Source organism: Oncorhynchus keta, chromosome 2, assembly GCF_023373465.1.
Source record: "Oncorhynchus keta strain PuntledgeMale-10-30-2019 chromosome 2, Oket_V2, whole genome shotgun sequence".
Lineage (NCBI taxonomy): Eukaryota > Metazoa > Chordata > Actinopteri > Salmoniformes > Salmonidae > Oncorhynchus > Oncorhynchus keta.
Genome location: NC_068422.1, coordinates 43,165,065 through 43,226,012, shown reverse-complemented (window position 1 = coordinate 43,226,012; position 60,948 = coordinate 43,165,065). Strand labels below are relative to the sequence as shown.

The 60,948-nt window shown below is 43.7% G+C and overlaps 1 long non-coding RNA gene across 1 annotated transcript; it reads right to left on the bottom strand.

Annotated features, from left to right (window-relative positions):
* Positions 1 to 211: 211 nt before the first annotated feature.
* LOC127911050 (uncharacterized) lies at positions 212 to 54,084 on the bottom strand. The gene is made up of 3 exons (XR_008077488.1): positions 53,354 to 54,084; positions 47,187 to 47,256; positions 212 to 257 (listed from the first exon to the last, which is right to left on the bottom strand). It is a non-coding gene; the product is annotated as an uncharacterized LOC127911050 (long non-coding RNA).
* Positions 54,085 to 60,948: the final 6,864 nt, after the last annotated feature.

The window sequence follows — 60,948 nt, the reverse complement described above, 5'->3', positions numbered from 1 at the left end:
CCTAAAAAAAAAACTAAATTCCTACAACTACAAAAAACACCCACACACGTATTAAATTGCTTTCTCAAATAAGGTCATTGTCAGAGTTGCCATATAACAGGAGATGACTGATTCCATTAAATGTATTAGGTTTATGATGTTTCTTCACCTGTTCCATTACAGGCCTACAGTCTAATGCAGAGTGGAGGGCAGGTACAGTACAGTAAACCTACCTGGATCCCCATTGTGACCTCTCTTTCCCCTCGACCCAGGAGGCCCTGGTTGAAAAACAACCAGCAGTTAGTTGCACTCCACACCCACTTCAGCAATATCCCTTTACCCAGGCTGGGCCTACTCGTACCAAGCCAACATCTTCACATATTGCACAGTCATTCTAGATCTGTGCTGACTGTGTATTTGCAGCTCTGAATGTCCTGGAAAGGGATATTGGCAGCTTATGAAACTAGAAACTAGAGAAACTGTGCTGAGCTATGTGTGGAAGTGCTGGCCAGCCTTCAATATGCAGCCCAAAAATGTATAATTCAATAAAAAAAGCCAGAAACTAAGCATTGGGTTGCAAGCTCATGTACAGGGTGCTCGAGACAGGGTGCTCGCCAAAACACGTCCACCCACTGATGGGCGGAGCAAACATTTTGGGGTGCTCCAATAATTCTTGTGGGGGTGAGCAGCTCCAGAAGCGAAAGCCTAAACCCCTTGCACGTAAGCACGGGGAAGCAAACACGGACTCAGATTCCAACAGCATTCTGGGCTCACCATCACATCCTGTTGGCTAGGCCAGCAGGCCGCTCTGGGACATCTATAGACAACCTTGGTCCAAAGGCACGTTGGGAGGCATGGCGTTGCAAAAATAGCTCATGTGATGGCGCCCACGAGACTCCAGTTGTACAATGCAAGGGCCATGAAGCCAAAGCTTTACACTCTAAGGGGCAAAGTCAACACACTCAGCATGTATACAGACACACATAAAATAGGAAGTTGTTTTGACGCATTTATATCGAGCATGCCAAACGCCGAGCTCCTCCTCAGTCGGACAAAATGCTGTCCAAGTACCACAGACACCTGCTGTCCTTCTTATGTAAGGACCTGAGCTGGTGACAGTCGGAAATGGAGGTCTAATGTTGCCTGCTACACATGCAAACTCTTGGGCGTGTCCCCCTCCCTCACCACTGATAATAATTCAGAGGGCAAGCATCTACCCAACACTGAGCTTAAGTTTGATAGTTACACTACGTGGTTAAAAGTATGTGGAACCTCTCGTTACAAAATCTTGGCATTAATATGGAGTTATATGGAGTTATATTTACATTTACATTTAAGTCATTTAGCAGACGCTCTTATCCAGAGCGACTTACAAATTGGTGCATTCACCTTATGACATCCAGTGGAACAGCCACTTTACAATAGTGCATCTATCTTTTAAGGGGGGTGAGAAGGATTACTTTATCCTATCCTAGGTATTCCTTAAAGAGGTGGGGTTTCAGGTGTCTCCGGAAGGTGGTGATTGACTCCGCTGTCCTGGCGTCGTGAGGGAGTTTGTTCCACCATTGGGGAGCCAGAGCAGCGAACAGTTTTGACTGGGCTGAGCGGGAACTGTACTTCCTCAGTGGTAGGGAGGCGAGCAGGCCAGAGGTGGATGAACGCAGTGCCCTTGTTTGGGTGTAGGGCCTGATCAGAGCCTGGAGGTACTGAGGTGCCGTTCCCCTCACAGCTCCGTAGGCAAGCACCATGGTCTTGTAGCGGATGCGAGCTTCAACTGGAAGCCAGTATATCCCTCCTTTGCTGCTCTAACAGCCTCCACTCTTCTGGGAAGGCTTTCCACCGGTCTTGACATTTCTGTATGGACCTCAGTTTGTGCACAGGGGCACGGTGACACAGGAATGGGCCTTCTCCAAACTGTTACCACAAAGTTGGAAGCACAGAAGAGTCTATAAAGTCATTCTATGCTGTAACGTTAAGATTTCCATTCAATGTAACTAAGGAGCCTAGCCCGAACCATGAAAAACAGCCCCAAACCATTATTCCTTCTCCACCAAACTTTACAGTGGTACTATGCATTCGGACAGGTAGCATTCTCCTGGCATCCACCAAACCCAGATTTGTCCGTCGGACTTCCAAATGGTGAAGTGTGATTCATCACCCCAGAGAACGCTGCTCCAGAATCCAATTGCAGCAAGATTTACACCACTCCAGCCGACGCTTGGCATTGTGCATGGTGATCTTATGCTTGTGCGCGGCTGCTCGGCCATGGAAGCCCATTTCATGAAGCTACCGACGAACAGTTATTGTGCTGACATTGCTTCCAGAGGCAGTTTGGAACTCGGTAGTGAGTACAACAACCGAGGACAGACAACAAAAAAAATCATCACTCGGCCCTGTTCTGTGAGCTTGTGAGGTCACTATTTTGAAGGGGTGTTCACATACAATTGGGACATGTAGTGTATGTCTGTCTTGAACTCCACAACAGATGCAAAGATTGTTTTCCACACAATGATAGTTTCAGCATCACCTCCTCATACAACACCAATAACCCAAACTTTTTTTTGTATGTGAACAGTAAATTGAGCACTTTATCCTGCCTTTTTTTATAACCATCCACACTAACTCAAAACTTCAAAAAGGCTCTCATTTCCTTGGCTTGATGCTAAGTTCACATGACCTTTTGAGTCGGTTGAGTACACTGGATCTGAGGCCTTATCGGCAGGTGGGTTACCATCTTAAGACGATCCGTGTCCTGCGATATAGATCCAGGAATAACCTACGGAATTCCAGTGCTGAAAATACCCTCCCAACCCCCTCTTCCTGAGCCAATCTCCTGGATTCCATGCTTCTCCAATTCCCCTTGTAAACACACACTAGTGGCCGGCACAAATGTGAAATGTACTGTAAGGGTAGTGGGAGAGTTCCAAATACACTAGACCAGACAGGGGAAACCACAGGGTTAAATGGAAAAGGCTACAGTGTGCTGTGCCAGAACAGTAAGAAAAAAACACTGCCTGTTTTAGCCTTGATAGAGCCAGAACCCAGGGGTCACTCTCATTGGACATTTTTAGGTTGACAACCTTGCAGCGTTCAAAAGGTCTGCTTTGCGATGTTGGTAAGTCTGGAGCCATGCTATTGAATGGAATGCAGCGGCGCTAGTGCTGAACTAGAACACGCTTGTTCTCTTCCTGCTGTTGAGATTCGTAAAGCCAGTAACTAAAAGCAGCGTTGGGATGGTTGGTTGGCATTTGTATTGAAGATCGCATGGGACAGGTTGTTGCCGGTAGTGGTGATGGAGAGCCAGTAGGGGGCACTACTTTCAATAGCCAATAGTACAACAGGGTCTGTGCCACGGCCAGGTGATAATTTAATGATGCTATTTTAGGCAGAAAATTCTAAAATGTTCATTATCAACAGAACTTGCTCTACCACAAGCACTAAAGGGCATAAATCGCATGGAGCTATAATGCTCATACTACGAAACGTTTTAAAATCATGATTTTGAGGGGAAACAAATACTTTGCAATAACAGTCAATTGAATTTCCTTTTGCACATACAGGATTTTCAGTTGCAGTTGTTCAAGCATAGGGCGGGATTTACTGTCCTTAACCAGGTCTCCATCCAACCTTTTCACGTGAGTAAAGTACATGTTGGATAAAAAAAAATGTCACAACAGTCCTAATGGAAACAGCGAAATCGTCGGTAAACTTTTCAAATGTCGACAAAACAAAACACATTAGACAAGGTGGGATCTTTTTGAGTCTGTAAAATGTGTTATGCGAGCAATGGCGGCGGAAACGCCTTTATGAGCAAATATTCATGTAATAACCATCATATCGAAGTAAACTTGGAGACACACGATATGTTGTTTTGTCCTCCCACTACGACTCGGGAAAGCATGCAGTTTATTAGGCTACAGATGAAATAAATGATGATGAATTTCAAAAGGGCGGTGAAAGTCCACGGTGTCGAGCTTGATGCTGCTTTCCAATAAATATTGATTGTCTTATTCTGGTGACAGGATGATCAATGCTTGGCTGCCATTTGACAAATAATCTTGCTCTTTTGTTTAATATAGGATTCTCATCATGTAGATAAACTACCCACATTGTATCTGAGAGCTTTTGGCGACATCGCACGTGCAAAGACCAGAGTGGGCACATTCATTATATAACAAAACATGTTTTGTGACATAAGGATCTGTAGAGTTGAAAATGTGATAAAAACCCATACTTGTCATTTTTATTTGGTACATGGAAATTTAAATCGCAAAAGTTATTTTTATGTGCACTACTTCATCATGCCCAGTTTTTCTTTCACGCAAAAAAAAAACGAAATTTGATTTTAGAATATTTGTATGGAAATCTGTCACCAATTGGATGAAAACCTAGCTACTGAGAGAAAAACCTCCTCTTCTTATTGAAATCTGGAAAAATCATAACCAAATAAAAATATGACTATATGACTGGTCCAAAAGGCGAGGGAGATTAGTTCTTTGAAAGAATGGGATAGGCCTCTCCCTGCACCTCTGCCGTCCACAGGGAACCAATAAAGATTAACAACGGCCCTATCAGGTTCCCAGCGCTCCACAAAAATGTCACGTCTAGACAAATCAGTAGTTCATCACACACCCCTTCCTCTGCTCATTTCAACCGGTCCTGGGGAGAGTCCTTGTGAAAAGACAGCATGTCTAGAACAGTAGACAGCAAGCCAGAGGGAGCCTATGCTAACCACAGAGATCCAAAGCAGAGGTTCCCCGATCCTCTCCCGATCCCCAAAGGTGACAGTTCACAGACCAGTTCACAAGGAGCCCTTGTAGAGTTGTTGCCTTGTTAAACATGACTCATAGTTTTAAAGGCGCTAATGATTTTTTTTGGGGGGGGGGCTCATGTGCCTCTGATGTCATGATATGAGAAAACGTCACAGTGAAAAGAGGGGAGGCCAACGTTCATGAAAAGATGTTCTCTACTACTGCTGAGAGGCAACCGTTAAACCCCACGAGTGAAATTGCTTTGGTCGTCAAACAAAAGCAGAATATTGTGTATACATTTCAATGGAACACAAAACATACACATCCAGACACATTGTCTATGTGTCATTTAGCTTGGATAAGCTTGTTCATGGTTGAAGAGATGGGTGTCGGTGCATGACAAACTCTGGTTCCATTAGTTAGTTACCATGGGATGTGGAGGCCATGGGAAAAGAGCTTTAGGTAAAAGAGCCAATAAACTAAGGGGGAGTGGGGGCACCGCATGCTTTACACGATTTAAATGCCCTCGACTGTCTCCTTCCATGGTTTACATACTGTAATAGCTTCAGAGGCCATGTGCAGAGGGACGTGACCACATTGAACAGATAAATGTAAACACACTGCAATACCAGATCAGGAGAAAATCATTAAATGCCGTGTTAATCATCAATGTAAGAAGCATTACTTCATGTTGCAGGCTATCAATGCTGGGTAACACCAATCAGAGGACCTGCCTTTCACTTTCTGCACACAAATAAAACATCTCTGTTCAGTCTTTCACGACCCGATCCCATTCTGTTTCTTCTTGTACCATTCCTGGAATGTCTGAAAGAGAGAAAATGGGTTGAGACTGAAATATTTTTCCAAACAACTGTTGGACCACAGAACGTCACTAAGCCCTGAGATTAAATAATTACGCAGTGCCTCGTACAGCAGATCACCACAAAGACGCCATTGTGGTTGTGCCAGAAAAGCCACCATTAACCTGACTTTACCATTATTCTCCCAAATTGCTCTCGGGAGGGAGAGGCACACATTTAAAAGTTGAACAGCCCTCCAGACTGGGCAGAAGAAAGGCTTCCTCTTCCACTCCTTTGCAGTAAGTGGTTTAATGGAGGGGTGCATAAATCTCCCTTTGTTTTTAGCAACTGACATGTGTTCCTCTATTTAAATCATGGATGTGAAACGGCAACAATTGAATTGTGTCTCCAGTGGAATCCAGTCAAAATGACAGGTTCTTGAGCAGAATCTATTTGAACACCCTCAGTTAGCTGTACCCTTTTAAGCGCGTACATGCAGTATATTAATGAGTTTGCATGTCTAGTGATAAAAAATACTACAAATGTAGGCTGCTGTACATTATAAGGAGCAGCAGTAATGTTGGTGTTCCCATGTAACGAAAACGTTACCCAGAGCATTTGAAACATACAGTTTAAACTATATAATTCGAGAATTAGGTTAAACAGCAGTGCTGCAGGATACTAGGTTACATTTTCCTGAATTGCTAATTCACATAATCATTGGAAATGCACTGTCAGACCTTTGGAACTGAGCGTTGGTTTTAACCCAATGAGTGCCACAGTAACGCTAGCGTGATTTAGGACTTCTAAATCCTTTTATACATAGAGCAGTGTTTGTGAGACACGGGTGGATCCCGAAGTGGCCCGGGGCCGGGTCTTTTTTTACAAAAATGTCTGTTGAGTCCGAAATAGTTTGAGTTGCAAACTATTTGTTTTGCTCTATGATGCTCACAAGCTACACAAGAGTCGTTATTACTAACAAACTATCATGGTCCAAACAGACCAAAACCAAGACACGGCAACACCTATTCCCCCTCAGGAGACTGAAAAGATTGGCATGGGTCCATAGATCCTCAAAATGTTCTATAGCTGCACCATCGAGAGCATCCTGACTAGTTGCATCACCACTTGGTATGGTAACTGTTCGGCATCTGACCACAAGGCGCTACAGAGGGTAGTGAGTACCACCCAGTATATCACTGGGGCCAAGCTTCCTGCTTACAGGACCTCTATACCAGGCGGTGTCAGAGGAAGGCCCTAAAAATGATCAAAGATTCCAGCCACCCTAGTCATAGACTGTTCTCTCTGCTACCGCACGGCAAGCGGTACACGGAGAGCCAAGTCAAGGTTAGTTCCTCAACAGTTTCTACCCCCAAGCCATAAGACTGCTAAACAGTTAATCAAATGGCTTCGCAGACTATTTGCATTGACCCCCTTTTATACGCTGCCGCTACTCGCTGTTTGCTATCTATGCATGGTCACGTTACCCCTACCTACATGTACATATTACCTCAATTACGTCGACTAACCTGTACGCCCGCACATTGACGGTAACCCCCTGTATATAGCCTTGTTTCTGTTTTTTTTTTAGCAAATATTTTCTTACTTAAAAAAAATTCTGCATTGTTGGATAAGTAAGCATTCTAAGTAAGCATTTCACAGTAAGGTCTACACCTATTGTATTCGGTGCATGTGACAAATACAAATTTGATTTGAAGGTAAGGGTTTTTTCTACATAGAAATTAATGAGAATAGAGCCAATCAGTTGTGTTGTGACAAGGTAGGGGTGGTATACAGAAGATAGTCCTATTTGGTAAAAGACCAAGTCCATATAATTGTTTTTACTTTTACCCCTTTTTCTCCCCAATTATGTGATATCCAATTGCTAGTTACAGTCTTGTCCCATCGATGTAACTCCCTTACGGACTCGGAAGAGGCGAAGGTTGAGGGCCATGCATCCTCCGACCCTGCCCAGCCGCACTGCTTCTTGACACACTGCTCGCTTAACCAGGAAGCCAGCTGCACCAATGTGTCGGAGGAAACTGCCAACCGAAGTCAGCTTGCAGGCACCCGGCCCGCCACAAGGAGTTGCTAGAGCACAATGGGACAAGGAAATTCCAGCCAGTGTATCTGTGTCCAGTATGAAGGAAGTTAGAGGTCATTTCACAAGCCAGTGCTAACTAGTGTTCGAGCAATGACTGGAAGTCTACAGGAACAGCTAGGTGTAGACTTCCAGTCATTGAGCTAACCTTAGTTAGCAATGGCTTTAGTTAGCAACTTCTGTCAAACTGCATGCAAATATTATCCACGAGTTATCCACGAGTTTATCAAACTATGGGGAAGTAGATAAAGGGCCTCATTGTCAAAATCCCGAACTATCCCTTTGGTAGTGGGTTTGCGTTCAAATTGCAAGTTTCATTCAGGCTGGCATGGTTCGCTTTTGTACGGATGTAACTGTTGTTGGACTTTAAGGCCATGAATTAACAGCACACAAAAGAGACACAGGGGGAAAAAACGATTTGGCTTCACTGCCAGACAAGGAGGCCTTTGAACAGACAGGAATGCCAATGGAGAGGTAGAGGGCAGCTGGTCTCCAACATTCAACCTTTTCAAAACACCACATCTACTGGTCTGCAGTTCATCTCACGAATAAATCTAAGATTAAAAGGAGGAAGAATGTATTAAATAAAACCTGCCAGATCTGACAAACGCTAAAGGAATTAGACTACAACTCACTATACAACTGGGAGGGATCGCGGGAAAATGGGAAAATCCACAGAGCAAATGCGTGCTGGGTTTCAGGTGTTTTTAGCAGCAAACTCCGGATAAGCCTCCTCAACGCCTTCTCAAGGATGCTCCCACTGTAACCCTAGAGGGCCCTACTGTAGCTGTTAAATAACCTTCACAAGTCCACGGGCCTCTGTCATGAAAACCAATCTGTCATGCACTACGCACTTCCTAAGCTGTTCGTCATCAGCCAAAGGAAACAACCCAGTGGAGTGATTTGAATACGTGGCTTGGACGTGGCAGCTACATTTCATTTGCTTATGTTTAAAATCATCAGGAGTTATTTGGACGTATCCTGTGGTTTTTGGACCGGGGCCCGAAGCGGCGCGTGGGTTTAGTGTTGTCAGAGGTGGAGAGTTCTGTCTGCCGGGGTCTAATCGGAGGGATCTGGCCTTGGTACAGCTAAATACAATGCTTAGCAGAAAATTAATGGAGCAAACAGCCTATGATAGATGATAGGGAAACTATGTGTTAGGGCTCTAATGATTTCCTGTTGTCTGATGGAGCAATTGTGATCGGATTATTTACCATGCCCCCTTCCCCAAATAAAAGGCTACGGTCTTGATATCATCTCGGAAAGCTTAACTCAATCTGTCTTAACGGTTTGCCACCTAAAGGTTACCTCAATACCCGTACCTACATTTGGATTAGTAACAATGACATTCATTTACAGTACCTCCTCTCTTACAGCCTCTAATAATAGCCCTGGCAGGTGTGCATGGTGGGCCATAGAGCACATGACTGTTAGCTACTGCGTGTAGCTACTGTGTTAGCTACTGCACAGACAGGGGGCGTCACCGAGGGGAAACCCCACCAACTTTTGACCTATGAACACATTATTTACCCAAGACAAATGACAATATGGGTAAGGTTAAAACAACATCTTTACAACGAGGGGCTAAAAAGTCCACCATTGACATTGGAAATCTTGTGCTTGTGCTAACACGCATTGTGCAAGCTAGCATTCCTTCCTTCAACCTTTCAGGGCTAATGTATATGCATATGCGCAGATGACCATGCTGAGAGACTGATCTGAGAGACACTAGGCGTGTGTTATTGTTTTCAAAAATCTGATGAATGAACCAACAGTTGACCCCTGTAAAAACAGACCAGCAAAAACAAACTAGGTGAAGTACAGTTAGTAAATCATGTCAACAGGTCGCCAAGATAAATTACATGGCCAAAGGTAGGTGGACACCTGCTCGTTGGACATCTCATTCCAAAATCATGGGCATTAATATGGAGTTGGTCCCCTCCTTTGCTGCTGTAACAGCCTCTGATCTTCTGGGAAGGCTTTCCACTAGATGTTGGAACATCGCTGCGGGGACTTCCATTCAGCCACAAGAGCATGAGTGAGGTTGGGCACTGATGTTTGGTGATTAGGCCTGGCTAGCAGTCGGCATTCCAATTCATCCCAAAGGTGTTCGATGGGGTTGAGATCAGGGCTCTGTGCAGGCCAGTCAAGTTCTTCCACACCAATCTTGACAAACCATTTCTGTATGGACCTCGCTTTGTGCACGGGGACATTGTCATGCTGAAACAGGAAAGGGCCTTCCCCAAACTGCTACCCCAAAGATGGAAGCACAGAATTGTCTAGAATTTCATCCTTGCTGTAGCGTTAAGATTTCCCTTCACTGGAACTAAGGGGTCTCCTCATCCACCAAACTTTGCATTCGGGCAGGTAGCGGTCTGCTGGCATCTGCCAAACCCAGATTTCTCCATTGGATTGCCAAATGGTGAAGCACGATTCATCACTCCAGAGAATGTGTTTCCACTGCTCAAGAGTCCAATGGTGGCAAGCTTTACACCCCTCGCATTGTGCATGGTTATCTTAAGCTTGCGTGCGGCTGCTCGGCCATGGAAATCCATTTCATGAAGCTCCCGACAAAGAGTTATTGTGCTGACGTTACTTCCGGAGACAGCTTGGAACTCGGTAGGTAGTGAGTGTTGCAACCGAGGACAGACCATTTTTATGCGCTATGCGATTCAGCACTCGGCGGTCCCGTTCTGTGAGCTTGTGTGGCCTACATCTTTTGTGGCTGAGCCATTGTTGCTCCTAGACGTTTCCACTTCAAAATAACAGCACTTATAGTTGACCGGCGCAGCTCTAGCAGGGCAGAAATGTAACGAACTGACTTGTTGGAAAGGTAGTATCCTGTGACGGTGCCGCGTTGAAAATCACTGAGCTCTTCAGGAAGGCCATTCTACTACCAATGTTTGTCTGTGGAGATTATATGGCTGGGTACTCGATTTTATACACCTGTCAGCGATGATTGTGGATGAAATAGCTGAACTCACTCACATTTTAATGTGTGTCCACATACTTTAGTATATATAGTGTATATATAATTTCCCCTATATCTATGGCTTGGAATATTTTGTTATGCCTGCAAATGAGTGTTATGCATACATTTAAGCTTACATGATGGATTTACTGTAAATAACCTTTGCTTGGCTCTGACCACAAAGGGTTGATGCAGTTCGCATATTACAGTTCATGACATCAGTGGTCCATATATCTCAGTGTGCTGCTGACATATATCATCATTTGGTCAAAATCAAATAACAGCTTGACTTCTACATGGCAAATTAGTCACATTCATAATCCCTCCAGCTCTTAAACCAACCAAAACAAACTTGTTACGTTCCCCTCCCATATATGACTTCTCTCATCTTTCAGGGCTGTGTTAGACAAATGCATTTGGCCAGCTATGTCACACTGGTAATGTGAAAAAGCATCAGAACTCCCCTAGGACCACCGGGTGGGAGGCTCAGTCGCCACTTCAATTCATAACCAACCACTCTGCTGCCAAGTGCAAAAATGAGGTGCGATGTCGATTTGTGGAGCCAATACCTCTTCATATTGGGTTACCAGGAGAAAGAAGGGGGGTCTTGCTGTGCTAGACGTCATTAAAACAGAAGCTCCAAAGGTGCATACATTGGTTGCATTGCTGAAATAAATAGGAAAGAACTTAATGTTTTAACCATGTGTGCTAAAGGATTGGCATTTGGCCAGATACAGACAACACATTGTGTCCAGTGTTAATAGCCAGTGGCATCAACAATCCATAACCTTTTTTATCAATTGATTTATTTCACCTTTATTAAGGAGGTAAGGTAATGAATAGGCCAAAGTAGCAAAGTTTATTAACCAGGTAGGCCAGTTGAGAACAAGTTCTCATTTACAACTGTGATGGGCTATTTACAGATGCAAATGAATAAGGAGGTAAGGTAATGAATAGGCCAAAGGTAAGTTGCTCAGATAGCTGATGCTTAAAAAGTTAAAACAATATGTGGTAGGGAGATATAAGATGCAGCCTCGGTAACTTCAGCGATTTTCCAACTTCAGCAATTTGTTCCAGTCATTGGCAGCAGAGAACTGGAATGTTGGCTTTGGGGATGACCAAGGAGATATACCTGCTGGAGCGCGTGCTACGGTTGGGTGTTGTTATGGTGACCAGTGAGCTGAGATTAAGGCGGAGCTTTACCTAGCAAAGACTTATAGAAGCGATGGCCAGCCAACGAGATCATACAGGTCGCAGTGGTGGGTGGTATATGGGGCTTTGGTGACAAAACAGATGGCACTGTGATAGACTACATCCAGTTTGGTGAGTAAAGTGTTGGAGCCTATTTTGTAAATGACTTTGCTGAATAGGAGGATCGGTAGGATAGTCAGTTTTATGAGGGTATGTTTGGCAGCGTGAGTGAAGGAGGCTTTGTTGCGAAATAGGAAGCCAATTCTAGATTTAATTTGGGATTGGAGATGTTTAATATGAGTCTGGAAGGAGAGTTTACAGTCTAGCCAGACACATAGGTATTTGTAGTTGTCCACATATTCTAAGTCAGAAGTAGTGATGCTAGTCGGGGAGTGGGTGAAGGGCAGTGATCAGTGCGTTTAAGAGCAGTTGGAGGCCACGGAAGGAGTGTTGTATGGCATTGAAGCTTGTTTGGAAGTTTGTTAACACAGTGTCCAAAGAAGGGCCAGATGTATACAGAATGGTGTCGTCTGCGTAGAGGAGTATCAAGGAATCACCTGCAGCAAGAGCGACATCATTGATATATACAGAGAAAAGAGTCAGCCCGAGAATTGAACCCTGTGGTACCCCTTATAGAGACTGCCAGAGGTCCAGACAACAGGCCCTCCGATGACACACTGAACTCTATCTGAGAAGTAGTTGGTGAACCAGGCGAGGCAGTAATTTGAGAAACCAAGCCTGTTGAGTCTGCCGATAAGAATACAGTGATTGACAGAGGCGAAAGCCTTGGCCAGATCGAAGAAGACGGCTGCACAGTACTGTTTTTTATCGATGGCGGTTGTGATATTGTTTAGTACCTTGAGCGTGGCTGTGGTGCACCCGTGACCAGCTCGGAAACCGAATTGCACAGCGGAGAAGGTACGGTGGGATTCGAAGAAGGGCATGGCAGGATGGATATAGGTCTGTAACTGTTTGGGTCTTTAACCTATTAGCTTAAAGAGACCAAAACACAGCCTGGGTTTGATTATAAGAGGAACAGCCCCGAATTGTAGGCCTACAAATCTGGAAAGGGAAAACAGTGTATGAGCAAACAATATTTTACCTTGTCTTATCTCTACAGTGGCAAGAAAAAGTATGTGAACCCTTCGGACTTACCAGGATTACTGCATAAATTGGCCGTAAAATGTGTCACAACATTAGACTAACACAGTGTGCTTAAACTAATAGCACAGAAATTATTGTATTGTTCTTGTCTATATTGAATACATAATTAAAACATTCACAGTGTAGGTTGGAAAAAGTATGTGAACCCCTAGGCTAATGACTTCTCCAAAACGAATTGGATTCAGGAGTCAGCTAACCTGGAGTCCAATCAATGAGACGAGATTGCAGATGTTGGTTAGAGCTGCCCTGCCCTTTAAAAAAACACTCACAAAATTCACAAGAAGTGTTGCCTGGTGAACCATGTACCATGTACCTGGTGAACCATGTATCGAACAAAAGAGGTTACAGAAGTCCTAAGATTAAGAATTGTTGACTTGCATAAAGCTGGAAAGGGTCACAAACGTATCTCTAAAACCCTTGATGTTCATCAGTCCACGGTAAGACAAATTGTCTAGAAATGGAGAAAGTTCAGCACTGTTGCTACTCTCCCTAGATCTTGCCATTATGCAAAGATGACTGCAAGAGCACAGCGAAGAAGGCTCAGTAAGGTTAAGAAGAATCCTAGAGTGTCAGCTAAAGACTTACAGAAATCTCTGGAACATGACGAGTCTACAATACGTAAAACACTAAACAAGAAAGGTGTTCATGGGAGGACACCACGAAAGAAACCACTGCTGTAGAAAAAAAAAACATTGCTGCACGTCTGAAGTTCACAAAAGATCACCTGGATGGTCCACAGCACTACTGGCAAAATATTCTGTGGACAGATGAAACTAAAGTTGAGTTTTTGGAAGGAACATACAACACTGTGTGTGGAGAAGAAAAAGCACAGTACACCAACATCAAAACCTCATCCTAACTGTAAAGTATGGTGGAGGGAGCATCATGGTTTGGGGCTGCTTTGCTGCCTCAGGGCCTGGACAGCTTGCTATCATCAACAAAAAAATGAATTCCCATATGTATCAATACATTCTGCAGGAGAATGTCTGTCCACCAATTGAAGCTCAACAGTTTTGTAAAGAGGAATGGTCTAAAATTCCTTCTGACCGCAACTACAGAAAACGTTTGGTTGAGGGTATTGCTGCCAAAGGAGGGTCAACCAGTTATTAAATCCAAGAGTTCACGTACTTTTCCCACTCTGCACTGTGAATGTTTATACGGTGTGTTCAATAAAGATATGAAAATGTATAATTGCTTGTGTGTTATTATTTTAAGAAGACTGTTTGTCTCTTGTTGTGACTTAGATGAAGATCAGATCAAATGTTAAGGACAAATGTATGCAGAAATCCAGGTAATTCTAAAGGGTTCACATACTTTTTCTTGCCACTTAGACATTTGAGCAGAAAAGACTGTCAGTGGTGATCAAGCTAACTGCCACTGCCTGGGGTAGACTTCACGTATAACAGAATGTATCCAGGCCCTGATGCTGGAGCTCTACCAGTTGGACACCAATGTGCACTGAGTCCTTGAAGGGTTCCTGCAGCCCGGAGAACAGAAAGATGAGCTTGTGATTCTATCTACACTCCTGCCGGGCCTATTTGCCTCAGAAGAGCTGCCGCTAAGCTTGAGTTTCAGATACTCTGAATTAACACCCCGTCTACAAACAGCCCCGTCTCTCTGATTCCAGAGGGGCTGGGGTAAATGCGGAAGACACATTTCAGTTGAATGCGTTCAGTTGTACGACTGACTAGGTATCCCCCTTTCTCTCTACCTCCCTCATTCCTACCTCATGCCCCCCCCCGCCTCACCTTATCTGAGACCCATGAAAGTTAGAGAGGAGCTAGAATTAGGAAAGCATCCAAAGGTAAAGCCACAGGTATGCAGCCACTTTTCTGTTGCAATGTCAGGAGCTGAGAAAAGTTCCATTGCACGAAGTCTGCTGTTTGTCATTATCATGGGCACCTCAATGTGTTGTAAAATGTTGGAAACGGAAACATTAGTCAGAGCAGCGGATCCTGTGGCCAAACAAATGAATCAAATACACTGAGCTGGGATGGCTGTAAACAATTTGACTAACATTTTCAAAACAATGCAGCAACACTTCATTGATTCACTCTTCATTTTCGAGATGTGAAGTGTTGCTGAGTTTGAGACATAATCAACGAGGGAATGAAAATAGGAACTGTGCAAAGAAAAGTGGTCTAGTGTGGGTTCAGAGAAATAAAGAAATATGTCCTGTCTGTCTACAATTTGGCTCAGTCACTCTGTATTTTTTCCATATATATCTTCTTTTTTTAAATTAGTGCCGCTATATAACTTTTTCAAATTATGACGAAGCACATTCAGACCAAGAGGAAGCACTTCAGACCACAGGATATCACTGCACTTCCTCTGAGAAATGGGAGTCTATACAGACACTCCTGGTGCCCAAAACGTATGATGTACAGTATGTCGCGCAGCGACAGTTGACTGGGGACAAGCGGATTCGGTTCAGTAAATTATCCCAATGAGCCCTCCCCAGCTAAGCAGTGGTATGCTTGTGGCAAGAAACTTCAGAAAAATGTGAAACTTGTCTGCCAAAGTTGGGACGTGTTCAGAATCATTCCATTTTTTTCCAGACTACAAAAGCAACAACTGTGCTTTAGCTGTCACCCTGGCCAGGTATTAGCTACAATATCTATCTACTTCCCTCTAAACTACTACAGGACAGCAGTGCTTGGCAAGCGGGACTCAGGACACACTGTGCCCCCTGTGTTATTGTGTTTCCGGCATGCAGTGCCAACTCTCCCCATTGAGAAGTCAGTAGACTATCAAGGTGACATCCAGATGGCTACTACCAATATTACAAGTTATTTATCGTGTAGGCTGCTACCTTCCTCGAGATATAATCAAGTGGGATGGAACGAATTGGCCACGTTAGCTGCCGCCAGCGACATGTGATACAGTTGCACGGTGAAGCAACTGCCGCCCAGTGGGAGGCAACAGTGGCCTCGATACAACATCGTTGCACTGGTCGTTCACACTGGCTTGTCGTTGCGTTAGCTAATTGACATGTCATGGTGACATCCAGAGTCCAGCTGGTGACCAATACTACAAGTTATTTCTCCCAAGCCCATCGAAATAAGCATCACTTTCTTTTACAAGTTTTAACTAGTGCCATGCTGCTGTTGTTGCCAGCGAGCCAGCATAAATTAGCTAGCTGGGAAGGGCACATCAGGACGACTGACTGAACCGAATCGATTCGTCTCCACTCGACTCTCAGCTGCACGGCATACGTCATCAATTTGAGCACCAGGCGTGTCCATATAGCCTCTCCCGTGAGAAATATCAAAGCGTGTGTCCCAATCAATTGTCTATTTATGTTCCCCACAAAACAGGATATCAAAAATAAACACCGGCCTGTTGAAGAATGACATATCCACTGCAAAGACAAACAAAGTGAAAACCCAAATCTCATGAAAGTATCGGGTTTCTTCCTTGAGAAGGTGGAAGCCTAAATGGGAAAAACAGACTTGGCCGCGAACACAAGCATACGTCCAGCAGAGTGGAGTAATGACTGACAAGACATTCTCACATACCTTCAACTCACAACCCCCTTGAACCCCATTTCCCCCTTCCCTTCCTCCCTCCTCGCTTCCCCTTTCAACCAGAAACAGAAGCTCTGAGATTTGAACAAGAGATCTGAACAAGAAAACAAAAATAATCATGAACCATGCATAATGCTGCTTGTAAATTGTTACTGCTATGTGCACCGATCCCTACGGCTTAGTTATTTATTAAGGACTGTTGCCGGGGACATGGGAACATTTTCTTCACCGCTCTCCGTTACATCTCTAAATAAAACTCTATACAACCACACTGGAGTACAGGACCACAGTAATGATCTCTGAGCTGTGTGACCAAATAAAACGGACATTTTCAGAGAGTAATATGGCTGGTGACCTGGTCAACATGAAGGTGGGTAGGATCCCCTAACTTTTCTTAAAACTTCTTAAAGCATTGTTGGTTAAGGGCTTGTAAAGTAAGCATTTCACTGTTGTATTCGGCGCATGTGACAAATACAATTTGATTTGATTTGTGATTTGAAAAGGTGTCTGAAGAAATGATCCGGTTATTATTGGATTAAATATTTGAGGTGAAAAAAATACATTCTGAGTTTGAGGACTCAATTGAAATAGGATGGGAGCGTGTTCCTACTTCCGAGCACGGCAGAATCTTTTGTCCGATATTTGCGTCACATTGCCACGGGGATGCCAAAGGGGAGGTAGCATTTATTCTAAATCCGTAGAGATGTGGAGAAAGCTGAACATCTTGTCTCAGTCTCATCTGTCCCTGTCTGACCGTAACTACAGACAACACTGACCAGTCAGTTCCCAGAACCTGCTCAGTCAATACAGACATTCACCACTCACTCTCACTCTTTTTCTCTCTTTCCAGATGTCTTCCCCTGCTACACAGAATACAGACCTGCTGTGATCTGCAAGAGATGCCCTACACATCCACTGAATGCTCAGACAGAAACCTCAGCAAACCTCAACCCCCCTCACCCGACCAAACCCCCAACAGAACACACACACATATAAACAACTTCACCCCTCTGCTGGGTATACAGTCACCCTATAACACCAGCTGTGAACCCCTGAAACCCAAACCAGTTCTATTCCAGGGGTCCCCCTGAGAGTGCATCTCTCCCATAAACCAAACATGCCCTAAACCCGCCTACTGGTCTCTCTCAAAAACACTGCTGACGCTGGGCTCAGACTGGCAGATTGAGCTGCTATGGGCCTCTAGGCCTGCCCTGCCAACAGCAGTTGTGCTCCATGGATACGGGTGACATGGACAAAGGGGTGGAGACGTTTGAATCCGATATTGCTTTCCAGGAGAGTCAATCCAAGGTGCATAGACTCCAGGTCACCCTCATTTTGGGAGACAGGACCCTGATCCTTTTGCTCCTGGGAACCCACAAAAAAGCCAGAAAACAGGAAACGGACTGGAACGGCTCCCTTAAAACACAGACCCACACACGTTTACAGCTTCTCCACAAAGCGTCAATGCTTTGCACATATCGATTCAATCGAAAGTGCGTCATTATGTTCTAAAGTGGATGAAATCGATGTCCAAACAGTAGGTTTGTATGGATGCACATACCATGACTTTACACATACCCACCATTGTGAAGAGACCCGTCACGGTACACAGACCCTAATAAATCTCTGTAGCGTAGTGACCTTTATGTACACACACACACACACACTCAAAAATCCTTACACTACTTCGATAAACGGAGAACAGGCCTTATTTGTCCTCCACTGTTTAACTGGAGCATATGGACTCTCTCGCAGTCCACAGAAGAAATGAGGCACGTCTCGTTTCGGGGGAACACTCCCCTACGGAACAACAGGGCATTCTAAAACAGGGGGGAAGTCAGCTCTTCGTAGAAAACATGTCCAGACCCTCTCTTACACTCTCCTCTAAAGGCTGAACAGGCTCCACTCAAAAGCCAAAGAGATCAACTTCAGGTTGGTACAGCCTCAGGCTAGGCATGGTCTTATGAAAAGGAATCTCCTTCCACAGAACAGGAGGGAAAGCTCAGGGAATTCTGAATTGAAGTCCCATGTGAAAAGGTTGGTCAGTCAAAAAGGGAATTAGATGTGGTCATTTTTTTCCAACAATGTTACCTATTGTGTATTATGAGGGTATTGAGAATCATTTCATTCTTAGTTTAACTTGAACATACACATTGGTGTTTGATTCACACTCAAAAACAACCTTCCCACTTTCTAGACATGCAATAGTAGAATTACATCATTCACATTTGCACCAAGACCGTTCAATCAGGCTCCAGCTACTTCTCCCTACTTCACCAGATCCAAATTATGACAATTGTCTGCCGTATCCATGGCTACCATTCATCTTACCACGGTCATCATCCCTGACTGTGGCAAATAGGGCCTTTCAATGTAAACCATCCATGATCTGAAAGGGATGGGGGTATATATGGCTGCAGGGCGATCACTTGCCATGCACTTCCAGGAATTATAGACTTCAAAGCATGAAACATGGGACCCCAGGCCTGACGTGGACGCCAATAAAACGATCCCAAATTGCAATCCTTGGGGTGATAACTCAAATCTGGAGGTTTCCGGAACAAAGGAAGCTCCAGGATATAGAAGTGGTCCTCTCTCTGATGGTGCTGGCTGGCGCTGGTGTCCACATTGGCTCACAAACCATCTGCTGTTTGATTGTTAACCCCAGAACAAAACAGTTCTGTACGCAACACCCGCCCATTCTTCAGCCCTGCATCTCAGACCGGCCAAGCAGAACCCTTGACCAAACGCCCGCCATCACCACTGCAGTACCTACCTCCCCTCAAACTACTGCCACATAGAAATAGTGCTGCCAGGGAGTCATGAAATCCAATTTTGGCTCACTGGAGCGAGACCGATTCACCATGGATACACAGTGGTGTCCAACCCAGCTCTCTGTTATTACCTCATAATCTGGGAGATCCATGTCACCACGCATCAGTAATCACAGGAGGGTCAAACATAAATACTGAACAGCAAAGACAGATAAAGAGGCCATATCTTTAAGCTTCCCAATTCACTGACATAACTGGGGTTTTGTAGCTCTCTTAGACACACAGTAAATATTATGGTGGTAGTGTAGGGCTGTTTCACAAAAGGAAACAGAAACTTTGGTAACGAGGTCAGAACTGACATCACAAGTTGGGCCAGGGAGATGAACCTGTTGCCAAACACAGGTGTTTGCGTATTTCTCACATCTCCCCCAGTCCATTCCATTCCAGAGTCATGGACACCCATGAACCGCAGCCAAACATTTCCGACAGGCCTGGGACAAAGGCCCTGAGACAAAGGCCCTGAGACTGTTCCATGCTGCCTCCACTGCCCTCTGGTCACATAGCCCACAGGGGCTCATGATGATGCCTTAGTTTTGAAAAAGTAGAGCATCATTTTTTCCCCAACATGATTTCAAACACAGAAATCTGACGGTATACCTGTCTTTGGCATGTCTCTACCATCTAGGCATCTTCAGTAATTGAATGTGTTCAATGTATTCCCCCCACCACCACACACACACACACACACACACACACACACACACACACACACACACACACACACACACACACACACACACACACACACACACACACACACACACACGCACACGCGCGCACACACACGCAGAGGGGTCTAATCCTGGATTACTATGAAGGGCCTTGACCGGCTGAAAACACTACTTTCCCCCCTACCCTGCCCTGCGCCCCCCCGTCCCCACCATCACTACCTCGACCTGGCTGTGAAGGCCTGTCTACCCCTCCTAGCCTGGCCCGGAGCTGGGGGGGGTGCAGCACTACAGTAAATGATGGTATCAGGTTTGGTGGGTCTGTGCCTGGGAGAGCAGAGCAGAGGGGGTGCTTTCTCTGGAGGGTCTTTTAGATTTCACCGGGAGGCCCAGCTCTTGGCACCAAAACAGGGAGGGAGAAAGCACTGGCCATGTCAACTAAAGAGCCACACATAGAAAGGGGAATAAACATGGACCTTCAAGTCCTTATTTATGCGTTTACTATCCCAGTCACAGATTTTGAGGCATTTCAAGTCTCTCTCTGAAAAGAGCCTGAAACTTCCAGAGACTTCCTTATCATTCAGATTCAAGGGGACCTCCAACAATTAAGCAGCTAGCTACACTCTCATTCACAACTCTGAACATGACTGTTTTGGGAGAGTGGCCTATCGGAAGTACACTGGGACAGAGGCTCCCGAGGGCAAAAGAGCAGACTCGGGTCACCGCACAAATTTACACCAAATCAATTTACACAGAACTAATTTACACAGTGTATGTGACCTGTACACTAAACCCTGCTCTCAGATCTAGACACCATGATCGAGAACACTAACTCTTCTTATGTCTTGAACACAACACACACACACACACACACACACACACACACACACACACACACACACACACACACACACACACACACACACACACACACACACACACACACACACACACACACACACACACACACACACACACACACACACTGATAGTACAAACATTTAAACACATATCTGCCTGACAACCCACTGATGGGCTGTTATGTAAAGAGAGGCCACCATTGCAGGCTTGTCACAGCTCTCCAGCACTGTAAATAACCTTGTTAATCTTGGGGGCATCAAACGTCTGTTTAACGGCTAGATGAGCAAACCAACTGTCTGGATTGGAGCCTTTTTCTCCCAACCCCTGGCACGGCTCTCTGTTAGATCGCCCCTCTCACCACCCCCTCACCCCCCTCCCCTTCTCTTGGTCCACAGGCTCTCTCATTTCACAGCTGGGGAAGTCATTGTGACAGGCTGGTGTCATCATCTCCCCTCTATCACAGCCCCAGGGGGACACAGCAACAGGCCTGACCTCTCACCCCTCGATAAGGGCCCAGAGATACAGAGCCAGATAACCTTCATTGACAACAACTGACAATGCCCTCTGATATCTGATGGGATGTGATATTATGACTATACTAGGAACTACAGTAGGAAGTCAATGTGTCTCTTCGTCGTTATTGTCTCGTTCCACCAGATTTCAATTATTGTTTCATGTAATTTCCCAACAAGAAGCGTGGGTAGACATTTTCTCCTTCCTTTGAATGCAGGACTCTGGGAAGCCTTAGCTGTGTTGACAGGCCTGCAACCCTGACAGACAAACCCTTCCCAGGGTTAGGGCTTCTAGGCCCTATAATTGATACGTGCCCATTATACGTTTCTGCTGTGTGTGAGAGGGGCAAATTATTAGCCTCGCACTACGTTTCTGACCTCTACCCTTGTCTCCCGCGATACACTTTCCCAGACGCCCATCCTCTCCTCTTTCCAAATGGCTCCCGTTGAGTTCGTTGACATGGATGGATGGATGGACTCAGACCGCACCAGGAATGGCCTTAACAGGTCCTCTGATGATGCAGAGGTGACAATGATAAGCCATACTCAATATGTAAGTTGTGAATGAACTGTCTGTCTCCAATGGTGCCTGAGCAGAATTCTGAGGTAACTGGCATCTCATGTAACAATGGAATCCCAGCAATTTAAAAGCCTTTCTCACTGTTTCTCAGTTAACCCTGTAAGTCAACCAGAGTCCCCCGCTTTGGGCTTGTGGTGGACCGACAGCCCGGCCAGGACCCAGTGTCCCTGTTAAATGTATAGAGCTCCTCCACATTTTTCTCCTCACCTCAGAGAATTGCGGCTCTAACGTCTTTACAAGCGGAAAGTGGAGAAGGAGCTCCTGACGTGGGAGCAGGAGCATTCTTTGACCAGAGAGGAATCCAAAGCACTCTGAACTTACTTCCAAGTCAAAAACAGCAGCAAAGCTTCCCTTGAAGGTGGAGATCTGATTGTTTACTTCAGGAAACAAGCTTTTTTTTTTGTGTACGAACCTTTCGATATTTATTTTTTTGAAGTCAATTGAGTGTTGTGAATCAAACCAATTACTTACAATGATTTATTTGTGTTGAAGATGTCACACAACTTAACCTCTCTACTTCGAGGACTCCAAGAAGCGTCTCTTCAGTTGGATTAAGTATGGTACCTCATAGGTGTACTTCAGAATGTAACAACAATTCCGTGTATTATGACAGCAGGACAAATGTTTTTTTTAAAAACACGTGAACATCCGTGTCCTTTTCCTTCCTCTGTTCCAGCAATGACGAACTCCAGAAAGGATCAACTCTCAAGAGCAAGGCTGACAGACGTGCAGAGTAAACAAAATTAGAGAGAAATACGAAGACCTGACCTTTTCCTCCAGTCTCCTACACTCCAAAAAGGAAACATTAATACTGTGCCCTAGGAAGTCCATGGATAGGCCAACTGAGCTACAGTTCACCCTAAAACAACACCGTTTCCAGCCTTTAGAGAAGTATGAAAAGAAAAAAGCTTCACAAAACAGCTTGGAGATGGCATCAAGTTGTACCAACTTACCATCACAAGTGGTTTAGATCACCAACAAAACAAGCTATTTTCAACTTGATTGAATTCTGCAATTACAATATATTTTATATTTTGGTACATGTATCATCTCAAAGGTACACTTACAAAACCATCATATAATTCCCTTTAGATATCGTTTATGTGTGTGGGTGTGTGTGTGTGTGTGTGTGTGTGTGTGCGTGTGTGTTGAGGGGGTCCTTGGTGAGGTAAAAGCAGTAAACCAAACTGGCAAGGAGGAGGGTGACAGTTTTGGCAGAGCGGCCAACGTAAACAAAGAAGAAAAACAAGTTGTTTTCAACTTGACTGAATTCTGCGATTACAATATATTTTGGTACATGTATCATCCCAAAGGTACACTTACAAAACCATCATAATTATCTTCAGATATCGTTAATGTACGCGTCCGTGTCTGTCCCTGTGCATGTGTGTCTGTGCGTGTGTCTGTGTGTGTGTCTCTGTGTGTATGTGTTGAGGGGGTCCTGGTGAGTTAAAAGCAGTCAACCAAACTGACAAGGTGGGAGGGTGACAGTTTTGGCAGTGCAGCCAACATAAACAAAGAAGAAAGAAATGCAGCCTATCTGTTTAATGGGCCTAATTAGCTCTTAAGGTTCCGAAGAGGGGTGTAAGGGGTTACTGGAAGGGGGGCAAAGCGCTGATGGGGGTCAGCCTGAGCACAAAAACATCCGTCCCCAGCAGAGCAGAGCAGGCCTGCATACCGCTTGAATCTCCGAGCCGACTAGGTGAAAAATCTGTCAAACGCTCTGGATAAGAGTGTCTGCTAAATGACTCAAATGAAAATTTAGACACATGTCTACACGTGAGAGATAGAGAGGGTTTGAGAGAGAGAGAGAGAGAGGGAGAGAGAGAGGGAGAATGTGTGTGTACTCTGCCTTCTACAGGGCTCCAGTATACATTCCCAATGTTATGGGGAGTCATTTTAACTGGGGGGTGGGCAGGGGCAGAGGTCAAAGCGACCTGTAAGAGATTCTTGGGCCTGAAATGGATCCCGCTCCCCTCAACTGGCGGCAGCCCTTTGGTGTCTGTTTGTGATGCAACTTAACTCCTCCAGGAGCAGGGGCCCTGCTAGCTAGTTGCTATGTTCCAGGAAAAGCCTGTGTTCTGAGAGGAACCCTTGTATGACTGTGATAGGCTGGCCTCTAAATCTCCTAGGAGAGACACTCCTTATGTCACTGGTATTCCTGACACAATGTGTCACTGTGAATATAAACATACAGTATGGGGGAGAACTCTGTCGATACCTTCTCTACTCGACGGAAATCCATTACTGGCCTTTACAAAGACTGGGACTGAGCTGAAGTAAGTATGTAATACTCATTCAAGTCAAATCGGGTAACGCGGGAAATTGTTTCCTTAACTTTTTTTTTTTGTTGAAATACGCAGCCCTGCAATTAAAGTAATATTAAGAAATCCACATTTTTACCAGGCAATGTCACTGTTTAAAAAAAGTGACCCCTATAAAGTGGCTGTGTGCGTCACAGAACCGGTGGGTAATGGTTTCATATGAAAAGGCAATTGAACATAAGAGGGAATAGCATAAGCCAAGCCCCAAGGCCTAAGTCTACGAAATCAATGCCTGATGTTAACACAAAAGCAACAGGTAACCCATCTATGGGAGCCCTTTCTCAGATTTGACATCTGGAAAAGTCCTCATTTGGTATAAAGACAGGAGGAAAGCCAGGCTTTTATTAAGAAAGAATGATCCAGTCATTGATTTGACCTTGATTTAAAATGTCTGATACTTCAGAAAGGTAAAGAGCGCTCTCTGATGACCATCGCCTATACGTTTGACCATTTATATATTTTGAAAACCATTTGCCTGTATGGGTATATGGAGCATTTGCAGCGCCAGGCACAGGAATAAGTCAGTCAAAAGAAACATAATCCTAAAATTAGAGGGAGCACTCTGATTCGGATCCCTTTAAAGTGCAGTCAACATCGGGTATTAGTGTGTCACGTCACATTTGTTGAAGAGTTACATTTCCACTCCAACATAAGAGCAAGCTCCCCTCAAAAGCCTTCATCTTTGGGAATATGGAAGTAAAGAATCCCCCGTGCTGCTAGCTTTCTTAGGCCCTCCTGTACCATGGACTGAAAACAAGTAGAGAGAGGGTTAAAAAAAAAATTGTTACGTATTGACTGCATGGTGCAAATTAGCAACCATTAGATCTCTTGTTTGTTGAGGGGAAAGCATTACGGACAACAGTGGTCACGACATGTACTTTTGGCCCAGATGTAGCATCATATCCTGTACATCATATCCAGTACTCCAGAAGTTGTTTTGCAAAAAAAAGCACAGTACTTTTGGTTTGAGGTGAATGTGTAATGAACCATAGGCCTACACATGTCAATAGAACCCAGTGATATAATATGGTCAAAACCACTTCAATAGAATCACTGATCATCCTGTATATTAGCCTACTATCGTTAGCAAGATGTGTCAGGCAAGAGAGTGTAAAACAGAAACGTCTCGAGCGAAACTCCTTCTTGCCTCAAGAGAAGGGCAACATCCATCAAAGTCACAATGCTAAATAAACTCATTCCCCTCCGATTGGATGTTGATGTTTCAGCTGGAGAGAAACTGGCAAACACAGAGGTATCGGAGGATAGTCCTGGAGAGATTTTATTTCCACCAGAACATAATATTATTCAAGGTTCCACTCCCTCGCCCAATCAGAGTGTGATGTGAAGCAGATGGCCCACTTCTTCAGCCCCATTAGACGAGAGGAATACTCATCCACGCTCCTAATAGCCCTTATTAACAATCAGCAACGAAGTGCTGTCATTTTGCCAATCTGCTAGCGAGTTAAACACGTACATTTACGCAATCCGTCTTTGGGAGGTGGCAGGGTGCCATTCTACGGTGTACGGTGTCTCTTCTTGCCCAAAAGCTTTCAACTCCCTAATTATGCCTAAACTCCTACGTGACCGTAGCAAATGAGCTACTGCAATTCCAACTACCGTTGCCCCTCCATAGCCGACGGGAGATACACAGAAATACTGTTTCCCCGCTAAATTTCAATGAAATGTGTTGCTGTTGGCAGGCGTCCCAGCTCTGTTAACATACATGTGGGATGCTGGCTGTGGTCTGCTCTGATGTCCACAGGAAGTCTGGAGCGAGCGAGGAGGCCGCTGCGGACGGTGTCAACATATAGCGGGGTCCTAAGGGCCCGGGGCCACACGCTCACATGACACCTGGTATCATGTTTTGGCCCATATTTCCTGTAAGCACAGTGTCTTAATAAGTATCTTAATATGACACATTAGGTAAGTATAATCAACACGTCTACACAGGCACAAAGGGCGTATTCTGTTGTTATTGTTGAAAGCAACTGTAAAGTATATGCCACGTTCAAGTACCGCTAACTGTTGAGGTGGCTAGATGATACTTTCCAATCACGACACAGAACATTCTCTGAAGTATCAAAGCTGCCAAAAGCAACAAGAAGCAAAACAAGTACTTTTCGGCCAGGTAAATGTGGATAATCTCTATTGTACAGGGAGAGTAAAATTACTTGACAAAAACACCTCAGTATGACTTCTTCCCACAAAGTGGCTTCAGGGGCTACAGGGGACATGATTAGCTTTCCAAGGCAGCAGCTTTTCTGTGGTCTAAGCAGTTCTCAGGGTCTATTATATTTCATGCTTAACTCCCAAGTATAAAGTTATGGAATTCTCCGTGGACACAGATACTAGATAATATGACCCTCCGAAAAATCCTGTCAGATCAGGCCCTTGCTTTAGAAGTGTTGTATTGCCATTTGACAGATTTTCAGTTGCTACAGTAGTTACAGGTGACACTGTCATTGAGTTTGATACACACAGGGACTAATTATCAGTGTCAAATGTCGGAGGTATGTGGTTGTGAACAATGTGTCAGCAGCAATGTGTGGAATTCAACCAGGACCTCATATACACACACTGTAGTTTGACTGACTCGTTCAGTGAGCCAAATGAATGATGGATACATTCCCACTGGGCACACTGCGTCATTTCAACGTGGATAATTGGGTAATATTTGGTTGAGACGTTGATCAATGAGAATACAACCTATATTTTTAACTCACTCAACAACAAAAAAACAGCTAAATGTTAATTGGATTTCCAATGTGTTTTCGCTATAGGCTTTCAACCAAATAAAAGCACAACCAAATTCCAATGAAAAAACAATGTCTGATTTTTCTAACCCAAATGTCTGTCACTGCACTTTCAACCATTTAAAAGCTAATGGGAATACAATGCCAGAATATTTGGTTTATTTATACAACCGGTTCATGTGATATCACTGTGCTTCATCTAATAGCGGAACCAAAAGACCTGGATTGCAGTTGAGAATACATTAAAAGTACATGGTGCAAGTGATCAATGCTATTCGAGATTCTGCACAGATTATTACAGCAATCGTGAAGAGCTCCACAGACCTGCGATGACCTATGCACGCTAAATTGAACATGCACGATTTATATGATTACATAAGAAGGAATGTATAGTTGCAGTAACCTCAAAATGTGGCCATGGACGTGTTACTCATTCTAAGGTTGAATGTTACATTAGTTTGTAAGATAGCCTTAACTTTAGGCTATTTACTGTATTTCAAAATTAATATTGAGTTGTGTTGACAACCAAATATCAACATAGGGGGTGTATCTACTGTTTGGACAGTTCCATCGGAGCCACTGGCTTAATTCCATTCTTTAACTTTTATTTTTGGTTGAGTTGGAGACATGATTCCAAAATATTATTTGTTAACTTGTCGACAAGTTAATAGGCTATTTATTGTATTTCAAAAGTGATATTGAATCATGTTTGCTTGTCAACGCAACCAAATGTCAACATTTAAAGGAGATGTATCTTCTGCTTGGATAGTTCCATCTGTGCCACTGACTTAGTCTGGCTTTAATTCCAGTTTGTCTACAAATTAATATTGACTATTCTTGATTTGACTATTCTTTAACATAGATTTTTGGTTGAGATGGAGAAGTGAATCCAACACACAAATATTAAAGCCAGATTAAATCAGTGGCACAGATGAAAATATTTGAACTGAAAATACAATTGCTTCAAATGTTGATATTAGGTTGCGTTGACAACCAAACACAATTCAATATTTAGGTGATAATGTTCGAGAAGCCGGTGTTTGGAGGATATTGGCACGGGTGTTGTAAGGCTTCGAGGGCATTATCACTTTTATACAACGGGTTACCAACATGTTCAAATAATGATTGGCATATTTTCATTAAAAACAATATTTTGATGAATTTATTCACACTATTTCATCCTTCCACAAGATATAGTCCCAACACAAATCTAGGGTTGCTACCCAAGCCAGTCAGTTGTTTGTTCTATCCGTTCGGTTGCCAGAGACGCGACCCAGTCGTTCAGTCTTTTTGTTCTGTATCTATGGACGAGACCTAGTCATTCATTCTAAATGTTCCATTGCCATTCTGGCTGGCCAAGTTCTTGACCCTTGCTTGCTAGCTAGCCAACTACGGCTAAATTACAGTCACATCAAAAAAGTGCAGCCAGAATAACAGTGAAGAAGCTGCATTTGCGTTTGTTTAAGCTATTTTCTAGAGACATTTATTGGGATACATCCATAACAATGAGCAAATGATGCACGATTTCGCCTGGCATAGAAAATGTGCTCTGTCGTCAGGATAGTGTTGTTCAGAGGAGATGGCCAACAACACAACTAACACAATCTCTTCAAACTGAAATTTGAAAAACAGCAAACTGTTTCGTTTGACCTGTTTTCTATTAATAATTCTTTGTATACAGTGCCATCAGAAAGTATTCAGACCCCTTGACTTTTTCCACATTTTGTTACATTACAGCCTTATTCTAAAATTATTATTATTATTATGAAATATCCTAAGCAATCGACACACAATATCCCATAACGAAAAAAATGTAAAAAGGTTTTTAGAAATGTTTGCACATTTATAAAAAACAAAAACAGAAATACCTTATTTACATAAGTATTCAGACCCTTTGCTGTGAGACAAAAAAAACATTTAATTCAGGTGCATCCTGTTCCCATTGATCATCCTTCAGACGTTTCAACAGCTGAATTGGAGTCCACCTGTGGTAAATTCAATTGATTGCACGTGATTTGGAAAGGCACACACCTGTCTACATAAGGTCCCACAGTTGACAGTGCATGTCAGAGCAAAAACCAAGTCATGAGGTTGAAGGAATTGTCCGTAGAGCTCTGAGACAGGATTGTGTCGGGTCACAGATCTGGGGAAGGGTAGCAACACATATCTACAACATTGAAGGTCCCCAAAAACATAGTGGCCTTCATCATTCTTAAATGGAAGAAGTTTGGAACGACCAAGACTCTTACTAGAGCTAGCTGCCCGGCCAAACTGAGCAATCGGGGGAGAAGGGCTTTGGTCAGGGACCCGTTGGTACCGTTGGTCACTCTGACAGAGATCTAGAGTTCCTCTGTGGAGATCGGAGAACCTTCCAGAAGGACAACCATCTCTGCAGCACTCCACCAATCAGTCCTTTATGCTAGAGTGGCCAGACACAAGCCACTCCTCAGTAAAAGGAACATGACAGCATGCTTGGAGTTTTCCAAAAGGCAGCTAAAGGAATCTCAGACCATGAGAAACAAGATTCTCTGGCCTGATGAAACCAAGATTAAACTCTTTGGCCTGAATGCTAAGCGTCACGTCTGGGGGGAAATCTGGCACCATTCCATTCCTACAATGAGGCATGGTGGTGGCAGCATCATGCTGTGGGAATGTTTTTAAATCGGCAGTGACTGGGAGACTAGTTAGGATCGAGTTAAAGATGAACGGCGCAAAGAACAGAGAGATCCTTGATGAGAACCTGCTCCAGAGTGCTCACGACCTCAGACTGGGGCAAAGGTTCACCTTCCAACAGGACAACGATCCTAAGCACACAGACACGACAACACAACACAGGAGTGGCTTCGGTACAAGTCCCTGAATGTCCTTGAGTGGTCCAGCCAGAGCCCAGACTTGAACATGTCTGAAGAGACCTGAAAATAGCTGTGCAGCAAAGCTACCCTTCCAACCTGAAAGAGCTTGAGAGGATCTGCAGAGAAGAATGGGAGAAACTCCCCAAATACAGGTGTACAATGAGATTCAAGATGATTCTGTGCTTACAACTTTGTGGCAACAGTTTGGGCCCTTTCCTTTTTCAGCGTGACTATGCCCCCGTGCACAAAGCGAGGTCCATACAGAAATGGCTTGTCGAGATTGGTGTGGAAGAACTTGACTGGCCAGCACAGACCCCATCAAACACCTTTGGGATGAATTGGAACGCCGACTGCGAGCCAGGCCTAATCACCCAACATCAGCGCCCAACCTCAATGATGCTCTTGTGGCTGAATGGAAGCAAGTCCCCAATGTTCCAACATCTAGTGGAAAGCTTTCCTAGAAGATCGGAGGCTGTTATAGCAGCAAAGAGGGGACCAACTCCATATTAATGCCCATTTTGGAATGAGATGTTTGACAAGCTGGTGTCCACATACTTTTGGTAATGTAGTGTATTTTATTTGTCTTTGTTGAAATTTGGTTACCATGATAAAATAATCCTGTGGTTGAAATTTCACCCTCAAAACAACAGTTGACTTAGTTCAAATCCAATTTATTTTCAACGTAGATTCCACATCACAATAAGTAGACAAATTACGTTGAAACATTGTTGATTAGACCCGTTTGTGCACCGTGGGTTCAGCGCAAACCAGTGCCAGCTATTTTGCGATACGGGCATTCCAACATGACTGAGATCTCTGCTTCACAATCAATGGAACAAATCTTGCAGCATTTCTATCTGATATCTCCCCTCTGTTTAGACTGGGGTCCCATTGTATTGAATTGGTAGGAGTTTCTCCCAATTTCTGAGCCATCTGCAGAACTACTCAACCCTCTCCAAACCCCACATGTGAATTTGAAATTGTAGCATAGATGTTTGTATTTGTTGGTCTCCATCCAAAGACAATGATCCATTCTTTGCTCTTGCTAAGTTTTACGTTTTTAGATTGTCACATGCATGAATGTCCATAGGCCAAACTTCTGTAATGTTCTCCAGAACACTGGAAAATAGCCCTGGTATTCCAGTGAATCCTCTGAGAATGCAGGACTCAGGAGTTTGAAAAACGTATTGTCAAGGATAATTGATACTGGGAAAGGAGCAATTTATTTTGGCATAATTCACCACAAACGTTACCGTTGTTTTTTACTGCTAGGCACCCTACCCGTTTTTGCATTTCTAATGGCACCTCCTTTTCTTTGTCATGCAAAATATGCACACTGCACCAGAGTTGGCTATCAAGCTCATTTACAGTTGAAGTCTGATGTTTACATACACCTTAGCCAAATACATTTAAACTCAGTTTTTCACAATTCCTGACATTTAATCCGAGTGAAAATTGCCTGTCTTAGGTCAGTTAGGATCACTACCTTATTTTAAGAATGTGAAATGTCAGAATAATAGTAGAGAGAATGATTTATTTCAGCTTTTATTTATTTCATCACATTCCCAGTGAGTGAGAAGTTAACATACACTCAATTAGCATTTGGTAGCACTGCCTTTAAATTGTTTAACTTGGGTCATACCTTCCTTGTAGCCTTCCACAAGCTTCCCACAATAAGTGGGTGAATTTAGGCTCATTCATTGTAACTGAGTCAGGTTTGTAGGCCTCCTTGCTCGCACACACGCCTTTTCAGTTCTGCCCACACATTTTCTATAGGATTGAGGTCAGGGCTTTGTGATGGCCACTCCAATACCTTGACTTTGTTGTACTTAAGCCATTTTGCACAACTTTGGAAGTATGCTTGGGGTCATTGTCCCTTTGGAAGAACCATTTGCGACCAAGCTTCAACCTCCTGACTGATGTCTTGAGATGTTGCTTCAATATATCCACATAATATTCCTCCCTCATGATTCCATCTATTTTGTGACGTGCACCAGTCCCTCCTGTAGCAAAGCACCCCCACAACATGATGCTGCCACCCCCGTGCTTCACGGTTGGGATGGTGTTCTTCGGCTTGCAAGCCTCCCCTTTTTCCTCCAAACATAACGATGGTCATTATGGCCAAACAGTTATATTTTTGTTTCATCAGACCAGAGGACATTTCTCCAAAAATAAGGATCTTTAACCCATGTGCAGTTGCAAACCGTAGTCTGGCTTTTTTTAATGGCGGTTTTGGAGCAATGGTTTCTTCCTTGCAGAACGGCCTTTCGGGTTATGTTGATATACAGGTAGGACTCATTTGACTGTGGATATAGATACTTTTGTACCTGTTTCCTCCATAATCTTCACAAGGTCCTTTGCTGTTGTCCTTTTCACACCAGTATATTCATCTCTAGGAGACAGAACGCGTCTCCTTCCTGAGCGGTATGACAGATGCTTGGTCCCATGGTGTTTATACTTGCGTTCTATTGTTTGTACAGATGAACGTGGTACCTTCAGGCGTTTGGAAATTGCTCCCAAGGATGAACCAGACTTGTGGAGGTCTACAATTTTCTTTCTGAGGTCTTGGCTGATTTCTTTTGATTTTCTCATGATGTCAATAAAGCAAAGAGGCACTGAGTTTGAAGGTCGGCCTTGAAATACATCCACAGGTACACTTCCAATTGACTAAAATGATGTCAATTAGCCTATCCGAAGTTTCTAAAGCCATGACATTTTCTGGAATTTTCCAAGCTGTTTAAAGGCACAGTCAACTTAGTGTATGTGAACTTCTGACCCACTGGATTTGTGATACAGTGAAATAATCTGTCTGTAAACAATTGTTGGAAAAATTACTTGTGTCATGCACAAAGTAGATGTCCTAACCGACTTGCCAAAACTATAGTTTGTTTAACAGGAAATTTGTGGAGTGGTTGAAAAACAAGTTTTAATGACTCCAACCTAAGTGTATGTAAACTTCCGACTTCAATTGTACATCTAGTCTAGAGCCCTTGGCATGTTCCAAGAAAACATAGAGATACATTCATGTAAACAATTCCTTAATCCTCTAAGGTCACCGCAGCAGGATGGCATTGTACTGTATTGTGTTTTCTACCGATGATTAAACTTCTCCATGCCAAGACAGTCAGACAGACTCCACTGCATTCCATCCAAAGCAGGCTAACTATAATTGTTCTGGTGGCCCATAGGTGGAACCTGGAGGCCAGTTTGAATTACATCTCATTTCACCTCTATGTATTCACTATCATGCTTGTATTTGTAAAAGCACAAATTAGTGCTCACTGGAGGCCAACTCGAGCTGAATGACCATGCATTTCCTAAAGCCAATTCACGCAACATGCCTGACTGATAACACAATGTGAACCTGGATACATACTGTAATATGTATATATCTATATGTACATAGCACAAGTACTAATTCAGTATGTGTCTGATTCACTGGTATTTACAGTTCCCTCTAAAAAGTATTCACACCCCTTGAATCTTTCCACATTTTGTTGTGTTACAAAGTGAGATTAAAATCAATGTAATTGTTGTTCTACCAAAAATACCCCCCCATATTAGAAACACCTTTGGCAGCGATTACAGCTGTGAGTCTTTTGGGGGGGTAAGTCTTTTAGAGCTTTGCATACCTGGATTGTACAATATTTTCCCATTATTATTTTTTAAATTCTTCAAGCTCTGTCAAATTGGTTGTTGATCATTGCTAGAAAGCCATTTTCAAGTCTTGCCATAGATTTTCAAACAAATTTAAGTAGAAACTTTAACTAGGACACTCAGGAACATTCAATGTTGTTTTGGTAAGCAACTCCAGTGTAGATTTGGCCTTGTGTCGTAGGTTATTGTCCTGCTAGAGTGAACTTGTCTCCCAGTATCTGACGATAAGAAGACAACCAGGTTTTCCACTAGGATTTTGCATGTGGTTAGCTGTATTCCATTTCTTTTTATGAAAAAAAAAAACTCCTTGCCAATAGCAAGCATACTCATATAATGATGAAGCCACCACCATGCTTGAAAATATGAAGAGTGGTACTCAGTGACGTGTTGTTGGATTTGTCCCACACATAACTCTTTGTATTCAGGACAAAAGTCCATTTCTTATCCAAAAATATTTCAGTATTACTTAAGAGCCTTTCTGCAACAGGATGCAGGTTTTGGAATATGTTTTGTTTTTTTCTGTACAGACTTCCTTCTTTTCACTCTGTCATTTAGGTTAGTATTGTGGAGTAACTCAATGTTGTTGATCCATCTACAGTTTTCTCCTATCACAACAATTAAACTCTAACTATTTTAAACTCACCATTGGCCTCATGCTGAAATCCCTGAGTAGTTTCCTTCCTCTCCAGCAACTGAGTTAGGAAAGATGCCTCTATCTTTCTAGTGGCAGGGTGTATTGATACACCATCCAAAGCATAATTATTACCTTCACCATGCTCAAAGGGATATTCAGCATCTGTTTTATTTTTTATTTTTACACATCTACCAATCGGTGCGCTTCTTTGCAAGGCATTGAAAAACCTCCCTGGTCTTTGTGGTTGAATCTGTTCACTGGAATTGACTAGTCGATTGATGGACCTCAAAGTCAAGGGGTGTGAAAAGTGTCTGAAGGCACTTTATATCAGAACAAAAACCGTTCGATATTACATCCAGTATACACATTGCAGAGAACATACTCTCTATATTAGCTCAACCTTTTCTCAAATTCAAAAACGGTACAACAGGAAGGAAATGCCCATAATGCCATGTCTTGTTCTTTAAAAATAAAATGTGGAAGTGAATAGTTAGCTGTGAATGTTCTACAAACAAGATGCTAACAGGTTTAGGATGTGAATTATGTTGTAGCTGGACCAGTGGGAGGGGAATCAGGTGGCAGCAAAGCTCTTTGGTTAGAAACCAGATGGCCAGCTAGCTCTACTGTGCTCTACCTCTTCTGCCTTATTAAGTCATCACCTCTCTTCTTACTCTCTTTCTTTCTGTGCCCATAAGATCACTCCCTTGTTCTCTCTCTCTCTTTCTCTGTCTGCAGCAGGCAACAGCCCTCTCGGAGCATGGCCACACACTGGCAGCTGCGCTGAAAACTAATCATGGGCGAAGAAAGGGGATCCGCCAGCCCCTCTTCCTGTCAGCAGAGATGTCAAGGTGAACTTGGGGACTCCTTAAATAACCAGCCCCACAACCTCTTCACCCCCACCCCAGTTGACAAGGTCAACAGGGATCTTGTTGAACTACATTATCATCTGCAGGGAGAGTATTTATATAAAAAAGAGGCTCTGGATTAACTGGCTTTACTGCACTGGGTGAATTTAGCTGGTGTGTGTGTGTGTGTGTGTGTGTGTGTGTGTGTGTGTGTGTGTGTGTGTGTGTGTGTGTGTGTGTGTGTGTGTGTGTGTGTGTGTGTGTGTGTGTGTGTGTGTGTGTGTGTGTGTGTGTGTGTGTGTGTGTGTGTGTGTGTGTGTGTGTGTGTGTGTGTGTGTGTGTGTGTGTGTGTGTGCGCTCACTCCCTGTCTCTCCTCTCTCTCTCTCCTACTTTCTCTTGCTTGCTTTCTGTCTCCCTCTCTCACACTCACATACACACACACACGCACAAACATCCCAGCTCTCTTTTGATCCAATGCTAGGTGATGCATCGATCTGTCAGCAAGCAAGCTATGGTTATGCTCTGAGTGCCCAGCGTGCCAGTTGGCCAATGAGCGCCACAATCCTCAAAGGGAAACCGGCACTGGAGCCACTCTGACAAGTGTTTGTACCTTGGGCAATAAAAAAGTCATAATGTTTGCACATAGCGTAGTCTCCTCAAGCGGTCCGTCTCCTCGAACCAGGTCCAATTTAGATTGATGGACAAGTACGGATGAACTCTTTCACTGCTAATGTAGGGAATGGATTGTCTTCATAACACTGACACATTTTGATACACAAGATGTGCATTTAAAATCTGTATTTAAAACTGTACTTTCTTTCTGTGCATTCATTCAAATACACAATCTCTAAATATTGTAAAACAAAATAATAATATTCGAGGGGAAATAAAGAATTGCAATTATGCATTATGCTATTGTGCATATGGAGAACAAGTGCTGTTGGACAGAGTTCTGCCTGTGTTATGCAGTGCTGTGTGCCTGTCCACATGCCCAGCCTCAGGCCAGATGGTGGCTGTGTGAGGGCCTGTGGGTGGCAGCGCCTGCCTGCCTGGCTGGCTCCTTCATTGCCCAGTATTCTGTGGGTAGCGTGGGCAGATAGGGGGTAGAGTAGGGATCCGCTTTGCCAACCATGCAAGGCTGCCAGCTCTGTGGCAGGGGGTTCTGATTACACTCTCCTCTGTCTCTGGATATGGCTTCCCCTCGGACCCCTGCCAGGTAAACTGCCAAAGCCCACTTCCTCCCTCTCGGGCAGCAGGTATTAAAGGCCTTTATCCCCTGCCCCCTACCTGCTATCCCCCATTCCCTGGGATTAATCCTCCCAGATGGATGAGATGTGATCTCGCGCCCTGCTCTTTTCCAAAGTAATGTGGAGAGGATAGATCCACTCTGGCCTAACTGTCCCCAGGAAGTTGTCCAAACAGTGCCAGTGACATACTCTTCCAAAGATAGACCCCCCCATCCCCCTTTAGCCTCCCATTTACTCTTCTCCTCCCTCCTAGCTCAATGTTGGTCACTACTGTGATATCAAGCCACAAAGCAGCTAAATCCAGGGAGTTATCTTCTTTGGTGAAGCGGAAATGCAATTGACAAGAGGGGGGTGGGCTCGCTCTCTCTCTTTTCTCTTTTCCCTGACGTTAGATCCAAGAAAGTGCCACTTAGCTTGTCGGCCAATAATGTGTTGATTGAAGTCAACTCTGGAGTCGAACTCTGGCAACATGGGCCTGGATCAATCTCCCTGTCACATAAATGTTCCTACACTTTGACAGATTATTAGTTACTTGTATTAATTTGGTGCAAAATATGAATAGGCCTTTATATGAATGTCATTAATTTGCTACAAATATGCACAAAAGCCACAATGTCTCCATCCGTGCCTCCTCTGATGGCATAGATATCAATGTAAACACTGTTAATTATAGTTTCTTCCAGATGTCCCTCTCATTGTTACCAAGATCATCTCATAGTATAATCATGTTCATGAGGATCTCTCCTTGAATTACCTATACATTTACCTACCTTTGAGAATGTTTTATTTTTATATTTAAAAAAAATCATATTTCAGGGACTCTTGAAAATCCTTGTCCAGCAGGGAAACTTTATTTTATAGTTGGCATATTTTGTGGGGGGGTTGCATTCATTGAGTTTAAAGATTACATTTAGTGGAATTTTATAAGGGGAAAGTTTTGCTTTTGGAACTTTCATTTTTTCCCTCAATTTGTATTAATTTCCATGTCGGCTCTATGCCCGGGAATGCTCTTGTCTGGAGCAAAGGATCCCAATTCCAAACTCTCTTTTTATTAACATAAATGGGCAATAATGAATATTAACTGAAAAGGATGGTATGTCGTTTCTTGCAATAGCCCTCTCTGACTTTGAAGAACACATCTCTCAAAACTGATTTACCTCTCGATAAAAACCACAAACATCCAAGCCATTAAACATGTCTGATTTCCAGCCAACCAAAACAACAGTCCTCGAGCCCAAGGCTTTGTGAAATACTATAATCCATGCTGCTAAGAATACAACTGTCGTTCTATTTGGCATTGGTCAACATGTGACCATTAACATGAGGTAACTGAATGGTGACACATAGAGGGTCTTACTCACCCCCTCGCCATGTTTAGCTATGGCAGCATGTGATGCTTATTACAAACTCAGGGGTGTACAGTACACATCTCTGCATACCCAGACGGTTCATGGGCACAACTCAACCAACGACCACGTCTGACTTTTTATATCCGGCAACTTGGTATGAGACAACATTAGAGAGTCATCAGTGTTATAACGACATTGAGGGAGTTGTGTTACAAATTGTTATACAAATCTAGAATCATGACACAGTGTAAAGAAAGGAAAACTGAAATGTGTAAAGCACGCTAGCTAACTACCCAGCTCCGTTTAGCATGTCCTGGAGAGAGGTACATTTTCACAGCTTCTCATGAATAATGTCAAGCTCAGAATAATACCTGATGTCCTTCAAGTGAAATGACACACACTGACCCTAGTTAAAAACATCCACTCAACACCACACTATGCAGTCTTACAATATTTCAACCGCAGTTCATTTCAGTCAAGCAAAGCTGACGAGGTCACAAAATCAATCAAATACTACATCCGTTGATTTTTTTGGAGGGACAATTTTGAAAAGCTCTTCAGGACGAAAGCGTTCCTCTAAAGGCATATCACAGCAACCATGACTTTAAACCAGCCTTTCAACAACATCTAACGCCTCCTCTGTTTAATTGAACAATAGGTGCCTAGGTTCCTGTGTCTGTACAGGGATTCTTGAGGACCAGGGGAGGGCTTACTATACCTCGTCATCACCGGGAACTGAAAATAAACAAATGAATCGGAGCCATGCGAACACTGTGTTCCACCTTGATTGGCAGAGGCCAGGTAGACACTGGGAGCACTGTATAGCCATATATACATACACATATCTGACAATGCACTGCATCATTGTCCTGAGGGCAGCCTGCCATGCTGAACCGAACCGGGACCTCTGACATTGTTAAGGGGCCATTTATAGAGAGGTGCATGTTGGGGGGAGAGTTAATGAACAGAACAATTGATGAACAGTATGATCCCGCCCTAAGGAAAACATGAGATCCTCAGGCTAAGATGGCATTCTTCATGCTTCAGTGAGATGGCATTTGGAACTGTCGTATTCATACCCTGACAGCCAAAAACCAAATGCAAATGGTTTCATTAAGTATATTCAGGAATGGTTAGCCTGAAATATTTTGAAAACATACATTTAGAGAAATTCTAAAAACGTCCCCCCACAAAAAATGAAACAAGGCCTCAGATGTACATTTAAGAGCCTGTTTCTGAGGTGTGAGACCAGGAACGACCAAAACAGTCTTCAGATAGAAGGTTCTCATACCTGAAAAGAGAGGCTTCCTCTCAGAAGCTCTGACAGCGGGTCCACCTTAACTGTTTTTTACGGGACCTCAAAAGACACTTACCGGTCAGTTAAGACCCTGACATCCTACAGACAAGACAAATTAGCACTAATGTGTGTACGCTCTCACCTCCACTGGTTCTCACAGGCCTGTTCCCACTTAGGCCCACTCGCACGCAGGCACACACACGCGCACACACACAAACACAAACACACAGATACACTCTTCACTACCTAATTACTTAATGACTGACAGCTGAGAAACAGGTGGGCTTGGTGACTGAAGAACCTTTCGGACACAAGTTTTCATTGTCAGACACAATGCTTCATGCTTGCCCGACAGCCCAAGGTAATGTATGTTCCAGAATATGTGGTACTAATCTAATATACTGGCTCCATAGGTGCAAGCTCTCTGTGGCATACTTTTTCTAATGGAACAAAGACAGACGCGATTTGTTGCCAGTTCATTGCTGTTCATTTCAGTCCACTCATACTTTAACGACAGGGTTAGTTGTGTAGCGGATGTGGCTAGTTATCAGTGGGCTGTCGTGCCCTGTCGTCCCTGCCTAGGAATGCCTTGATGATGGTACCTCGTCACACCAGCTTGCACCATTACCCAATGTGATACAAAACGCCTGCGCTGCCGACCACCGCCAACTGAGCCCGAAATACACAAACACCTGTCGTCATTATGAAGCTAGCCTGAGGGCACAAGTGCAAAAGGAGGGCAATATTTGGCATGTACAGGATCAGGTGTACAGCTAGTATATACCAGTGAAACCTGTTGGATCCTTGCATCTGTCGCCCCTCCTAAAACCCAGACAAGGAATCCTGCATTGTGCGGCAGTGCCACAGCTACTGCATCGATACAATCTTCCCTTACTTGCTTTGATCATGTTTGTTTTTTCCCCCTCCAACCTTGCCGTGACGTCTTTAGTGTTTGTTTAGTTTGCTTTGTATCGTTAATGGCTGTCGGTTGCGCAATTTCAACAATAGAAGTACCATACAAACAAGTCATCAGTACCCAACATCAATCCCCAGTGAATCACAAGTGTCACTACATTCACAGGGTGTTATAAAGCAACTGAGAGCAACCTAATTTAAAGTCCTTCTCTCATTATCCGTTTATGGCATGGGTGTTGCACACTGTTCCCATTGACAACCAAAGTACATTGAATGACCGCAATCAATTATATATATATACATATTTATATATATATATGTTTATCTCATATAGCACGTCTCTGTAATGAAATTATCTTGTTTATACCTTGTAAGCATTTGCATCTGTCATGTGTGAATGTTGCTGTTCATGTGTTTACTCTTGTTCTCTTTATCTTATCCAACTTGTCATCCTTCTGGAAAAAACTAAGTAATTCAATTCAATATCACCCTTAGCAAGGCAATCGTTGAATGAAACGTTGCTATAGCAACACCGTTATACAAAAAGCCTCACTGCAGTATTATGCTTTTAGAGAACTTTAAAGGTCCAATGCAGCCATTTTTATATCAATATCAAATCATTTCTGGACAAAAATAGCTTTTTATCAAAACACTATTTCTCAAGCAAGAATTTTGCTAGGACTGTCTGGGAGTGGTCTGAGTGGGGAGGAGAAACTTAAAACTTGCTTTCATTGGCAGAGAGGTTTGGAACTCTCTTTGTTATTAGTCTATTAACCAATATTCAAGAGAAGCGGCAGGTACTGTAGTTGAGAGGTTGGACAGAGGCGAGCCAGCAACCGTAGAGTTGACAATTCGGGAAGTGGCGTGAAGTGAGTTGGCAACCGGAGGGTAGCTGGTATCAAATCCTAGAGGCCATTGCCTGCCATTGTTCCCTTGAGCAAGGCACTTAACCCCCCACAATAACAGCTCCCAGTGTGGCAGCCCCCTGCACCTCTCCAAAACCTATGTATGTGTGTCTTTTGGAGGGGTTAAAAGCAGAAGTCAAATTTCAGTTGGACTTTGTCTGCAATTGACCAATAAAGGGACCTTAACTGGTGATGTCACCAGGAAAGTCGAAACTTCGGCCCATGGAAACACGCTGATTAGAAGGTCTTTCGATTGTATTTTCAACCAGCAACTATCAAGATGTAACACTGCTAACTTTTTTTCCACACGTTTACAGTGTTAGCCTCATCAGCTGTTGCACAATATGATACAAAGGTAAAACAGAACTTTAAATGCACTGGTTCCAGATCTGTTTGTGCTTTTGACTACTTCATTGTCATTGTCAAGCCAAAGACCGGCCCATTCAACATCGCCAGCTGTCATCATAGGCAGCTCTATGGTGAGGAACATCTCGGTCCCCAAGGCAAAAACCCTGTGCTACCCAGTAGCACGAGTATGGGACATCACAAGGCTGCTTACGACTGTTCTACCACAGATGCCAGGAGCTGACACTGTCGTAGTCCATGTGGGGGTCAAACGACATCAGGAGGGCTAGCACGGAAACATCTGAAAATGGATTTTAAAATAACTGATTTAACATTAAAAGACTCCTTAAAATGGCCAATCATTCCAGGTCCAGTACCATCGTTGGGTCGTGGGTGTGAAAGATTCAGCAGGCTACTGGCCTTACACATCTAGCTAAAAGATTATTGTAGCTCTGCTGGAGTCACTTTTCTAGATAACTTTGACACCTTCTGGAAACAGAAGATGCTCTACAGGAATGATGGAGTCCATTCAAATCATCTTGGCATTTCAAGGCTGCGTTGAAACAATGACTTATCAATGGCCCAAGACCAGCTCAGCTAATCCCTACCATTGTGAGAATGAGTGATCATAATGCTGCATTAAATGTACATTATCCTAGGGGCATTGGCAGACACAATGTAAGTAACTTAATTTATGTCCCCCTAATATCCTGAATACTTTTGTTAATCTTACAGCTATTGTATTCAGTAATCATGAGTCTATGAACCAGAGTTACACTGTCAGCACTGAGGCGGTGTGCCCTAGTAGGAAGACCACTTCGTGCAGCTCACCCTGCACTATCAGGTCATCTTATGATAAGCTTCCCAGTAAACCAGCAGCCTGAAAAAAGGTCCATGAATTCAATAGCTTGCTTGTAACAGATGACATTCATATTCTGACTATCTCTGAAACTCACTTAGATAATACACTGGTAGCAATAGATGGTTATAACGTTTACCGAAAAGACAGAAATTCCAACGGGGGCGGTGTTGTGGTCTATATAAAGAACCACATTCCTATTAAGATTAGAGACAATCTAATGTTAAATACTGTTGAAGTAGTATGGCTACAGGTTCATCTGCCTCACCTAAAGTCCATTCTTGTGGGAAGCTGCTATAGACCAACAAGTGCTAACAGTATCTGAAAAATATGTGTGAAATGCTTGATAATGTATGTGATATCAACAGAGAAGTATATTTTATGGGTGATGTCAATATTGACGGGCTCTCAACAACAACAAAAATAGAATTATAACCAGTGGCTGCAACCTGATTCAGGTTGTCAGTCAACCTACCAGGGTATTTACAAACAGCACAGGAATGAAATCATCAACATGTACTGATCACACCTTTACTAATGCTGCATAAATTTGATGTAAAGCAGTATCCAAATCCATAGGATGTAGTGATCACAATATAATATCCATATCTAGGAAAACCAACGTTCTAAAGGCTCTTAGTGTATAAGAGGTCATACAAGAAGTTTTGTAGTGATTCATATGTTTTAAAGAATATTTGCTGGTCTGTAGTGCGTAATGAGGAGCAACCAGATGCTGCACTTGACAGATTTATGAAATTCCTTATTTCAGTTGCTAATAAGCATGCACCCATTAAAAACTGTAAAATCCCCTTGGATTGATGAGGAATTGAAAAATTGCATGGTTGAGAGGGATGAGACAAAAGGTATGGCAAATAAGTCTGGCAGCCCAACTGATTGGCAAACGTAGTGCAAATTAAGGAATCATTTGCCTAAGCTAAATAAAAATAAATTATACTATGAAACAAAGATAAACACCTTCAAATTCAATTTTGGGGGAAAAAAGACAACTCGTCTCCATCATTCATTGAATCAGATTGCTCATTTATCACAAAACCCACTGATATTGCCAACTTATTTCATTACTTTTTCATTGGCAAGATAATCAAACTTAGAGATGACATGCCAGCAACAAACGCCGACACCACACATCCAAGTATACTGTATCTGACCAAATTATGAAAGACAAGAATTGCACTTTTGAATTCCGTAAAGTCAGTGTGGAAGAGGTGAAAAAATTATTGTTATCTATCAACAATGACAAGCCACCGGGGTCTGACAATCTGAATGTAAGATTACTGAGGATAATAGCAGACGATACTGCCACATCTTCAATTTAAGCCTACTAGAAAGTGTGTGCCCTTAGGCCTGGAGGTAAGCTAAAGTCATTCCGCTACCCAAGAATAGTAAAGCCCCCTTTACTGGCTCAAATACCCGACCAACCAACCTGTTATCAACCCTTAGTAAAAAATGGTGTTTGACCAGATACAATGCTATTTCACAGTAAACAAATGAACAACAGACTTTCAACATGCTTATAGGGAAGGACACTCAACAAGCACGGAACTTACACAAATGACTGATTATTGGCTAAGAGAAATTGATGATAAAATTATTGTGGGGTCTATCTTGTTAGACTTCAGTGAAGCTTTAGACATTATCGATCATATTCTTCTGCTGGAAAAACGTATGTGTTATGGCTTTACGCCTTCTGCTATAATGTGGATAAAGAGTTACTTGTCTAACGGAACACACAGGGTGTTCTTTAATGGAAGCCTCTCAAACATAATCCAGGTAGAAGCAGGAATTCCCCAGGGTAGCTGTTTAGGCCCCTTGCTTTTTTTCAATCTTTACTATTGGTCTACACGGACAAGTTCTGGCCTGGTTTAGATCTTATCTGTCGGAAAGATATCAGTTTGTCTCAGAATGGTTTGTCCTCTGTCAAATCAACTGTAAATTTCGGTGTTCCTCAAGGTTCCGTTTTAGGACCACTATTGTTTTCACTATATATTTTACCTCTTGGGGATGTTATTCGAAAACATAATGTTAACTTTCACTGCTATGCGGATGACACACAGCTGTACATTTCAATGAAACATGGTGAAGCCCCAAAATTGCCCTTGCTAGAAGCATGTGTTTCAGACATAAGGAAGTGGATGGCTGCAAACTTTCTACTTTTAAACTGGGACTAAACACAGATGCTTGTTCTAGGTCCCAAGAAACAAAGAGATCTTCTGTTGAATCTGACAATTAATCTTAATGGTTGTACAGTCGTCTCAAATAAAACTGCGAAGGACCTCGGCGTTACACTGGACCCTGATCTCTCTTTTGAAGAACATATCAAGATCATTTCAAGGACAGCTTTTTTCCATCTACGTAACATTGCAAAAATGTTTCTGTCCAAAAATGATGCAGAAAAATGAATCCATGCTTTTGTCACTTCTAGGTTAGTCTACTGCAATGCTCTACTTTCCGCCTACCCGGATAAAGCACTAAATAAACTTCAGTTAGTGCTAAATACGGCTGCTAGAATCCTGACTAGAACCCCAAAAAATTATCATATTACTCCAGTGCTAGCCTCCCTACACTGGCTTCCTGTCAAGGCAAGGGCTGATTTCAAGGTTTTACTGTTAACCTACAAAGCATTACATGGGCTTGCTCCTACCTATCTCTCTGATTTGGTCCTGCCGTACATACCTACACGTACACTACGGTCACAAGACGCAGGCCTCCTAATTGTCCCTAGAATTTCTAAGCAAACAGCTGGGTTGGCGCCCCCCCTTGGGTTGTGCCATGGCGGAGATCTGTGTGGGCTATACTCAGCCTTGTCTCAGGATGGTAAGTTGGTGGTTGAAGATATCCCTCAAGTGGTGTGGGGGCTGTGCTTTGGCAAAGTGGGTGGTGTTATGTCCTTCCTGTTTGGCCCTGTCCGGGGGTGTCCTCGGATGGGGCCACAGTGTCTCCTGACCCCTCCTGTCTCATCCTCCAGTATTTATGCTGCAGTAGTTTATGTGTCGGGGGGCTAGGGTCCGTTTGTTATATCTGGAGTACTTCTTCTGTCCTATTCGGTGTTCTGTGTGAATCTAAGTGTGCGTTCTCTAATTCTCTCCTTCTCTCTTTCTTTCTCTCTCTCGGAGGACCTGAGCCCTAGGACCATGCCCCAGGACTACCTGACATGATGACTCCTTGCTGTCCCCAGTCCACCTGGCCGTGCTGCTGCTCCAGTTTCAACTGTTCTGCCTTATTATTATTCGACCATGCTGGTCATTTATGAACATCTTGGCCATGTTCTGTTATAATCTCCACACGGCACAGCCAGAAGAGGACTGGCCACCCCACATATGCTCTCTCTAATTCTCTCTTTCTTTCTCTCTCCCGGAGGACCTGAGCCCTAGGAACATGCCCCAGGACTACCTGACATGATGACTCTTTGCTGTCCCCAGTCCACCTGACCGTGCTGCTGCTCCAGTTTCAACTGTTCTGCCTTATTATTATTTGACCATGCTGGTCATTTATGAACATTTGAACATCTTGGCCATGTTCTGTTATAATCTCCACCCGGCACAGCCAGAAGAGGACTGGCCACCCCACATAGCCTGGTTCCTCTCTAGATTTCTTCCTAGGTTTTGGCCTTTCTCGGGAGTTTTTCCTAGCCACCGTGCTTCTACACCTGCATTGCTTGCTGTTTAGGGTTTTAGGCTGGGTTTCTGTACAGCACTTTGAGATATCAGCTGATGTACGAAGGGCTATATAAATAAATACATTTGAAAATAAATTTACTAACAACATGCAACTGGCTGTGAGTAAGGCCAGTGTGTCTTTGTATGCGGATGACTCAACACTATACACGTCAGCTTCTACAGCGTCTGAAATGACTGCAACACTTAACAAAGAGCTGCAGTTAGTTTCGGAATGGGTAGCAAGGAATAAGTTAGTCCTAAATATTTCCAAAACTAAAAGCATTGTATTTGGGACAAATCATTCATTAAACCCTAAACCTCAACTACATCTCGTAATGAATAATGTGAAAATTGAGCATGTTGAGGTGACTAAACCCTGGATTGTAAACTGTCATGTTCAAAACCTATTGATACAACAGTAGCTAAGATGGGGAGAAGTCTGTCCATAATAAGGCACTGCTCTGCCTTCTTAACAACGCTATCAACAAGGCAGGTCCTACGGGCCCTGGTTTTGTTGCACCTGGACTACTGTTCAGTAGTGTGGTCAGGTGCCACAAAGAGGGACTTGGGAACATTGCAGTTGGCTCAGAACAGGGCAGCACGGCTGGCCCTTAAAAGTACACAGAGAGCTAACATTAATGACATGCATGTCAATCTGTCATGGCTCAAAGTGGAAGAGAGATTGACTTTCTCATTACTTGTTTTTGTAAGAGGTGTTGGTTGATAAGCTGAAGTTACCGAGCTGTCTGTTTAAAATACTAGCACACAGCTTGGACACCCATGCCTACCCCACAAGACATGCCACCAGAGGTCTCTTCACAGTCCCCAAGTCCAGAACAGACTATGGGAGGTGCAAAGTACTACATAGAGCCAAGACTACATGGAACTCTATTCCACATCAGGTAATTGATGCAAGCAGTAGAATCAGATTGCAAAAATAAGCAGGTAAAAATACACCTTATGGAACAGTGAAGTAACACAAACATAGGCACAGACACATGCATACACACACATGATAACATACGCAATATACACACACGTACATATGGATTTTGCATTGTAGATATTTGGTAGTGGAGTATGGGCCTTAGGGCACAAACTTAGTGTGTAGTGAATTCTGTATGGAATGTAATTGTAAGGATTGTAAAATTGTATAACTGCCTTAATTTTGCCAGACCCCAGGAAGAGTAGCTGCTGCCTTGGCAGCAGCTAATGGGAATCCATAATATTTTTTTTTTTAAATTCATAAGAAGTTGACAAGAAAGCAGAAAAAAAAATGTGCACCCTGGCTACTTTTATGGTAGTCTCAGGTAGCTAATGCCTTGAGGAGAGGATCTCACTATCAGTACTCAACCGTCTACTCTACACTCCTCCCACGCTTACGTACTCAGGGTAGTGACCCATTTAAACAGGGCAAACTGTGCTCACCCAGAGGGGTGAAACCAAAGCAGGATTTGAGCAGCACAGATTAGTCGCGGTGGATAAAACCCTTGATTAAACCTGAGCACAGCTGCAGGGGTGTGCTAGAATCAGTCAAAAGTGATGGTGTGGGGTAAGAGGTGAGAAGTGGGTGGGACAGAGGCTTACCTGGTGGACAGACACAGCTATGGGGCGCTTCTCTGGTCTCTCGTGTTTTGGGAAGTCGAGCCGCCAATTTCTGCACGTGGGTAAAAAAACGAAGATAAAATTAGTCTGTGGATGGTGAGGAATTCAGAGTATAGTTTGTTTTTCAACCCTGAACCAAGACAGAATTTCCAGTACTGTCCCACTGCATAGCAGTCAAGACAATTCATAGTACTTACTATCAGAGGCATGTCAGTGTGCTGTTTAAAGGCCTCCAACGGGTGCTGGAGTTGACATGTTATAGTTATGAGTGTTCAGTAATTCTAAGCATCGGGTACAATAAAGGGACTGTGTACGTTAGCTCAATGTTCCTATCTGGTCTCTGACCAAGATACTGCACTACAGACTCGGGAATGGAGCAAACTGGTCATGGAAAAGTGAGTCCATTCTTCGTATCAACTTTTAATTCAACAACTTAAAATGAATGTATATGTTATAGCCCCTGCAAACAATAATGAGTCGTTAGAACGAAATGGTCGCCTAAAGTCGTCAGGACGTTGTGTCGTGGTCCCCTGGAAGTTTTGTCTAGTTCCCGGTTTGTTCCCGGGGACGTCACCTGGTAGTCGCAAAGAAATGTTCTCCCCCTGTTTTACACAGGGTGGCTACTTTGAATAATTTCAAATATAAAACATTTGTTTGAAGCTTTTTTGGTTACTACATGATTCCACGTGTTATCCCCTAGTTTTGCTGTCTTCACTATAATTCTACAATGTAGAAATGCTAAAATAAAGAAAAAATCTTGAATGAGTAGGTGTGTTCAAACTTTTGACTGGTACTGTAAATGATTACATTGTGTATGTTTGTTTAAACAGTATTTCTCATTTGACATGTTCTCACCTGGGATTTGAACTCACAACCTCTTTGTTGACAGCATTGCAAACGTCCTGCTACGCCACCATATCTGTAGCAATGATTGATTTCAACTGTATCCTTATTCCTACACTTTGCTGTTCAAAGTAAATCTCAGCTCTGTTAAAAATACACAGAAGAAAAACTATTATATTTTTCATAGTAATTCAGGAGTGATTTAGTAACATTAAAACAGAATAATATGCTCCAGCAACATTAGACAACTATACTGAAAATCCAAACTCAAATGACTGAAATAAGTAAATTAACTCAATAAGGGAATAGTCAGATTAACTGAAAACTTAAATAGCAGGGCAGATGGCACTATTTTGCTAAGTGCAGTGGATGCATCATAGGTAATGAACGTGTAGGAGACTTCTGACATTCTACAGACTTTGTGGTGTAGCAGAAATATCCTTGTAACCCAAATCCAGAGTTTTTAAATTAAAATCCCAGGTGGGGTCATATTGAAAAGTCAGTGCTAACTGATCATGTCAAATGTAATCATACTGTCGTTGATTAAAGACTTTTACACTATTTTAGCTGAACAGCGTACCACTTACCTTAAAACCCCCATTACATTTTATTACTTTATTTTTACTCGGGACACCTGGGACTATCACGTGACAAAAGCCTCCTGGGGACCATGACACAACGGGGACCATGACACAACGTTCCAAGAACTTTCTAAAAACGTCCAGCAGATGTGGCCGCTTCGAGCCGACTGCCTTCGCGTGTTTCTGTCCAGAACCTCCAACACTTTCTATTCATTTAATGCAAGTTGAAATCTTCTCAGGAAAATGTAAGCTGCAGAGGCCTAAATTATTTCCCACGATTCGAATTCTCATTTTGAGGAAATCTCTCATACATTTGTTGAATAATGTTTGTGGTTCATGTTTTTGTACTCTAAGCTTTGTTGCCCGAATACATATTTCCTGCTCTGTATCTCTGTACTGCTCTGACAAATCACAGTAGCTGTGCAGTAAAAATGACACGTGAGCTGCTATTTCATACGCAGTTTAAACCACTCCTGTAGAAATAGAAAATGTCTTCCTTTAAGGACCGACGCCGGAGATGAGAAGCAGGTACGGGGAGTCAACATTTAATCAGGAACAGACAGTTAACAGAACAGAAACAGCGTCAGCACACGGGTAAACAAAGACAAACGACAATTAATGCTGATGCAGGGAACAGAGCGGGGAACCAGACATATATAGGGAAGGCAATAACAGAGGTGATTGAGTCTAGGTGAGTCCAATAACCGCTGATGCGCGTGACAGGGGGAAGGCAGGTGTGTATTTATGACGGTGGCAGGAGTGCGCAATGCTGGGGAGCCTGGCACCCTCGAGCGCCAGGGGGGAAGAGTGGGAGCAGATGTGACACTTCCACTGATTGAAACACTCTTCTCTTCAGTTTCAGCACAAAGGCGGGGTGCCTAGCACTGCCTACTCATAAAACCCAGAGGCTGACCTTTCAACAATACACCTCAGGTGTCAAATCCAATGTAGCAAAAGCAAAAGTCTTGAGAGACATGAATTCTTTGAAAAATCTCTGACTTCCCCTGAACACATCATTATGTCACCTTAAAACTGGCCTGTTTAACATCAACAATTAACCACAAAGTGGTCCCCACAGGCTTGACAGAGGCCTAGCGCACATTTCTCCCTGTTCAAGCTCGTGTGTGTTTCAGTCCACATTCTGGGGTTCCACTTGCCCCGGTTTCCTCGGCTCTGGTCCCTGCTGGTCTGTCATCCCACTAGATGTGGTTTTCTGGGCAGCCAGACCATCGCTGAGCACACAGCCACCCGCCATCTCTTGGCATGTTACCTAATGCTGCCGTTCAAGAGAGCAGAAAGCACCAGTGGACTAGTGGGGATAAAGGCTACATCTGCTAATAAATCAGGGAAATTAAAACAACACACTCTAGAAGTGCCAGAGACGCCTTTGTGCTCTGTCAGAGTAGAGTTATCCGGTAGAGTCAAAGCCAGGCACGGTAGGGCTGAGGCCAAGACCAGAGCTCAACCTCTCACAGTGATTTAGCAGTGAGAGGTTCAGTTCTCAGGAAGGATCAGGGCTGAGAGGTCTGTAGAACACAAGTGGATAAGAATGAGATCTCCAACTTTTTGCATGATGGAACCACCTTACAGTTCTCCTCGTGTACTGTATCTCAATATTTTGGAAACCAAGTCATTTCAAAACAACCACAGCCTCAGAAGATGTGTAGATCCTGTTATTTTATTGTTGCTCTTTAATTATTTGTTATTTTTCCATTTTCTTCTTTATTTATTTGTATTTATTTATTTATTGTTTACTTCAGTTTGTTTAGTAAACACTTTCTTAACACTTTTTTTCTTCTTAACTGCATTATTGGTTAAGGGCTTGTAATTAAGCATTTCACTGTAAGGTCTACTACACCTGTTGTATTCGGCGCATGTGACGAATACAATTTGATTTGATTTGCAGATGTGTATTGATTTAGGGCCCCTCGGGAAGCAAAGAAGGCAGCAAGGGTCAAGTTCCTTTACAGCTGATACAACAATCAATGCCAGCGGGTATTTGGTGTGTCCGTTGGGGCCGAAGGGGGGGGATCAGAATTTACAGAGGGCAAACAAGAGTGTGGAGGTGAATCTCTCAATGACACATGGAAATAACACGTTGATTGTTGATGAGAACAAAGGGATCAATAATGTATTTTATGTCCGGGTTTTAAATGATTCAAGACCATGTGATTGATGATACCCATGTGGCACGTCTGTTAGAGAAATCAGGGTGAGTCAGGTGGGGTATAGGTTTCACAGCAGAATTTTGGAGAATACGCCCCAAAGGCCCTCAGTCCAGTAACAGAGATGTAGCCACAGGACAGGACAAGGGGACAGCGCTCACTATAGGGCCTCCGTAGCAGGGCCCCTGGGCAGCAAAGTCAGAGGGTCTTAGTATTAATCTGACTTTGGGACTGTAAAATGTTTTGTCATACTTTTAAAATAGAATGTTAAAACCAGATCAAAAACTCTGGCATCGGGTTACCATTAAAGTGGGGAGGCAGAGAGGCGGAGAATGTACCCCCCTCTTTACCCTCCCTTTCTCTGTCCCCTAAACCAAAAAGGAGCGAGAGCCTCAGCTGCCATGTATGGACTATAACGGAGTTCGACTCCTCACCATCCATCCATCCACATCATGATACCTGGTATCACTCTCATGTCAGTCTGCTAGTAAAGACACCACTATATTCATTCCTAGACTAAAGAAATAACATGTCTGTGATGGTACAAGTTGGGTTAATATTGATTGTTTGAAGTCCTTTCGTTACATATGTTCCTCCTCCCAGCAGACTTCTCTATTCAGTGAGATTTAAAGTGTCTGTGGTTGTCAACCGGACCATCGGTGTGGTTTCAGCATCTTTTCGTGTCACATGTGACTGCTGAGATTCAAGGGCATTAGCACTCTGTACTGTATTTTTCTCTTGCCGTTATCCAGGTGGGAGAATACTTTACCAATTTTTGTAGTTAGTGTACAGGTACTGTGCTTTTTCAGAGGAATAGAGAGATGGAGAGCAGAAAATATATATTCAGTCAACAAAGTTTAGAATACAACAACATGAACCACAAACATTATCCAACAAACGTATGAGATATTTCCTCAAAATCAGAATGTGAATCGTGGGAAACAACTTAGGCCTCTGCAGCTTACATTTTCCAGAGAGGATTCCAACTTGCAGTAAATTAATAGAACGTGTTGGAGGTTCTGGACAGAAACACGCGAAGGCAGTCGGCTAGAAGCGGCCACATCTGCTGTTGCGTCATATTAATAATGGCCACATATATTTAAAAAACAAATCTAAACAAAGGGGTGAATCACAATACCTCCAGCAAGACTGGAGTCAGCTTGTTTATAGGACCCCACTAGCTCCATGCTCAATAGCAGATATTCAACAACTGCAATAAGGACAAGGAAGGTATCAAACATATATGATTCCTAGCTATTTGAGACATGTATAATGTCAAGTCTGCTAATATCCTGATAATAACAGGTCAAGAAACAACACAGATTGCATTCTTGAATTCTGAGATGAACAAAAGACAAGCCTATGTACATGTTGTATAAGAACACATTCATGTACATCCTAAAAAAAAATTGTGTGGCGACCATGATTGCAGTGAAAAGGGAGTCTTCTGACGTACCACTTTGAGATGCACTGCTGTCCCTACAATAAGTGCATTTACAATGATGTCCCGAGTAAAAGTTGAGGGCTGGCGGGGTTATGCAACAAAGACAGCCTGAAGTAAACAGGGGGGGGGGGAAATAGGGGCCCTGCGGGACTTCAATCACAGAGAAGAGGTTGTTGGTATAACTGTGGAAGTGGCCAGCACAAGGGCGCGTTGAAAAGCATATTTTAAAACGACAGATTTGATCCCAGGGTCATTCACAGTCCTGTTATCTAAACCATGACGATGCCACAAAGACTGACGAAAATGATCCTGCCATTCGGTTTACATTTAGGGATAAAAATAGACTTTGAACTAAAGCCAGCGTGCTATGGACGTGACGCGCACAGCCCATACATGTTTTTATCCATGGAATCTACAAATAAAATAAAATCTAAGTTTTTTTGGTCGCGTACACAGATTTGCAGTTGCGTCTGCTAAATGACTTAAATGTAAATGATGTAAATGTTATCGCAGGTGCATTAAAATGCTTGTGTTTCTAGCTCAAACAGTGCAATAAGCAACACCAAACAATACATACAATCCAAAAAGTTCAAATAAATATATTAAGGTGAGAGTGCATGTGATGAAATAAAATATAAAATATATATATTGCACTACATGCTTAATTGAAACGTAGGCTATTATAAACAAACGTATTTGAACTTTGGATATTATATTCTCGTGCATGTTAACACGAGCAGCTGGTCTAATACCAATCGGAACTGTCGCTGCTTCAACCACTTGTGGAATGAGTGAGAGACATCGATATGCGGGGTAGGCTACACATCCTATCCATGCCCTTTAAAATAAGACATGTAAACCAAATAGATATTATACATTTTTTTAAGTAGCCTACTCAATATTTTCATTAACGCAGCCAACGGAATGATTAAATATGCTATACATTTTAAATCGTTTATTTTTCCCCACAGGTGTGTATTTTTTTTAAAGAAATTCCAATAACCTATTATCATTTGAACAACACAGTAAGCCTACTTGCAATGTATCACTTGAACAAAAATTAATAATATGGATAAATCCGTGTTTCATATGGAATAATTTGTCCATAACCCTTACCTCTTCCAGAATCTGATCTATTCGTCCAAAGACAACGGGTTCCACCTGCTCGAGTGTGATCCACGAGGAGAGCTGCGTATCTCTCTGTTTTTCCAGGTTTAGTATCCTGGACTTCAGCTCCGATGTACTCAGGTAAACGAGAACGCAAAATCCAAGAGACAATAAAGATAATGCGATGCAGACAGTTATACCGGACAAATCTTTCCAATTCGTCCAAAAGCGCTTTTTGCAACGGTGGTCACTGCAAGTCATCCGCACACTTTTATCAACAACTCCCCACTTTTGATCTTCTTCCATTTTTGTTGTAAGTGTCTATTCGATTTTTATCCACTACGAAATTCCAATATTCATCGGGAGAAAGATGAAAAGCGAATCGTAAGGTATAGAAATCCTTACGACCTAACTTTTGACAGGGGGGGGTTGCAACTAACTGTCTTCTTCTCCAACCACCTTACTATCTTCAGGTGAGTGTCTATATCAAAGTCATGTGTGGCATTCTGTAGATTTGGATAAATCAACAAGTCATTTCCTATTTGAAAGGGAGCTCTATTCAGTTGCCGTGTGGTTCAGCTTTGCCATTTGATGAGCTCTTCAAAGCGGTCCTGCAGTGTCCTGGACGACAGGCTCTAGACTACTATCTCTGCGAGATCACCAGAGAGCACTCGCTGAACAGCTGAAACCCTACCCACTCACTCACTCACTCGCCTCTGTGCAGAAGTGGTTACCATGGGCCTTCTGCTCCACTGTAGAGTTGCCTACATGCTCCTCCTATTAGGCTAAATCGCGGGGCGGGATTCACGTCGGTGTTGCTGCCCCCTTTGATCCAGGACCAGCGGAGGATATTTTTAGGTGAGCACAGTTGAGATGAGAAAGGGAACATGGTAACCCCTTGCTAACCGAAGTGAAAATGACTCAAGTAAAAGTTAAAGTCACCCAGTAAAATACTGCTTGAGTAAAAGTCTAAAAGTAGTTGGTTTTAAATACGCTTAAGTATCAAATGTAAATGGAATTGCTAAAATATACTTAAGTATCAAAAGTAAAAGTATAAATCGTTTCAAATTCCTTATATTAAGCAAACCAGACATCACATTTCTTGTTATTTTTATTGACAGATAGCCAAGGGCACGCTCAGACATAATTTACAAACAAAGCATTTGTGTTTAGTGAGTCTGCCAGATCAGCGGCAGGAGGGACGACCAGGGATGTTCGTCCCTACAGAATTGAACCATATTCCTGTCAAAATGTAACGAATACTTTTGAGTGTCAGGGAAAATCTATGGAGTAAAAAGTACATTATTTTCTTTAGGAATGAAAAAGTAAAGTAAATATACCCCAAAAACGACTTTAGTACATTAAAGTATTGTTACTTAAGTACTTTACACCACTGATGACTAATCAGTTTCTTATAACATCGGAGAGTAGGGAATAAGCCTATATGGTTAACTGAATAGTTTGATTAAAATGAAGAGGCATTCCAACACCATCAACACAAGCTACAGATTGCAACACTAGCTGATGTGATTTAACCAAACATTTTAGACAATTATACTTGTAGTTACAGGTGTGGCTATACCCACACTATTCAACGTATAGTATGGCCACACTATACCATATATAGTATAGCCTATACAAAACTATTTTGGAATACAGCTAGCGACAAGATTTACCATTGAAATACAACAAGAGTTTGGACGTTATGAAGCCAGACAGCGACTTGGCTCTTTCACTGTATTCAGGGTATCGCCGGTGCTAGCTAATGTAACGGATGTGAAACGGCTAGCTTAGTTAGCGGTGTGCGCTAAATAGCGTTTCAATCGGTTACGTCACTTGCTCTGAGACCTTGAAGTACTAGTTCCCCTTGCTCTGCAAGGGCCGCGGCTCTTGTGGAGCGATGGGTAACGATGCTTCGTGGATGACTGTTGTTGATGTGTGCAGAAGGTCCCTGGTTTGCGCCCGGGTATGGGCGAGGGGACGGTTTAAAAGTATACTGTTACATTGATGCTGTTGACCTGGATTACTGGTTGCTGTGGAAAAAAGGAGGAAGGTCAAAAGGGGGGTGAGGGTAACGGATGTGAAACGGCTAGCTTAGTTAGCGGTGTGCGCTAAATAGCGTTTCAATCGGTTACGTCACTTGCTCTGAGACCTTGAAGTACTAGTTCCCCTTGCTCTGCAAGGGCCGCGGCTCTTGTGGAGCGATGGGTAACGATGCTTCGTGGATGACTGTTGTTGATGTGTGCAGAAGGTCCCTGGTTCGCGCCCGGGTATGGGCGAGGGGACGGTTTAAAAGTATACTGTTACACTAACAAGGTCCATTTTTCCCTCCCTTGATTTCATTTAAAGTAGGATAGCATCCTACACAATAATTGACTAATATTGATAACCATCTGAATGGCAACAACACCGGAACACAGTATCTTCGCTCCAGCTCATCAAGCACTGTGGTTCCGCAAAGGTGTGGGAAGTAGCTGGGCTAGTGTAGCCAATATCAGGGTGACAGTCACAGTAAGCATAGAACGCATAGAACGCATACAAGCAAAAGTACACCCATCATCTGAAATAAATAATTGTCCATTTTATTAACTGAAAATGTACAATTATTTTGTGTAAAACTAACTGTGAAATACAACTCAGACTCATCCTAAGGGCTAAAACCAACTAAAAAGTCCAACTCTCATGAAGAGTGCTTTGGCAGTTGGCTCTCCCTTGTGACGTCATCAGCAGCTGAACACTGTATGCTGGAAACACTTGGCTTGTTATTTTTGACTAAAACATTAAATATAAATATCAAACTTTTTTTTGCGTGGATTCCTTGACATGTTATCTTTTAACAGCTAGGACCGCTAATTCTTGTCCAGGAATCACGTATAACAGACAGGTTGAAGCCTGCTTGACAGAGCCGCTAAGCTGCTAGCCATCAAGCTAATGAAGTTAGTCCCAGATGAGTTTTGCAATGGAGTTCTCTTTTTGTGGAGAAATAAATGAACGGTTTCAGCGATGTAGGAGCTGTTTCTACTACGCTTTGTTTCGGGACAAACCGGATCACTTAAAGTTCCCAAACTGTTTGCTTGCAGAGGATTATAGGCTTGGGGTGGCTCCCTTGATCACGCAGGTCGCCAGCCTACGTAACACGGAACACCCTCCCCAGGTTAAAATATCAAAACAAACTCTGAACCAATGACGTTAATTTGGGGACAGGTCGAAAATCATTAAACAAGTATGGCTAGTTAGCTTGCCCTTGCTAACTAACGTTAGTTTGTCCTATTTAGCTAGCTTTCTGTTGCTAGCTAATTTGTCCTGGGATATAAACATTGAGTTGTTATTTTACCTGAAATGCACAAGGACCTCTATTCCGACAATTAATCCACACATAAAACGGCCAACCGAATCGTTTCTAGTCATCTCTCCTCCTTCCAGGCTTTTTCATCGTTTAACTTATATGGTGATCCCATCTAAACTTTCATTGTATTACCACGACTACCGGCAAAACAGTTTGTCTTTCAGTCACCCACGTGGGTATAACCAATGAGGAGATGGCACGTGGGTACCTGCTTCTATATACCAATGAGGAGATGGGAGAGGCAGGACTTTCAGCGCGATCTGCGTCAGAAATAGGAATGAGTTCTATTTTAGCCCTTGGTGTCGCAGACGCTCGTTGGCGCACGAGCAGTGTGGGTGCAATAATTGAATTACATGGGTTCCTAAATTTAATTTGCGTGTCCGGAAGAAACTGGAAAACGCAGAGTGGAATGTTTACCTTTTCTACTTGTTGGATGCATCTCCGGCATTGTTGTTTGTCGTTATCCGACTGGCCGTTGTTGCCTGGAGCTTCCCCATCTGATAGCAGAGTCAAAGGAGCACAGCAAGAGGAGCAAGGTAATCAACGATGGTCGCATGTCACGAGCCGTGGAAGGCGAAGACACTGGCCTTCCGCAAAGCAATCTACACACATAACGAGAGGCCCGGAGCGAATACAAACAACACATTGTTTCTCTGTCCTGGAGCCTGATCTTCCGGCATCTTCGTCGGTGAGGGTACCTGTGTCTGTGGCAGCAATGCCTATTCCTACGATTTCAAAGTCGATGTCGGCAACCTTCCGCCCCGGCTTCTCCATCTGTCGGAGGCCTTCACAAGGCGCCAGGTGCAACGAGCTCAAGTTATCCTGCCTCTCGCCCATCCATAAAAGGTTCTCTGAATCCTTTGAAGCTTGGGAGTGGGTGGATTTCCTTGTTCTTCTCACCAGCCATGATTTTGGGGGCTCCATGGTAAGGAATGTGACCATTCCTGGTGCAACAATAATGTCCTATCCCGGAGCTTGAGTAAATGGCATTACTAAGCTGCTCCCGAATGCACTACGTCAGGACATGAATATCAAGTCTATCGTAGACCATGTGGGTTTTAATGACATTATGAAAGGTAGCTCTGAACAGTTGAAACTGGATTTCAAAGAGCTAATTGACTCTCTGCTAGACCCTAATAAAATACCCATCATATCTGGCCCTGGCCCTCTGAATTGTGGCATTGAACACTTTAGCAGGATTCTTTCTCTTCACAACTGGCTATGTGATTATTGCAGCTCAATGGGTGTAACTTTTGTGGACAATTTTGATACCTTTTGGAAACAAAACATGTCGTATAAGGAGGATGGGATCCACCCAAATCACTTTTCACAGCATCTTAAGGCTGCGCTGAGACAATGACTTAATGACCCAAACCCAGCTCAGTTAATCACTACCATTGTGATGCTGTGTTGTCATAATGCTTCAGCAAATGTACATTATACCAGGGGTTTTGGTAGACACAATGTAAGTAACCTAATGTATGTCCCTCTAACTGCCCCGAATGCTTCTGCTTATCCTACAGGGATTGTATTGCAGTGCCTTTGAACCAGATTTATGCTGTTAGCACTGAGGTGGTGTGCCCTAGTTGGAAGTGCACTGTGTGCAGCTCACCCTGCACTAACATAAATAACATGAGCATATCTACTTCTGCTAAGCTTCCCAGTAAAGCAATGAAAACAAGTAATCATCCCGGAAGAAAAGTGCTCAAAATAGCCGATATGGCTTTCAATAAAGCTGTCCACTCAAGAAAAAGCTTCAAACTAACCAGGTCCTGCAACCTGGTTCAGGTTATCAGTCAACCTATATATAATAATAATATATGCCATTTAGCTGACGCTTTTTATCCAAAGCGACTTACAGTCATGTGTGCATACATTCTACGTATGGGTAGTTACAGGGTAGTTACAAACAGCACAGGAAGGAAATCATCAATATTTATTGATCACATCTTTACTAACGCTGCAGAAATTTGCTTGAAAGCAGCATCCAGATCCATCGGATGTAGTGATCAAAATATAGTAGCCAAATCTAGGAAAACTCAAGTTCCAAAGGCTGGACCTGTCACACCCTGACCATAGTTTGCTTTGTATGTTTCTATGTTTTGTTTGGTCAGGGTGTGATCTGAGTGGGCATTCTATGTTGGATGTCTTGTTTGTCTGTTTCTGTGTTTGGGCCTGATATGGTTCTCAATCAAAGGCAGGTGTTAGTCATTGTCTCTGATTGGGAACCATATTTAGGTAGCCTGTTTTGTGTTGGAATTTGTGGGTGGTTGTCTCCTGTGTCAGTGTTTGTACCACACAGGACTGTTTCGGGTTTTCACGTTTCTTGTTTTGTAGTTTATTCATGTATAGTTTCATTATTAAAGAACCATGAGTTATAACCACGCTGCATTTTGGTCTGCCTCTCCTTCCCAGGAGGAATCCCGTGACAGAACCACCCACCAAAACAGGACAAAGCGGCGTGGTGACAGGCAGCGGCAGCAGGAGCAGCGCAAGGAGGGCTGGACATGGGAGGAAGAGTTGGACGGAAAAGGACCCTGGGCACGCCAGGAGAATATCGGCGCCCCAAAGAAGAGCTGGAGGCGAAGAAAGGCGGAGAGGCGCTGGTATGAGGAGGCAGCACACGGCGTGGATGGAAGCCCGAGAGTCAGCCCCAAAAATATCTTGGGGGGAGGGACACAGGAAGTATGGCGAAGCCAGGTAGGAGATCTGCTCCAACTTCCTGTGCTTACCGGAGGGCGAGAGAGAACGGGCAAGCACCGTGTTATGCTGTGGATTGCACGGTGTCCCCAGTGCGGGTGCATAGCCCGGTGCGGTACATACCAACTCCGCGTATCGGCCGGGCTAGAGTGGGCATCGAGCCAAGTGCCATGAAGCCGGCTCTACGCATCTGGTCTCCAGTGCGTCTCCTTGGGCCGGCTTACATGGCACCAGCCTTGCGCATGGTGTCCCCGGTTCGCCTGCATAGCCCAGTGCGGGCTATTCCACCTCGCCGCACTGGCAGGGCGACCGGGAGCATTCAACCAGGTAAGGTTGGGCAGGCTCGGTGCTCAAGAGCTCCAGTGCGCCTGCATGGTCCGGTCTATCCGGTACCACCTCCACGCCTCAGCCCTCCGGTGGCAGCTCCCCGCACTCGCCCTGAGGTGCGTGTCCTCGGCCCAGTACCACCAGTGCTGGCACCACGCACCAGGCCTACAGTGCGCCTCATCTCTCCAGCGCTGCCGGAGCTTTCCTCCTCTCCAGCGCTGCCGGAGTCTCCCGCCTGTCCAGCGCTGCCGGAGTCTCCCGCCTGTCCAGCGCTGCCGGAGTCTCCCGCCTGTCCAGCGCTGCCGGAGCTTTCCTCCTCTCCAGCGCTGCCGGAGTCTCCAGTCTGCCCAACGCCGCCTGAGCTACCCGTCTGCCCAGCACCATCAGAGCCGCCAGTCTGCAAGGAGCCGCCAGAGCCGGCAGTCTGCAAGGAGCCACCAGTGCCGCCAGTCTGCCAGGAGCCGCCAGTCAGCCAGGATCTGCCAGTGCCGCCAGTCAGCCAGGATCTGCCAGTGCCGCCAGTCCGCCAGGATCTGCCAGAGCCGCCATTCAGCCAGGATCTGCCAGAGCCGCCATTCAGCCAGGATCTGCCAGAGCCGCCATTCAGCCAGGATCTGCCAGAGCCGCCATTCAGCCAGGATCTGCCAGAGCCGCCATTCAGCCAGGATCTGCCAGAGCCGCCAGTCAGCCAGGATCTGCCAGAGTCACCAGCCAGTACGGAGCTTCCCCTCTGTCCCGAGCTGCCCCTCTGTCCCGAGCTGCCCCTCTGTCCCGAGCTGCCCCTCAGTCCAGTGGGGTCATTTAGAAGGGTTGCCGTGGTTAGGAGGCCACGGAAGCGGACAATGAGGCAGACTAAGACTATGGTGAAGTGGGGGCCACACCCTGACCATAGTTTGCTTTGTATGTTTGTATGTTTTGTTTGGTCAGAGTGTGATCTGAGTGGGCATTCTATGCTGGATATCTTGTTTGTCTGTTTCTGTGTTTGGGCCTGATATGGTTCTCAATCAGAGGTAGGTGTTAGTCATTGTCTCTGATTGGGAACCATATTTAGGTAGCCTGTTTTGTGTTGGGATTTGTGGGTGGTTGTCTCCTGTGTCAGTGTCAGTGTTGTTTCGGGTTTTCACGTTTCTTGTTTTGTAGTTTATTAATGTATAGTTTCATTATTAAAGAATCATGATTTATAACCACGCTGCATTTTGGTCTGCCTCTCCTTCCCAGGAGGAATCTTGTG